Genomic DNA, 72,089 nt, shown 5'->3' on the forward strand with positions numbered 1-72,089 from the left:
ATGTTATGTGGTTACAAATAATTGATTATTGAGGAATGAATAAGCAAATGATAATGGTTGCTATCTGAGTCAAGTTCTTTCTTTACTGATGATTTAAATAGTTCAAGAAGTGACTCCGTTATTCTAATCTATAAATGGTGAAGTCTCCTTGAAACATGATCTATAATCTATTTTTGGCAGTTGTGTTTAAGGATGGAGTAAAATCTATGATTTTCTAATTCAGTTTTCTAGCAATTAAATGAATTTCCCTCATCAGAACAGTGTGATCCTTTCAATAAGACATTTCAAATTTTGCAAATCTTTTTACTCAAATAGGTCGCACAATCCAGACTGCCATATAGAAGCTCTGACTCTTCCTAGTCTGTCTTTCTGCCTTTGGGCATTTACTCTTTCTCATGGCTTAGCCTCAAACCTTTTGTGATTCAGAGTTTATTTTCTGTGTACTCTGTCTAGGATTTCCCTCAAAAACATTATCATTTGTTGCTTTTTAGATTTGACTATATTTTATTTGTGACTCCATTGATCTAGCTCATAGTAAGACCATATATTATATTTTTAAAATAGTAAAATTTACTTTTTCAAATACCTAAATTTTATTTTTATAACTTATAGAATTCAACAATTGCTGCTCATCCTCACAATTCACTGTTTGAATGCTGAAATTTCATGTAGATTTTTAATACTGCAAGGAAATAAGTCATGTTAAAATGTTTATTTCTAGGTGAGAGAAGAGGTCTTCTTTTTGTAAATTTCTGCTCATCATACATTGTGTTTGCTTTTCTTTTAGTGACTTGTAGAATTTATCATGGTTTCTCTTTGATATGTTTACCATTTGATATGTTGTAAGGAAACATGGTGTGATATTAGAAATTGTGGTTCATATGATCATAATTTTCATTTTTGTATGATGTATTCTTTTAGTCCCAAATATATACATTGTTTTTATTGCCACTGTATATGAATTTGAAATTAATAAATTTACCTCCACATAATTCTTACTGTTGTATTAAAGATGACTTAGATATGTCTCAATCTCTTGCTAATTCTAATTTTGAAATATTACATGTGCTGCAATACTTAACTCTATCTTTACAGAAGCATTTTCTGACTCTGAAATCTAAGCAAGTGGAGTTCTCTCATGATTATTCCTAAATTTCTAAAGACTTCAAGTATTCTGTGTGAAAAATGAAATAAATGAAGATTAAATAATTACTCTTTCCACTGAAATATATTGAAAGCTTTAGGAATAAACACAATCAATAACATTTACAATATTGGGAATTACAATAATGCTTCCTTACCCATGATGTTGTTAAAGCACAATAATTGCTGTCTTTTTTTTCCAAACACCAGCCTAGGGTTTATTGTGGAAAAGTGGTCCTGCGGGGAGGCTCACCAGTAAGAGAGCTGGAGCCCACAGCTAAGTACAGACTGGGAGTATTTATGAGGTGGGTGGAGAAGCCCAAAGGAAGGTCACAGGGTGTGATAATCCTCAATAGCCCTCTGACCCTCTCGAGATAATGCCTTAAAGGTGGATTATTCCTTCTGGGCCAGGTGGGGAGTTTCTAAAGGCGAATGTCTATTTTTCTTTAGGGCCAGATGGAGAATTTTCAGTAAGTCACTTTCAAGGGGGAGGGGATCCAGTTCTAACATGGCTTCCTTTTGTTCACTATAACACTCTTGCCTTTATATATATATATATATATATATATATAAAGGAGTGAGGTGTCTGAGGTTCCTCTATCTACTGCCTGCTGAATGTGGGTACTGAGGTCTCTTTAGGGGAGGAAGTATCTACTGGGTATTCTTGCTTTAGGTGACTGTGGCAGGCCTGTTGGAGGAACAGAACAGAGTTGATCTGCTTATGGGTAGTGTCCTGGAGAAACACCTGGAGCCTCTGGGAAACAAATCAAGAAAGGGTTTGAAAAAGGCAAGATCACAATGAGTTAAAAGATGAGGGGTCCCAGCAAAGCAGGAGCCATGGCATCCACTTAGCCCAGGAAGATCACTGTTCCTAGCTCTGCATTGTTTGTTGTCAGGGATTGGCATCTAATTCCTGAAGTCTCTGAACAACATCACGAACAATCCTGGACTGGTTGACATAAAAGCAACATTGACATAAAAACAGCATTCTTTGGACAAGGTTTTGAGTGTCCACATGTGTGAAGGAATGGAGGCTTTGCTTTGGGAGGTAAAGTGAGACATGCAGTTCAGAGTGAGAAGGAAAAACCAAGGGATCTTGGTGTATAGACATTGGGTATAGGTTTAAGTAGACAAAAGAACTGGGGGCAAGGGACAAAGGTATGAATAGTAAACAGTATCAATCACAGGTGTGACCTGGGTGGTCATTTTTTCAGGTTTTGTTTTGATGAGGTTCCAGAGTTGTTATCTGGAGGGTGTTCCATCCTTCAGGAAAAGTAATTCAAGTCTAGATCAAAAGTACTTGTTACTTAAGTCTAAAAGTAGAAAGACCTTTAAAAAGTAGAATATAGAGCAAGTAAAAGTCAGAAGGCTCCCAGTTCAATGGACGGCATAGGGGAAAATAATTCTGTGAACACGGACTACTAAAAGGATAAGTTTGGAGCCAGCAAGAATTAAATAGAAGGTCTTGGTCAAAAATATGAGTTTTCCTTGTCACAGGGGCCTGAAAGGGTTTAGATGTCTACTAGCAGCCACATCTCTTGGCTTTAGTAACTTTTATGAGCTCTGGCACAGGTGACTCCATCTGGATTGTGACAGTTTTCCCCTCTTGTCTCCAATTTGTCTGTCTCTGAAGGTTTTGTTAATTAACCATTTTGATTAATGAAAAGCCAACAAAAGCAAATATCCAGAAGCCTGAAAAGTAGTTTAGGAATTATCAGAACATTTAGTTATTTCCATTGCAGGTAGCATTTTAGGAAAATAATTGTGACTGACAACATTAGAGCACCAACACAAAGTATACCTTGTTATAATTAGGAATCCATAGATACAAGTGTGCAAAAATCTAGCATGGTTAACACTTTCAATTTGGGTAACATCTATATGGTAAGAGTTTCTTCCTAATTTTTCCTAAGTTTTGTATATTAGAAGGCTTATATATTTTGAGAATTTAAGTACATTTTAATATTTAAGGGAGGAAGCTACACAGATGTCATTTATACATGTCAATTGATGCCTTTTCTTGGAGTAAAATTTAGATTTGGCTAGGTAAGATAATAGGTGTACAGCACTGACAAAAATCAAAACATTAAATATCTTACAAGTTAGGGGGTCAGTGCTATTGATTACAAATACCCTCATTTCTCAATGTACGAGTACATTTTTTATACATACCAAAACACTCATATTGGTAAGACACATATAAGCCAGGTTTTAAACAGCGGGGTTGTCCAAATGGCAGGGTTTTTCTGAATGTTACTGATTATAACAGTACAACTGCCAAAAGTTTCATTAACCATTTTATATGCCAAAGGTTTAGATGTAATACTTTTGGGTAAAAGAGAGCTTTTGCTAGTCATTTTACATTTATTAAACTGACACTCTTAACTCTGCAAATGTTTGTCCAATATTTAGTTAAGATCTAGTCACGTGAACTAGGCCTCCACACAGAAGGGGAAGATTGTGGCTGGGTCTGAGGAGGAGGAGGGTAGAGGGAATGGGATCGTGGGTGTGGAAGTGATGAAGAGAAAGGAGGTTTATTATGTGGTAAGGTGGCACCCCAAGGGAAGAGGCAAAATTAGCTCATTAGCCTGTCTTCTGCATACAGACATGAGTCCTAGGTTTAGGTAGAAAAATAACTTGGGTCGGGGTGAAAGGCTGCATAATGATTAAGCAGCTCTGGTCAGTGTGGCCTGTTTGAGTATTTCAGTCTTGGTTTTGGGAGGGTTTGCAGAGAAGCTGTTACTGATATCATCTCTCAAGGAGAGCAACCTGGTCAGGATGAACACAACTGACTTAATTTTTTTAAAACGACACTTAGAAAGCAGTGCTTTGTCTTTGAAGAATATTTTTATGGTTTCTTGATTTATAAGGAAAAAAAAGGTAATGTGAAATTAATGAAAAACCCAAACCTTAAATAAAATGTATTGACGTGTGTGTATGTGCTTCATTCCATAGAAGATTACCAAAGATTGTGCAAGTGACTGAGTCCTTGGTATCTCTCTTAAACAAATGAAGAAAATTGCATCAATAGGTAAGTGGTTGTCTTCATCATCTGTATGGATTTGCTCTTCACAATAACACATGAAGGAATGTCTTGTTGAAAGTATGGCTTTCAGCTCCCTAATTGTAGAACACAAACTTTTACAAAGAACACACTGAGGGGAAATTCTCTTGGGGCCTTCCATTCTTTCTGTCTTTCCACTCATTATGTTTGGTTCACTTCTGAATGTACAACTTCTAGTAGCATCAATCAAATAAAATTAAGAATTTGTTCATTTATTCAATATATTACATAAAATGTGAACTGTTTAATATCATTGTTGAAAAGACTCCAGATGACATAGTGGAACAAAGCTGTGGTAAATTTGTAAAGCTCTTTCCTTTTGAGATAGATAGTAATTAAATAGCAATGAGACTAAATATAAGACTCAATGATATAATGCAATGAAAAAATTGAGTTTAAATTTATTTAATGTCAAAGCTAAGTGCAAGCATTTTGGTTGATTATATAGTCAGTGTACTTTATCTTTTTTTCCTCCTGAATAAGGACAGTGCTGCAAAAATTAAGTAATCAAGTTTTTATCTTTGTTTAGAAAAAATGGCTAAGCTTATAATGTTTTCATATTTTTTCATTTAGCTACAATACAATTATTTACTTTTCTATGCAATGTAAAATCATAGCAATTTGATGAAATAATAGCCATCCTATATTTTATTGAAGAAAATCTCATTATTTGCAAAAGAAATTTGTTTGGTTTGTAACCAAGCCAAATTTATACCATAATTAAAATGTGATACTTAAATGTGGCACATAATTTCCATAATCCCATCCACACACTGAAGTGAATTAATCTATACATGGTACTTTACAAATATTTTAAAACTTAGTCACCATAAGAATATTTTAAAGCTTTATTCCAATATTAAAAATGAAAAACAGGAATTCAGAATATTTAAGTGATTTTCCCGACATTGTACACTTGTTGAATAGCAGAACTAGGATTCAAACATAAACATGCCACATTTTAAAGTCTTTACTCTTTCTTAAAATACTATACTGCCTTCCTCATAATGATTTATTTGTTTGTTCATAATTTCTTTATATATTTATGTATTTATTTATTTTGCAGTACTGGGGATTGAACTCACGGCCTCATACTTGTTAGGAAAATGCTTTATCACTTGAACAATGAGCCTAGGCCTTTCTACTGTTTTTAATTTGTTTATCTGACTGTGACTTCTACCTCTGCCTCCCAAGTAGTTGGAATTACAAGTGTGAACCACCACACTGGGCTAGTTTTGTGATAGGGTCTTGCTAAATTTTAGCTGGGATGGCCTCAAACTGTGATCCTCCTGTCTCTGTCTCCTTAGCAGCTGGGATTGCAGGAATTTACCTCCATGTCAGGCTCTCATCTTGCTTCTGTTGACTCCATTTGATTACACTGTCACTTATTGAGCTTCTAGTTTGTACAAACTTGATTACTTTGGCATTGAATTTTGCTTACGGGCTTCAAGTATCCCAAATTATCTTATTAACCCAAATCTTTTGATCTTCTCATAAAGACTTTCTGTTATTATTCATTTCATTTGAATTCAAGTGAAATTCATGTCAAAGTTTCTTTTCTTTCATGTATTTCTAAGTTTTTTATAAAAGCTTTACCTATACTGAGACCAATATTGCATTCTAGTTGTTATTCTGAAAGTTCTCTTTATTAATCATACTCATTTGTCTATTTTCTTTGCTTGGGCACTGATCAGGAGGAAAACTGGAAAACATTGGGTGGTCTTCTTAAAAGCAGTGAATGTGGACACCACACAAAGCCTGTGAAACTAGACTTCCTGAGTCCCTATCTGTGAAACACTGTATAGGGTGATAGTCCAAAAAGTTAAATGAATTCCTCAGGATCAGACACCCAATTAAGGAGCCCAGGGGTTGGGTCCTTCAAGTTAAGTCTGAGTTCATTCTTTTAGTCCTCATTCAGGCAGCACTGAAACATAAACACACTACATCTAAGTAGTATAAAAATTCTGTCTGTATCTTTTACATGATACTTTTACTTGTACAATTTTTTGTAACAAAAATGTACAAAAATTGTACAATTTTTACTTATATAAGGTCACTGATGTCAGGCATCAACTATCAAGAAGCTCTGGTTTATTTCTGAGTATTTCATAGTTAGTCAAGTTGTTGGATGATTTTGAAAAGTATTACAAATGGAAATGTTATGGAATGGATATTTATGATTCCAGAAAAATACTAGTAAAATCAGCTCATGGAGTTTATGATGACATTACAAACTTTTTATCAAGTCTTCTTTCAGTTTATCAAACAATTGAATTTATGAAAAGAGACTGTTATGGAAAAAGAATATACAAATCAGCCAAAGAAAAATTAAAAATCACTTTCTTAGTTTATCTCTGAAATGCATGGCTCTTTTTCCATATTAATATCACCTCAATAACTACTTTATATCTCATGTCATTCTAAAAAAAAGGAAAATATGCTTTTTTTAATAACATGAAAGATATTTGATAATCTCAGACAACTTTTGCTAGAGAAATAAATTGAATGGTATAAATAAAGAAATCCAAAATGTTTATTATTACAGGTAATCTGAAGTTTTCATATTTTACATTTTAGGTAAAATAACATTTACCAAAGACAAATATATGGCATCTTTAAATACAGGTATTTACAGAGTGCGCAATGCATATTTAAGATTATAAATGTTTCTGTAAAATAGAGACATATGTATATTTATTAGCATAATCTTATTTGAATAATTATAAAAGGAATATAACTTATGGAGAACATGCTGTGTACATGAGCAAGCCTGGCAGATACCTGAGCCTGCAGGACCTTAGACTCCCTCACTTCTTTTTAACTTCCTGTCATTTCTAATTACTACCCCAAATCTTAAAAGCACAAACATGAGACATAATTACTTCTGGGGAGATCCTCAGCTTATCATTCAAACAACCATTTGCAACCAGGAGAAATACTCCATGTAACTGAACTGCAGCCAACAGGAATGAGCCCAAGTGATGTTCCCATTCTTCCCATTCTCACTGACCAGCCAGGCTATATTTAACCTAGAAAATTTGTAGAGACAAATGTGCTTTCACAAAACTTCCTGTTGCTAGCTTTAAACTAGAAGTGATATACTGCTATTACTGAGCCAGGATTAGTAACTCAAGAACAAGTGTTCATCCTCCCATTGTAAGAACTGGGTCACTTCTGAACTTTCTATTACTGAGAGAAACAGAATATTTATCATTTTAGAAAATGCTGTCTGCACATATGGACATCTAGGTATTATATCGTGTACATTAGAGAAAAATCCACACTAGATAGTTAAGTGTTTGGTGGACAGTTTTACAAAATATTAACCTTTACCTAACCTCAGAATCTTATAAAGCATTGACAATACTTCTTCACTGCCTCTTAATTAAAGAACATATTTTTATCCTGGATTTAATTAAATTATATGCAAAGTTTAAGAAAATATATAGGAAGCTACAGTGTGTATTTTTAGTATAAAAGCTTCAATTTACATTTTAAAAATACTTTCACATGGTATATTTTATTTCAAAAGATATAACCATTTCTTTACATAAATGGATTGTACCATTAACAAATGTACAGGTTTATCATCAAAATGAGCAAAATCACTTTTCCTTATAACCAAATGGCAACATCTGATTTTACATCTTGAAATTCATTGTAGGTAAATGAACGTGATCGTCTCCTAAGATTTCTTGGTCTCTGAGATCTTCCTTCTACCAAGTGTATATAGATGTCAGATTTCAGAAAGCGTGGATAACTGTCTTGTTCCATGAGCTGATACACTCTGCTTTGTGCAGCATCAAAAGTGTGGAGGGTGGGTTGAGTGATGCTCTTAGTGATGACTTCTTTGGTGTGAAAGTCAAGGTTAACCTGTAAAACCAGAAAAAAAAAACGTGCAATGACAGTCAAACTACTTAAGCAAACATTTTTCATAAGCAGTTTAGGACTCACAGCATGCTGGGGTGGGTGTTGAGTGCTTGGATGCTCAGAGGTTTTTCCTCCTGGGATCTATGATCCAGCAATTTATTATGATTCACTATTTCACCTGACTTTTTCATCTCTATGCCCCTGGTCCTTCTAACTCTTAATTTAGAACAATGAAATACTGCAGTGTTAAGTGTAATGCATAGCAGTAGCTTAACTCAATTTTCAGAGTGGGAAACACCTAGAGGTTAAAGTACTTGAGTGATAGAAAATAGAGCTTAGGGAATTGGAGGGATTTCAGGATGAAATCTGTTACCCCAGTGCTCATTTGATTATGGTATGATGCTTTCCCACATCAAATCTGTGCTAGAGTAAAATGTCCCCTAAATATGTTAAGTCCTTTCATGCCTTTTATTATAGCACTCTTAACATATCTAGTTCTGATGGGGATAGGTTTTCTTTTCTCCTAGTGGGTAACATGGTACAACCATCTGTCTTTAGAAAGAAAATTTAACAATTTAATTAATTTAAATTAAAAATTAAAATTAATTTTAATTTTAATTTAACAAGTCCAATTTAACAGTGGTCTTGGAGAAGACAGAATAATACATTAAAACACAAAATAGATGGAAACACACTAAATTAACTTGAATAACCATCATTCCTTGTGGAGCAATATCCACATTGTCAATTGTATTTCATGAGTAGTGTTATGGTTTCGATCTTAAATATCTCTCAAGACCCATATGCTAAAGGATTGCTTGTCAACCAATGGTGCTATTTGGAGATGTTGGAAACTTTAGGAGGCTGAGCTTAGTGGAAGGTAGTTAAGTATGTTCTTCAATAGAACCAAAGGAACTCTGTTTAATGAGTATTTGGTGACAGTTAAATATTTGCTAGTTTTACAGCCATTTTGGCAGTTGTGTCAAAGGATTACCTTATATTTAGTTGCAGTCCCAAAGCACACATACCTTTTTCAGTTGAACCATTGCCAAATTAGGTTTACATGATCTATTGTGAAATTTTCTTTTAGCTTGTCTTACAGCAGAGAAATAACTGCTTGGGGCAAACAAAACTGTATAGATGGATGGTACATGTTAAAAACTTCTTGTTTTCTCTTACTTTCTCCACTTATAGACATCTTTACTTTCTATGAGAGTAAAGATATGTTAAGGTGATCAATATGGTTACATGAAAGAACCAAAGTGTCACAACTAATTATATTCACTCTTGGTCTGGATGAAAATAACTCTGAGAAATAACTTCCATGACAATAGCCTACAATATATTCTGCTTATATGCAGAAATCTATATAAATAACTGATTTTGCTTCAGCAAAATCTTGAACGCACTGATAGTTTGATGAAGGCAGATTCTCTCAAAACTTTTTTTAAGGAATTACAATTTTTTTTCAGTCATGGTTACTGTACCTCTTGTGGAGCATCATTCTGTATAAATTTCTCATAAATTGCTTTTGCTTTAAAGTTAATTTGTTGTGATTCCTTGCTTTTCTTGAAATCTTCACATGTTATCCAAAATTCTATGTTTTCCTCACTGAATTCAGTTTTAAGAAACCTGATAAAAGCATCCAGTCCATCTATCAAAAAATACAGTATAATTAAAAATATCAACACTGGGAAATGTAATAACAGATATTAAAGCATAATTATAAACAGAAAAGCAGCACACATTTTGAACACTATACATGAGGACCTGATATAAATTGACTCCAGTTTTCACAACCATGAGAAGTAAGTTTCATTCTTGCCTATATAAGGCTAGATAATAGTTATATCAGAATCCTTAGACTTTACTTAGACTTCCACTGTGAACCTTAGTTTGTGTCTCTTTTATCCATACTCCTCCCTGAGTGTTGGGGCAGATATTCCACAGACCCCCGAAGCCTTTTCACAGGGAATTCATCTTACACTTTTGGACCGTGCTTCCAATTCTGAAAATCCTAGAATTCCTTACAAGGCTCTGTGTTTCCAGGGTTTGCATATTCCTCTTCTCCCCAGTCCATCTGCCAAAACACCTTGACTTGTTAATATGCACACCCTTAGTCCTGAGTGAGGACAGGCATAAATTTATAGGTTGGAGTGTCTGTTCAAATATGCAAGGAGGCTTCTCACAGTGTGAAACTAAACCATGGATGGAAAGAAGGAGCAGATCATGCATAATCTTGTACAACTGTGAAGCAACCAGGATTTTCAACTCAGATGTAATCCCTCATGTCTAAGTGGTCTATAAAGTACATTTGTAAAAGAAAAGAAAAGAATACATATTTTACTTCTTAAGTGTTTAAGCATATACTATGAGGCTTTTTACTTTCTTTTGTCCTGAGCCCCACACATGTTAGGTGTAGGTTCCAAATCTTGTAGAAGACTACCTAGGTTCAAATTCACATTTATCTAATTCATATGTGGTCTCAGTGTATGACTTTGTATTTTTGCCACTCAGTTTCTCAATGTTTAAGACAATTGTCTCAACTACCTAATAGGGTTATTTGGATAACTTAAATGTGTACATATTTGAATATATAAGTATTGAGTATAGTGACTGGAACATTGTAACTACCTCATGAGGACTTTGTGGAGATGGTGGCGATGATGGTGGCTATGTTCCTACTGCTGATATCAGTGATGGTGGTTTCCTTTGTGACTATCAGGTATCTAAGCCTCAACCAAACAACTACATAGCTAGAGAAGTGGCATACTGTGGATTCAAACATAAGATAATCTGACTGCAAATTAAGATTCTTTCACATATTTTTGGCATTATTTTTATTGCCTCAGAGTTATTTTAAAAATTAAACTTCTTTATTTTAATAAAATGACATATCCACATGTACCTGTGAGAAACAAAAGAGATCACATGTAACCTTTACTCAGCTCCCGCCAATGTAACAGTTTCTAAAACTGTAGTAAAAGATTACAACTAGTAAAATGACATTGATCTATATAATGAAGCTACAGAAAATTATAAAGATACCTTGTATTGTCACTTTGTAGACATTCTCACATCTGTCCCACACACAACTCCTTCCCAATGCCAGGAAACCCATAATCTATCTTCTGTTGCCATAATTTTATCAATTCAAGAATGTTATATAAGTGAAATCATGCAATATATGTTGTTCAGAATGCCTGTTTCCTGCAGCATGATTCTAGAGAGAGTAATTCAGTTGCTGTACATATCCATAGTTTGTTTCTTTTCATGGGGCTAAGTTACATGCAGTCTAAAATAGTGAGACAATACTGTTTCTTTAACCTTTCACACATTGAAGGACATATGCATTATTTTTAGTTTGTGGTTGTTTTTTCTGTTGTTATTATAAATAAAGCTGCTACAAACATTTGTGTATGTGTTCTGTTTGTAAGTTTTACTTGCTGTGGGAAAGATGCAAGAAGTGAAACTGCTTGCTGTGCAGTAGTGCCACTGTAGAATCATTGATAGAAGAGGAACATGTGTCTTCTGGACTTTCAGATCAGCTTTCTCATAGGAAATGACATTTGAGTTGAACTTCCTGATTCCTAGCACTCTTTCTTTAGGTTTTGCCTCACTCTGTATCATCACAGACAAGTTATAGAGGACACTCTTAGATGCTCCTCTATACTTCTCACTTGTAAGCATCTATAACACCAATCCCTCCTTTGTGAAATACTCTTTTTTTGTAGGATTCTAGGGCACCATCTTTCCAGATTCGTGCTGTCGGATCACTACTGTGTACAGTTGTCCTCACTGGTTTTACTCTCTCTGTTCCCTATTAAACCCAGTGCTTTGGAGGACTTAGTCCTTTGCATTTTGCTCTTCTACCCTCCTCTTCTATCTTCCCTCTCTCTTCCCCACCCTCCTATCTTCTTCTCTGCCAAAAGTTTTCTGACGTTCCTTTCCCTAACAGTACAATACTTTATATACATTGTTGGCACCTGCAGTCAAAATGAGCATTACAAACAACTATGAGAAACAAAGTAGCTCAGGTTTAATGTTGATATTATTAAAAGATTTAAAATCATCAGAAGAATAAAGAAAAGAAAAATCTTTTGACATTAAATATTGCTCCAGCTACTGAAATATCTTTTCTAATTAAATATAAAGTCTTTACGTTTTCTACACTTGGCCTCTTAATCTCTTCCTCATTTAATTCTCAACCTATGAAAACATGGTTTCTAATTAACACTTTACTTGAATTATTTTTGCCAAACCAACTTAAAATTATATTCAGTGAACATGTATTTTTAGTCCATATGTTACTTCTCTCTACAACAGCCATGATGGTAGAGATTAGTCCATAATTCTCTTGTATGGTACCTACCTTTCTGAGTTTCGCCTCACACCTCTGTTGTTTCTTTGTGTCCTTTTCAGATTTTCCTTGTCCTTCCATTAAATTCCTTTCTTATGAAATTGCTTCAACACTCCTATATAATCAATATACTAAGAATACTCAGAATTTACTTCTGGTTTCTTTTGTGAGCTCTGAGTTTATGTGGAACAACACATTGTATCACCTCCACTGAATTTACCACTAAAATACTCATTTATTTTGAACTCATGGCTGGAATCACATGTTCTGCATGTTTTCCATTCAGTAACACCAATCATTCAGGGACTTAAACCAGAAAGAACCCTGACACTTCTCCTCAGGACTTCCTAATTTTCCTCTCATCTTATCATCTAATTTTGTCCAATGTATCTCTCAGTGTCTTACCTGTCTTTTTACTGTATTAGATATGCAGCTACTTTATTCAGACCATAATCATGTCTCATGTAGACTCTTCTGAGTACCTCCTTATCAGTAACTCTGACTCCAGATTTCTCTTGTCTCCTTCTATCCTCTCCCTTCAACATCCAGAGTCAGTAATGTCTTTCCATACTAATGTTTTCATGATTGTTCACACTAAAATGTTTCCAGTAGTCCTTCTGCTCCTCCACTTGTCATAATTGAAGCTCTAGCCAGTGAGAAAGCACATGGTTCCACACATGTACCAAACAATCTTGCACTTCCACCAATCTGATTTCTTCAATTAGTCTGTACTGTGTTTAAATTAGTGGTCATCTTGTTTGGCAAATCTTTACTAATCTTTCAAAAATAACTTAAGTGTCTAAGTATGGCTTCTTAGTATGGTGAACAGCATTGAAATATCACACTGAATGTGCATTTTATTTCTCTTGCCAAATTGCTAGATTCATGAGTTGAAAAACCCTGTCTGTTAGAAAGTGCCTTGGAAAACCTTGACAGTACCCTCTATCTTCATAAGAATTTTATATGTATTTATGAAAATGATTCTGTATTGTAGTAAATCTTTTTGTGCATGGAGTAATTTGTATCTCTTCATATTCATGCTGCACAATCTTTATATAGTACATCAAATTTGGAGGTGTGACCTTAAATTTAACTTTTTTTTCCAGCAAACAGGGAGGTCAATAAAATTTAAACTGTTTAATCAAAAAAAAAAAAAAAAGAAAGAAAAACACTGTCTGATCTGCCACCAAATCTCTCCTTCCCCCAGCATGCATAAATCACTAGCAATTATTAACTAAAAGAATATAATTACTAAATAAATAACTGAATTGTTATTGCTAGTACATTTTAAAAATTTCAATAGAAAAACAAACCTAAATTTAATTTCAAGATTTAAAAGACATGAAACAATTATAGGAAATATTTTATATTTTCAATAAAACACCTGACTTATAATCTTTATGAAAGAAATGGACAATCTAAGCCAGTCAGCCTTAAAAAGTCAAAAATAAAAAAAACCCATTATACTATTGTAAGAATGGACCAATATATGTAATTAAAACTATACCAGTCCATTTAAGAAATTAACCCTTGTCCTAATCATTTGCCACAAAATATTTAATTAATGTTCTAATTTCATGCTTGGCAAGCAAAACTTCTTTGCAATTTTTCTTCTTCTTTGGTTATATGAAAAGACAGAGAAATGGCTACAGGTTCTGTTACTAGCCTTATGAGTTTTGCCAACATGAACTTTCTACCATACAACCATGAACTAAGAGTGTGTCTTTGTTGGCATGCTAACAAGATGGTGCTATCAGTTTTGAAAGCCTATCAGCTTTGATCTTGGGCTGGTATGATTTTAGGGAAACTGACACTGTCTAGCCACACTGTTCACTTGTGTGTTTCCCCCCCACAAACATATTCATAATTACACAGTGTTTCCCTAACTTTGATCAATCATCTTATTCATTCAGGTTGTATATATCCTGAGCTGCCCTGCGAACAACCCATTAATTGATTGAAACAATATTTATTGCACACTATGTTTGAGACCCTGGTCTAAGTACCAGAAATCTGTAGCTTAAAAAGGTAGACAAACTTCTTGATTTGTTGTTTACAAAATTTTACCTTTAATAGAAGGAAATATGACTATTAAAATGCACAGAAGAAGAGGATTATGACACATAATATTAAAAAGGTTTACTGCCCAAAATAAATAGCTTTAAAACTGGAAAAAATAAATTTTAAGATGTTAGATGCAATCAACATCCATTATATCCATGATGGGACTACATTTAAATGGATTAAACACATCAACGAAAAGTCAGAGATGATCCGACTGAACTACAAAGTGAAACCAAACTGCATATTGGCTACAAGCATCATTAAATACAAATCAGGAAGATCAAGAAAAAGGATAAAAGTGATACATAATCCAGAGGTTAAGCATAGAAAATCTGAGCAAAATATCTTATGTGATCTGATAAAATAACTTCGAAATAGAAGATCTTCATTCCATAAGTATAAAATAATTAATCAGTAGTAAAGGACAATCCTAAATATGTAAGAACTTAATTCAAAGCTTCAAAATATATGAAGTGAACTGACAGAACTGAAAAAAGTACATTTACAATTATATCCGTGGATTATAATTCTGCTCACACATTAATTAGTAGAACACATAGGCAAACTATCAATAACAACATATAAAATTTAACATTATTAACTAAATAAACCTGAAAATTATGAAACTATCCAATAATCTTTTCATGTGCACAAAGAATATTATCCGAGACACACTACTTTCTAGATTGTAAATTTAGTCTAAATAAATTTCAAAAGCTTTCAGGAGATAGAGATCAGAGGTCTACCCTTGGAAGCCAGCTGGAGTAAGAAGCTGCTGAGATTCCATCTCAATTAACAAGCTTGGCATGATAGTGCAAGCCTGTCATCCCAGCTATGTGATAGGCAGTAAATAGTATCACTGAGAGACCAGTCTGAGGTTGGCAATGGGGCAAAAAAGCAGGAGTCCCTACCTGAAAAATAATGAAAGGAAAAGGACTGGGGGCATAGCTCAAGTACTGGAGTGCCTGCATCAGTGTCTTTTTCCTACTCTACTTTGAATAAGAAATTGACACTAGTAACAATAGCAAATATTTTTAAAAACAACATATTTTTACATAATCCATAGGTCAAGTAAGAATATTTGCAATTGAATTATAGTGGAAGTATAACACATATAAATTTGTGGGATGCTACTTAATCAGTGATTAAAGGGAGTTTATTGCATGAAATGGTGGGCTGACAAAAGAAAAGGAATGAAATCAAAATCTAAGCTTTCAAAATTAGAGATAAGGGCAGAACAGGTTCTGCCTGGAAGCAAGGGGAGATGGGGGGAGAGGGTGGGGGCAGGATCCATGGGGGAGAAATGACCCAAACAATGCATGCGCATGTGAATAAATGAATAAAAAGAAGAAAATGTAGTGGACGTAGCAAGGAAAATGGCAAATGACTGAGGACAATGTTTTGAAAATAATTATATGCATGAAATGAAAAAAAAATCTAAGTTTTCACTTTAAGAAGGTTGACAGAAAAAAGATGCAAGTGATCTAAATTATTTATTTCCTCACTGTCCTAATAAGAAGGCCACTTGTCACATGTGACTATTGAACATGTGAAATGTAAGTAGTCTAAAATTAAGATTTGATGTAAGCATAAGACACATTGAATTTCAAAGACATGGTAGAAAAACATAAAATATTTCATAATTTTATATATTGATGACATGCATAAAGATAATATTTTAGATTTAATGCTTTAGGTAAAAAGAAAGAAAGTTGAAAGACAAGAGAAAATGTAATCTACTTTCAAAGAGAAAAAGAAAAACAAACACAAGACCCAAAGTCTGTATCATGAAAACTGTTAAAAATTAACACAGATGAAGCTGGTTCTCTGAAAACATTAACAAGAACCCTAGCAAGATTTTTTTGTATTACCACAGACCTTACAGACATTACAGTAATAGTCAGTAAATAGTACAAATGATGTTATGCCAATAAATACAGATATAGGAAAAGAGAAAATTATTTAAAATATTATAATAGCTACCACACTGACACTGATGAAGTGGAAAGTCTGATATCTCCAATTCAATTAATATATTTTCATAATAAAGTATCTTCCTACTCAAAATATCTTTGGGTATACATTCAGTAAAATTCCATGAAACTGTTAAGAAAAAATAGTCCAATCTCACACACTTTCTTCCCCCAAATAGAAAATGGATCAACATTGGAAAAGCTCATTTTATGAAGCTTTCTCTAATGAGTAAAACTGAAAAGTAGATTATACTGTTTCCCAAAAAATAAAAAAGAAAAACTAAGAAAGAATGAAAATCATACATACAGCAATATGTGTCATGATCATAGGTGCAAAATTTCTGTAAAATATTAAAAAATTAAATCCAACAATTTGTAAAAGAGGAGGCAAACATTCTGGCTTTATGGATTAAATTTGTGAAATCAAGAAGTTACAGCTTCCTATGTCTATATAGCTGATTTTCACTTGTACTTTCCTTTCTTATATTTATTATTCTTCATGATAAAAACTTATTTCTAATATAAAATGTCTCCCATACAATGAATACAATGAAACAAGAAGAGTGCATCTCTTTGGTAGCATGATGGTAGCAACTAAGACATTTCCTATTTTTAACACGTTTAAAGGTTTTGAGAGCTAAGTGTTATATATATGCATTACCTGATTTAATTTCATCAACAGATATCTGGAATACATCCTATATTCATTTATATAGCTGAGGAAATTGAATTTCACATAAATTCAATTGTCTCAGCTCTCACTTTCCATATATATGTGTATGTGTATCTATCTGTTTACCTATCTATCATCTATCTATCAATCTCTTATACAGGTAGAAAATAGGTAGAAAATATTTCTTGTGGTAGACAAAATAATAGCCTTAAATCCCCTAACCTGTAAATATATTTATCTTACATAGCCAAATGAACTTTGCAGATGTGACTATGGTTAAGGATTTTTAGATGGGGGTTTTAGATGTGGGTGTCTTCCAGGTAGATCAAATCTAATTATGAGTTCTTAAACACAGAAAAGGGAGGCACAAGAGTGGGTCAGAAGGATGCCTTATGAGAAGGACTCCACTTCCTTTTGTTGCCTTTGAACATGGAAGGAGATGGTACTAAACCAAAGAATTTGGTGAGTTCTAGAAGGTAGGATTGTTCTTAAATTTACAAACAACAAGAAAATACAGACCTTGGTCTAAATATGTGAAGAACTTAACTCTGCCAATGACCCATATGTGTGGATAGGTGATCTTGGTATTCAGCTTTCTGGAATGGGTGACAGCTGCTGACAACTTGTTTTATTCTGATTGCACCTATATAGGACTTGACTTCTGAGCTATAGAACTATAAGATACTACATTTGTGCTTAAATCACTGACTTTGTTCAGTTATTATAGCAGCAACAGTATACAAATACAGCTTTAAAATATGCATTATATACCAACATTTATTTCTACTACTCATAGAATTTGTCCTCTTCCTTATGAACTATCATTTTTATGTTGTAAGCAATCTTTTAAATTGTATTAGAGTTCCAGGAACTTAACATAGTGGGGAAAAAGATGATAAACTACAGAAATCCTTGAGCATTTGAGTATTGGAAAATTCTGACCAATACTGTGACAAAATAGTGACAAGTCTTTTCCACCCTGCTTCTTTCATAGGCACTTTCTCAGGAGTAAGGGGAAGTTCTGCTGTTTCTTTTCCTCAGTAAATTGACTATAATTGCCAGAAGTTAGTAGTTTGAAGTTAATAAAGAAACTGGAGAGAAAAGGAAAAGTCAAGCTCAACAAGAATTTGAGAAGACATGTTAAGAAACTTGCCTATGGCCATAACATACATGTAAAATAATTTCTTCTCTCACATAACCAAGCATCTTATGGATGCCTTAGTGCTAAATGGTCCTGAATGAGTCAGTAAATGTTGGCCCCTGGGAAGTAGCTAGTGTAATCAATGTGAGTTGTATTTAATTGGTCTTCTTCTTTTTATCTTTAACTCAGTAAGTGTATTATTTTCCAGATTTATTTCTCATGCTGAGCAATGGAATTGAAAAGGGAAATACAAATGGACAATTGTTCCTTGAAGCATTTTTATACATAGCACACTTTCTCTAAATACCTAAAAATATATAGGTTTTCAGAGTAAAGTTAATGGTCTGTCTCTAGTTTAATATTTTCTAGAAAATATAGAGGAGCCAAAATGAATAGTAGGGAGTCTGACATGCTGATGTACCACTGTTTATTATCACCAACATAGCCATAGAGATGGTCATTCTTTAGTGTGTTCTTTGTTTGATTTTCCTCCCCATAATTCCTTTCACCACCTGTCTCAGTGCCTGGACTTGAAAAAGAGCAGGTTGTGCGATTGCTATTGTCTGAGAAAGAGTACATTCCTTTAATTTTTGAAAACCAAAGGTGTTATTTTCTCAAGAGTTCAAGAGAAACTGGATCCTTAGGCTGCATGGCTTCAGAAAGAGACTGAGTAAGCATCACTTGGTTCCTGCTTTGGCAGGAGGTGAAGATTTCTTCTTTTATATTCATGTAACTGGAATGAATGGTTTTATTCCATAAGCTCTGACTTTAGTTTTTGCCTTTATTTTTTCCCCATCTTCTTCTGTAATGACCCTGAGAGGAAATAAGGAGACTAAGGCCAAAATGCTTTTCAACTTCTAAATTAAAGTTGAGCTAGAATTTGAAATGTGGAGCATGTGTAGATCTTCTGAAATAAACCACAACAAAAGTCACAAACCAACTGGCCTGAACTGAGTTTTAAGCAGCTGGCCCCAGTCTCTGCCCAGAGAATTAAAAAAGTCTCGAGGACTACTTCCCTCTGGGTGAATAGCTAATGTGGTGGAAAATATCAGCCATACTTCCTTCCTCTTTCAAATTTATAAAATGGTTGGCATTTATTGCCATTTTAATATTCATTTTATTAGATTAGATCTAAAATATACATATTTACTTTGTCTCTACAAACTAATTTAGAATGGATAGTTCCTTCGTATTTTGTCATAGAATTGTAAAATTTCTTATTTCTTGTTGCAAGAGTTGGTGTTGTGGTATGCTTTAACTGGTAGTTGCCATAAACTAGATTTCTGCAGAGAATTTCTTGGATGGATATCAAAAATCAGTTAGAGGAAAGACCACAAAAATTGTGAAAAGTTTCAAGTAACCCTAATTAGAAAAAATACAAACTATTCATATGGAAACGCGCCTCTGCTGATATTAAAAATCGTGTCTCCAGGGGTTATTTCTCTTTGTTTATAACATAGGTCCTGACTTTCCCCATTCCATAACAGAAAGCATTTTAGCTCGTTCTTTCTTGTTCCTCTGTTACTTCCTAAATGGAAATTGGAACAAAATTGTCAAAATAAAATGTGTGCATATTATAATGAAAGAATAATTCCAGGTCAAATCTAGTTTGGAAAGAGAAAACAAGTCTGCTTATTTGGATTATGAACAAAGTCGCACTGGTATCAGTGAAGGGATACACTTTTTAAGTTTTAATTTATTGTATTCATATGTCACATATTAACATAGGTTTAACAGTTTTTAAATACCAAATTTTTGCTAAAGTAAGTCGATAAGTAATAATAACTTCGGAAGAATACAGCAACTATTTTTTTATTAATAGATATCAATTGTACAACGACTTTTTGATTAAGACTCCAATAGCTCAGGAAATAAGAGCAAGAATTGACAAATTGGATTGCATCAAATTAAAAGCCTTCTGTGAAGCCGAGAAAACAATTTTCCATAGTGAAAAGATAACCTACAGAATGGGAGAAAGTCCTTCTTAGCTACAGATATCCAAGATATATAAACAGTTCAAAAATTAAACACCAAAGGAACAAATAACCTAATTAATAAGTGGACAAATGAATTGAGCAGTTGTCAAAAGAAGTACAAATTGCCAACAAACACACAAAAATATTCAACATCCTTAGTCATAAAGGAAATTTTAATTGAAATGGCATGGAGTTTTCATCTCACCCCAGTTAGAATGGCTATCATCAAGAAAACAAGCAACAACAAATGCTGGCAAGAATGCAGGAACAACAGAACCTTTATTCATTGTTGAAGGGAATGCAAATTAGTGCAAACACTATAGAAGTTAGTAAGGAGGTTCCTCAAAAACTAACAGTAGCACTACCATGTGGCCCTGCTATTCTACTCTTAGACTTATACTGAAAAGAATCAAAGCCAGTGTCAACAAAGGTATCTGCAGACCCATGACTTTTGCAGGACAATTCTCAATAGCCAAGTTATAAAATCAGTCTACATGTCCATAATGGATGAAAAGGTAAAGAAATTATAGTATACATACACAATGGAATATTATTCAACCATAAGAAGAAGAAAATTATGTCATTTGCAGGAAAATTGATGGAATTGGAGACCATCAGGTTAAACAACATAGCCAGACTCGAAAAGACAAGTATTGCATGTTTCCTCTCTCATATGTGGAATCTAGATCTACCAACAAATAAGTAGGCATGAATGTAAAAGGAGGACTACTCAGGATGTATTAACAGAGGGTGATGGGGGGAGGTAAATATCTAAGTACATTTTATACATGTGCAGAAATATAATGAAACCCATTATTTTTCAAAATGAAAAAGTAGATCTTAATTATAAAATGTTTTGTAAGGGTAATGAATCACCCATTTGTCAGACAACTAAAATTGTTATTCATTAAAAAAGAAAAAAACTTCTTCCCAGGCTATTATCCCAGCTACATGGGAGGTGGAGATTAGGAAGACGGTGGTTTGAAGCCTCCCAGGAAAAAAGGTCAGCAATATCTTATTTTAATCAGTAAGCAAGGCAGGGTGGTCACCATGCCTGTCACTCCAGCTACACAGAAGGCATAAGTAGGAGGTCAGTCAGGGCAAAAACCAAGAGATTCTACCTGAAAAATAAGTAAAGCCAAAAGAACTGGGTCATAGTCAACGTGGTAGAGTGCCTTCCAAGCAAGTATGAGGGCCCCTAGTACAAGCCCCTAAAAATACCCCTTACTTTTAGTTATTTTTGAATCAGCTAATGTAAACTAGAACACAGTAGTAGAGGTGAATGAAATAATTGTCATAGTGAAGTTTTGAGTGTTGGCTAAGAACTAGGCACCCTGCTGGGTGTCCTCCCTTGGCAAAATTTTCCTTTTCACATCAGCCCCATGAAGTAACATTTACTTTCCTCGTGCTTACAGATAAAGAAGTTATGTACCCCTACTCAGGACTATAAAAAAAAGAAGTTGATGTTCAGAGACTTATATTGCTATAAATCTGCTAAAAGGTAACACAAGGAATTGAATTAATTTTTATCTTGTTGCCCACCACAAAGACATCAGTGTCTCCCCTGTTGAGGAATATGGAAATGAGTGGGCATGAAAGTACATATGCACCAAATGCTGAGGATGGGTGTGTGAGAGTGGGGCTTACTTTGCTTTGAGCAGCAGGCAAAGTCCACTTTCAAAAGAGCATAAACCTTGTTCCACATATTCACTAGTTCACAAAGCAGGCATGTTAACTGCCAGCAGCTGCTTGCTGGAATATTATGCGAAATACTTTTGTTACATGGTTAATCCTGAGGTTGATATCAACTTTTAAAATGAAGTCAGAGTACTGTTAAACAAAAGCTCTATGCAATAAGAGCTCCTGATGTCTTAACCAAAGTGAATGGATTTCATTGTCATAATATAAATAATGGTGAATAACAAATACTAAATCAAGAAATGAGTGAGGGATTGGACTTTGAGCACATGATAAAAGCGAGAGCACACAAGGGAGGGGTGAGGATAGGTAAGACACCTAAAAAACTAGCTAGCATTTGTTGCCCTTAACGCAGAGAAACTAAAGCAGATACCTTAAAAGCAACTGAGGCCAATAGGAAAAGGGGACCAGGAACTAGAGAAAAGGTTAGATCAAAAAGAATTAACCTAGAAGGTAACACACATGCACAGGAAATCAATGTGAGTCAATGCCCTGTATAGCTATCCTTATCTCAACCAGCAAAAACCCTTGTCCCTTCCTATTATTGCTTATACTCTCTCTACAACAAAATTAGAAATAAGGGCAAAATAGTTTCTGCTGGGTATTGAGGGGGTGGGGGGGAGAAGAAGGGGGCGGAGTGGGTGGTAAGGGAGGGAGTGGGGGCAGGGGGGAGAAATGACCCAAGTCTTGTATGCACATGTGAATAATAAAAGAGGAAAAAAAAAAGAATTGACTGAAAAAGGAGCTAATTTACTTAAAAATTTAAGCAAATTACTCGTACGAAGTAATATGCAATATTGTGCACGATTATCCCAGCATGTTCCTTACTTCCCCTTTGTCTTTCTTTGGACAGTTGCCTTGAGTTCAGGTAACAAGGGCACCGTTTCTCATGTGGAGGCAGTGGCTTACTAACCTGTCCTTCACAAGGTGGCACTGGCAAATGCAGCCGCCAGTTGTGCTTAGTTGAACATGGGATTAGAATTCACAGTGGAAGACGCTGGCCCACTGTATCATACAAACAATAAGTGCTTGTAATTGCATGTTTCTAAGTTGAAACCCTGGCATCTGTTGGAGTATTTTTCTAATGCCAAGAAACCAAATGAAACAAAAAGTCAAGACACTCTGAAGCTGGAAAACAGAGAACTGTGTGAGATCCTAAGTATGAGATTGAGCTGTTTCTCCTTTTAGACTTGGCTTCATAGCTCGAACCTGCCATAAAAATGTGTTGGCTCTTTTGCAAGGATGATTTATACATATGATCTGTGCAATTTAGACTGGATTGTAATTATTTTATTCTTCAGATAAATTACACAATTGTTTGCTATGGGTTCAGTTTAAGTCAGAAATGGAACTTTGTGGAATTGTGAAATCCCTTACCCAACATAAAACTTGTTACTAAAATTTGGGAGACTAACTTACAAAACAACAATGCCAACCTTCCTCAGCTGTGTGACACACATTTCTTTTCAGCCTTCACTCAAAGTAAGTCAGAAGAAATGTCCACAATCCAGTCAGTTCACAGGTTTAAATCAAGGGAGTGCAATGACTTACAAGTTCTAGCCCTATACTATGAACTGTGCTCAGGAATATACTTAGTAGAGCCACAATTCAAAGCCAGAAAATGTCCATATAAATATTCATTAATGCAAAGGTTAAAAACAATGTGACTATTTGCAATAAGTAGAAAAAGCATGCACAGGGAAAATAAACAGTTCTGCAGCAGTATAAGGATTTTCTAATTGACAGAAATTCCTCTCATAGGAAATAACATTCTCTTTCAAATCCTCTGTTATGAATTCTGTGAGATTGAATGTCTCTGTCTGTACATTAGTCACCCTCTCACATTCTAGGAAGTCACCTACAAAACCCTGTAAAACTTCAGACGAGGCCTCCCATCTGGTAAACAAGTCCAAACTGCGACCTGTGACCTGTTCTCAAGTCTTGGTCTTGTCCTTCTATTTCTATTTTTCATCGACAGCAGGAATCAGTATCTTCCTATTGATACAGAAATGAAATCCAGGGATCTCTGATTCATCCCTTTTCTTTCTTGCCTATTCCTTCATCTTCTTCCTGGACAACAAATCATTAAGTTTATCCATTTTCCTTCCAGGATGGTCCTTACCTCAAGGGTAACGTTTCCATTTGTAGGAGTTCATAGGGTTTTTCCTTTTCCATCCATGGCAGCTTTCTAATGCAGTCTCCTGAAGTTTGCTGCCAACTTGATTTCCAAGCATCTTTATTAATCACTCTCTGACTCAGTGGAAGTGAGCTGCTTGCTTACTAGATGACAATGACATCTCTTCTTTCTCTGGCCTTTTCCATGCCTTTTTCTCTGCTCAAGAATGACCTTTCTCTTTGCTTATTAAATTCTTGCATACATCTATTTAATCTCATGTAATCATTTTCTAAAGCTTACAGGACATGTTGCAAATTCTATAGCATTTAAAAAAGTATTTAGCCAGTTATTTTCAAAGTTATTTATTATTCAGCAGGACCATTTTGCTTTCAGAGTTGCTTTCCACAGAACCATAAGCCTATATGTACACAAAACTACACAAATGTGTGTATAATGTACATATATATTTCACTTGCATTATTTCATATGTACACAGTGATAACATTTACTTTTATAAAGTCAGTCAATGGTAAGACCAAGGAAGACTGAATTTAAAATTAAGGATTATGGATGGCAGATAAGAGTCTGATATTAGATTTTGATATATTAATATCTTATGTTAGAGTAATTATCATTTATAAATCACTAAATTATACATATCATTTTAAGCTATATTTTTTTACTCATTTCATACCTGCATATTAATTTGCCATTAAATAAGGATTATAGAAAAATGTTTTCTAATACTTGTATAGAAACAAATGGAGAGCACAAGTAATTGATGGATTTCATTTTGTTAAAATTTAGTGTATAATATTTTTCAGTTCATTTTTAAAATAAATATTTTAGAATAGACTTAGATTTACAGAAATTGTGAAAATAGTAGAGGTTTCCTAGATATCATCCTTTCTTTTCTTTTTGGTGGAACTGGTGTTTGAAATCAGGGTTTTACACTTGCAAACACATGCTCTACAGCTTGAACCACACCTCTAGTCCATTCTCCATTGATATGGTACATGTGTTGCAGTTAATGAACCAATTCTGATACATTAAAGTTCGTACCATATTCAGACTTCTGTGGGTTTTACTTCCCTGTGTGTTTTAGTTTAAAAGATTTAAACTATGTGAATTCGAATACAATAGAATCATCAAAGCATCTCAATGCACTCTGATGTCTGTGGAGTGCAATGAAAGTCTACGACTTCTCTGTTTGTCTCATGTGTCTCATCTGTCATCCTAAGCCACTCTTTCTTTTTCAAATTACTTTTCTCAACAAGAAATTACTTTGTTTTTAATTCCCTAAATGCACTACACTATTTAACATCTCATCCCTATATTGGTTCTCTGCTCCACTGGTCTTTTCTCTCTTTGCCTTGCTAGTGAATTTTGATGAATTCCCTAAAACCTACAGTAAAAGCTATCTATTCTATGTTCCACTCCCAAAGCTGCTGGGAATCAGTCTCCAGTGGCTTCAATACTGATTGTTTATGCCAAACTAAACATTCACATTTCCATTGTATTTTGCTTGACTTATCATTTAGTTTTCCATTTGAATAAATTTAATTCAAGCTTTATTTTTCTTTTATATAGACATGGCACACAGAATTTGAAAAACGTACACATTTAACCAAAGGAAAAGTATACAAAATTTGACACAGCAAGGTGTTTCTAGAAATATGTGTGTGCATGTTTGTGTGTTCAGGATCTTTCTGTTTTAAAAATATATGTGTGCATATATATTATATGTATACATTTATAAACATATATACATATGTTTGTTTTCTACTTCTACAAACAAGTCAGTAAAAGTGAATTGAATTTAATCAAGAGAATATATCAGCTAATTATTTTAACCTTTGTACTTTAATATATAATTAATATTGCAATGAAAAATAGTCAATTTAGTAAATAATACTAGTAGCATAGTTTTCTTTGTGAGGTCAATATAATCTATTAGCACTTGGATCATGAGATGATGTTAGGATACTAGAAACAGAAAATGATTTTTAGATCTGGCAATTCTTATTTCTCACTGTTGAAGTCACCATTGACATTTGTGTAGTTTCTAACTTGTATTGGTACCCTATTCATGGTGTGATTTAATCCTACCAAACCCATCTCTGCTGGAGCTGAAAGCTTTATCTGCACTATTATTGAGAAAGCTGAAAGTCCGAATGGCTAGACAGCTCCACAAAGATTATACAACCATTTATATGATAGAAGAAAATAACAGCTCAAATCCCAAAAAACCCAGGAATATACTTTTTTCCAGTAACAAATTTAGATTTGGTGTATGACCACTTAATATGTTACAGGGTACATGCTAGATTTGAGGATCCACAATTAAAAAATGTATCTTATTCCTTCCTATAGAATTGTGATTTTCCAAATTGTTTGATAAGAGAAGATTTACAAAAAAAGATGATTTTTTTAAACATGAATTGGGGAGGAAAGTTTTATATAAGTTGTTGAAAATCTGTTAAGAACAGATCTGGGCCTAACTTAAAATAATGGTAGGAAGATAGTGAGAATGGCCCTATTCACAATTGCAAAGATAATGAAATCAATCTAAGTGCCCATCAACAGATAAATGGGTGAAGAATATTTATATGAATAAACACACACACACACAGAGACACATGGACACACACAAACATACATGCAGAATGGAGTTTTACACAGCCATCAAATAGTATTATCATTTGTGGCAATATGGGTGGAATGGGAGGGCATTATGTTAAATAAGTCAGACATAAAGACAAGTACTATGTGATCTCACTCATATGTGGAAGCCCGTGAAAGCCTTATAAGTTTATCTCATAAAGGTAGAGAGTAGTATAGTGGTTACCAAAGACCAAAAAAAAAGGATCTGAGGAAGCTAGAGGCAGGTTAGTGGTGAAAAACAATAACAGTTATGTAGGAGGAATGCTTGTTAATGTTCTTTAGTACAGTTAGATGATTACAACAATTATTTGTTGTACATCTTAAAAATGCTAGAAGAATTTTGAATGTTCCCAACCAAAACCAATGGTAAATATTTGATATTATGCATATTCTAATTACCCTGATTTGATCACTATATATTGTGTACTTTTAGCAATATAACACACTGTACCACAGAAATACATAGAATTATGTGTCAATTAAAATAGTAAAATGACAGGATGTGACAAGTATGATGTATGTTTGATAAGAATTTAAATAATTGAGCAATTATAGTCTACTAGGAATAACGGAAAGTGAGTAATTGACGAAAACTTCTTGTTATTCTTCCCCAAAACAAGGAGTGATAGTAGTTTTAGGGTGAAACAAGGAGGAAGGAGGACTATGTTACATGTTGTCATCACAAATTTCCTTTCTTACCAATACTGTCCAGTCTCATTGACTGCATCTTTACCTAAATCTAAGCCTTGATTTCCCTACAAATATTTTCCTTCTCTGAGTCAGTGGCACAATCGAAAGGCAGATATCTAATTCATTGGAAGAGAGAAAGTTTTCAGCAGGCTGCAGAAATAGAGTTCTTTTGTCAGTAAAGTCAGGTAAACAGGAACAGATCACCAAGACTTTATATATGTTGGACAATTAAGAAAGGGAAACTATAGAAAATGAGGATAGATAAGAAAAGTTGGTGTTTCATTAAATAGAGCTTGGTAGTTCAGGTTTGATCACAAGGGTTCAGTTTCCAGCTCTCCTTGGAACAGGAACCAGTTCTTCCAGTGAAAACCTTAGGATGTGAAGGTGACTGGGTATGGTTAAAGTGGAAGGTAGAGTAGTCTGAGCCTCAGGTTGGAATGGTCTGGGGAAGGGATGGGAAGTGATGGTGTTTCAAAGATTAAGGTTAAGAAACAGGAAAATACTGGGGAGCAAACAAAAGCTATAGTCTGGAAGAAGTGTAGATATTTGGTAATGATAAAGTGTTGCTTTTTCAGCTGACCAGTTCAGTAAGGAAAAATAATCCCCATGGTTTTCCATTGCCTATTCAGTACAAATTGTTGGTTTTGGAAGAAATTATAGACTGATTCAAAACAAAATATTGTTTGCCTAACACTTTAGGTAAAACAGACTCAAGAGTATCAATCTGGACAACCTGACTTCTAACCCACACTGACCACCAACCCAAGTTTGTGGTGTTGAAGAGTTGAGCAGTCTTAATTTTACCCTCATCCCCCGTCTAATACACAAAGCACTACCCTAATACAGACCTGATTGCCAACATTTGTACAAAATTCTTCTTTAAGACAGATGTAAAATTGTAAGATTGTTTGAAAAACTATCTTCATTACGTTCCCTGAATGCAATCAAAAGAACTTCAATTTTTTGATCATTTAAGAATGAAAATAATGTGAATAATTTGTAATCAAAGATTTAATAAAACTGAAATTCTTCAAAATTTAGAAAAAGTAAGTAGAAAAAGAAGTTAACTACAGTACAAATAATATTTACTCAATAATAAGCAATTTTTAATAAAATGAGAATATTTAAAAATTGTTTGCCATTAGCTGAATATTCTATTATTTAGTTACTTCTGTTGACCTGGAATTCAGAATACTGTAAATTGCCTATCATATAAAATTTTATGACATCTTGTTTTGTATAATTACAGGCATACTTTGTTTAATTTTCCATTAAGAAATAAACTGTTTGGTGAAAATATCACTAACCTCTATGGGAAAGCAGTTTGTCAAATGATTCACCCCATTTCACTGCTTCTTCAGGGGAGACTCTGTTCGAGAAACAAAATGTTTTATAATGGAGTGTGCAGAAAGTCTGTTTATGAATCTGCTTGAACATATGCTATCATGTTGCTCTTTTCAGTTATATTTCACAGGGTTTCTTCTTGGATTTTTCTATAATGAAAGTGAAGCATTAGAAACTTCAAAAACATTATACAATTTTCTTTTGGATTTTGCCTATTTAGCAGTGTGTTAAAATAGGATTATACTTTTTCTCATGGGTATGTGAACTGCTTTATTTTTAAGGAAATTTATTATATATTAAGTTAGAAAGCATTGAAAAAAACCTCAAGAGAAATCAGGTCAAGTATCTTTTTAATTCAACGAATCGAAAAACCTAAGCAATAGTATTTTTCAGTCAAACTCTCTCTCTCTCTCTCTCTCTCTCTCTCTCTCTCTCTCTCTAATGCAATTTCCTTGAAGCTTCTAACCACAATGTGCTGCAATTATTTTTAACACATGCAGGAAATTTAGCTAATGAAGTTTCAAAGTAATAAAAAATAGGTGACATTTTAAAACAACACATATTTTAGAGCTGGTGATAATGTACACAGTGAAATATTGTCTTGGATTTTTAATTGTTCATATTCAAATTTGAAGAATTTGTGTTAAACTAGTCTATAAGAACATTTTACTTTCTTTGACTTAAACAAATGGTAAAAATTCCATAATATCTATTGTGTTAACTTGCTATCATTCATAAAGCATTTTTTCAAACTTCTAAGGAGATGATAGACTTTTTCCATAAGCCTATTGAGGTGTGAAAACAAATTAATGATATTTCATCAGCTTATTGTCAAATATTTAAAATTGACAGTATGTAACTTATTAAAGATGACTTTCAAATATTTATGTAATTATTTAACTCAAGTTATTAAATTGGTTTAGTTAGAAATATTCCTAGCTTCTTGAAATAAAATCTCTAAGTTTCTATACATTTCTGTGTAATTTCCAATACAATTCAAATCCTCAATTTCTTCTTTCCTGAGCATTTAATTACAGATAAAACTTATTCACCTCGTTGCTTTGTCCAAGGGCTCAGATCTAGTGGAGTGAGTCTCTTCATGTAAGTCAGATTTCTGCACGAGAAGACTTAGCCTATTTCTTTTCTCCTTAGCTCTGTCAAAAAAAAGTGGCAGTAACTTTAGTATAAAATTTCTTCTTCTGTCTACCAAACAAGTTTTAACTGCCAAATACTTATGTCTTACTCACTCACAAATATATCCTCGTCACTCGCAAATCCTATTTAGGTATTATGTTTGTGGAGAAATTAAGATAGCATATGTTAAATGTATTTCTTTTCCATTTCAATAACAGACAAGTATGTGAGATCATATTCCAATAAAAATATTCTTTCTATTTCTTCTCTATGGCTAAACTGGTGTAGTGTTTTAAAAATGAAAAGTACTTTAAGGGTTGTTTCCTCTTAATAAATAATTAAAAAAAACTTTCTCCCAATTACAACAGTGCAATCAATATATTTTCAACCAAATATGTCAAAAATAACTGTTAACAGATATTTACCTATCATGTTTTTATAAGACTGACTGAAAATTTTATATTTTTACCTGGTTTTCGCCTCTTTGCTTGTTTCTTCTTTTCCTGAACCATGTATTAACTTGAAAAAAGTTTTTTCTTTGGACTCACACATGTTTGGTTGAGGAAAGAAAGCCAATGATGCTTCCATTTCTTCTCTCTAAGACGAGAGATCACCGATTAACGCTGCCCGTGTTACACATGGTGGAACAAAAAGCTGTCTAAACTCTCTCAGAGAGGCTTGCAAAAGTAGAAAAGAGAAAGAAAAAACATCAAGAGCTCTGCTTCTGCTTCTGTAAAAGTGAAGAACTGAGGAACTGAAGTGCAGTTAGGTCCTGAGCTGTTTAGGGAAATGATACTGCGTATTTGCAAAATGACTCTTGGCCCTCGAGACAAAGACTGGCGTTACTTCAGTGAGACGTCTCTTTAGAGTTTGTGCAACCAGAATGATACTTTCATAGACACAAAGGGCATCATCATTTCCTACAGGAACTTTGTGAAAAGTTCTTTAATGTGCATTAAAATGTATTATTTCGAGCATTAGAAGATATTTCTATTCTTAAAAATGTAATACATTCATTTGCATTGCATTAATTAAATTACTTTTAATTCATATAAGGCCATGTAGCTGTTAATTACATTTGTTTAACATACTGCATCAAAATAAAACTACAGATGAAAGTATTGTAGCTGAAAGTTCATAGAAAGCACTTAATGCAATAATTTTTAAGCCTAGGTTCTTGGAAAGATTTAGATATTTTAAAAAAATTTTATCAGTCTGTAATGAAATGGAAAAAGTAGGGATTTTTTCTTAAAGCTGTATTTTTTTTAATATGAAAGATTCTCCTATTTTAAATTTGCCCTCCTAACTTTTGTTGTTAAATGTTCTTTATTATTATGAAATGTTTTAATTAGAGATGAAAGTTGTGGTATTTTTTACTCCAAAAGAAATGTTGACTTCCCAAAATTGATTCAGTAACTTCTTTAGCTATTTCATGAAACCCAAAATTTTTAGAAATACTGATCTAGTCCATAACTCACATTTTTGATGAAAAGAAACCAAGAGTCACAGATATTAAGTGATTTATTCCTGCAAAGTCCCAGAATGATCCATAGTACATCTGGACTTATCAGAGCCCTTCATCTCCAGTTGCAGGTGCTTTAGTCTTTCCAAGAGCCTATGAACTCCAGAAGTGAATGCTGTACTTCATCTAAAATGGTGTTATTAAAAACTAAGTTACCCAAATACAAAATAAAGTTTATTTTATTTGCCATATTTTGAATTACTGGTTTACTAATAGTTATCAGGAATACTAGCCAGATTTCAAAACATTGACAGATTTGAAACTGAAGAACACTTGGTACTTGTTTGTACATCCCGATTCCATGATTTTTACTTTGAATCTATTTTTAAAATTCTTTACATTGGCTCACAATCAGCTATTAGAAATATTATGTACAATAGCACTTTATGGCACTTTTAGCTAGCACTGGGTGCTGAGTGCACATTCTGTTTCCACCCAGATATCTCCTGCTATTGATTAGCATCTCCTATGCTTATAGGAGTCTTCATTTTGTAAATGTGAATAAAGGCAAGGGAAAAAAAATCACAAGAAGAAGAACATCATCTTGCCTCTAAGCCAACATTTGCGCTACTCTAATCAAATGAGTCAGTGACATAAACTAGTTGCACTATTTTAATTAGATATGTTGAAATTGAGTGCAAGGTTTGCTATCCACAAGCTCACAGAAGCATGAAGAAGGAAAGTGTGAAAATATGGACAAATGAATAACTTCAAAGCCTGTGTAAAGTCTGAATGTGAGCTGTGTGCTTCTGCTCTCTGTGTATAATGACAGTTGGGAGCAGAAGCAGGAAAAGGAGGAAGGTGAATGCTGAGTGGTGATTTCAGCTAATAATCACTCCTTTGGGTGCAGTCAACTATATTTTAAATATCTTTAAAAATAATAAAGAATATTTTTAGTTTTTTTAAATTGTCCATATGTTTTCTTTTCTCCTTTGTGTAGAGCTGAGTTTCTATTTGTTAGCACTTTCTTTCAGCCTGAAAGTCTTTCTTCAATATTTCTTTACTGGAGGTCTACTGACAACAGAAGTCCTCAGATTTTGATTGTCTGAAACACTTTGTGTGTGTGTGTGTGTGTGTGTGTGTGTGTGTGTGTGTGTGTGTGTGTATGTGTATGTGTACTCATTGTGGAGTGCCTAAATAGAGCTATTTATCATACATATTACCTCTACTTTTACTTTTACTTTTCTGGGAGGAAGAACAATTAAAATCTATTCCCTCAGCCATGCTCAAATATATGATACATAATAAAAAAAAACAGATAGTGTCTTTTTTCCATCATCAGCTGGGGGATAGCTTCATATGATCAAATTCTAGGTTCACTTTTATCTCTTTTGACACTTTTCAAGATATTTTGCTTTGTCTTTTGGCCTCGTTATTTCTGATTAGAAAGCAGTGCCAATTTGTGTAATAGTTTATGCTAGAATGTCTCCTTTTTCCCTCTGTGGTCACTTTTCAGAGGTTTTTTTGTATCCTAGCTTTCCAAACATTTGATTAAGATGTATTGGTAGAGTGGCTCAAGTGGTAAACTCCCTGTCTAGCTAAGTGTGAGGCTCTAAGTTAAACACTAGTACCAGAAAAAATAAAAAAGATAAAAATGGTGCTTCTTCTTCCTCTCCTTGGGTTTGTTTGAGCTTCTTGGACATGTGCATTTGAAGTTTTCATTCTCTAGTTTATTTTTTCTCTTCCTCCCATCTTCAGTGACTCCAATTATAGGTATGGTGACCCCTTAACACTGTTCCTTTGGTCACTTGGGATCTATTCAACTTTTTCAACCTGCGTTCTCTCTGCTCTTCGGGTGGGATACTCTGTTGTGATCTTCACGTTCATCTTTCTTTTCTTCTTCAATGCCTAATCTAGTATGAAGATCATCCAGTGCCTTTTTCAGTTCTAGAAATTAAATTTTTCTTATACTTTACATTTTTCTCTTCATTATCTTCAAAGTATTTGAACATATTTATAGTACCTTTACTGAACTCCTATTCAAGAAATTCAGATTTGTAATTCTAGGTTTATTCTAATTGACTCATTTTCCTCTTGATGGTAGCAAATTTTCTTGATCCTTTAGATGTCTAACAATTTTTTATTAGATCTTGGGAATTTAAAATTTCTGATATTAAGTACTAGGATTTTATCAGTTTTCATTTAGCAGTGATAGTCACTTTTTGCCATCAGACATTTGAGTATGTCAACTTTGTCTTTAAAGATTTGTATTTAAATTTTGCTATGGTGGGTCTAGAGTGGCCTTGGTTACTAATTAAACTTCTAATGAATTCCTAGAGTGTTCAGTAAGACATTTCTAGTCCGGGTGTTAAGAACCTGAAAATCTCTCATTCCCATGTAAGCCCTGGAAAATACATACGGATCATGGTAGGTATTCTGTTCTGTCCTTAGAGTTCTGTCCTTACCTGAGTTGCTTGATATGCAGCTACAACCAAAGGTACTCTTGTACAAATTTTAAAATTCATTCTCATACTTTGTTCTGCAAAATTCAGCCTTCTTGTTCTCAATGAACTCAAATCACTAGTACCCAACTCAAATTGTACTTTTTAATCTAAAGAATACCCTCTTCTATAAGAATTGTATTCCTTCCTACACTGTAGTCTTAAAAGAATGTTATGGGATTTGTAGGAATCTCAGTCTATGCTACCTATTTTTAGTGTCTGAAAGCAGTTATATTATATTATGTATTTTTTCAGATATCAAATTGGTCATGGAAGAAAAGGATTCACTGTGTCAGTGAATTATAAAACATATGATCATATATACTTTCTATATATGAATGTTATACTTTATTGAGCTACATAATTATTATTCATACTATTGCTTATAGTTTTTAATTGATTTTTCTAGATTTGCCAGTAAGTAATAAAGTTTTTCATGAATATCATTAGTTTCAAAAATCCCTTTCCAAATATTTTAATTCCAATTTATTTTTAGTCTAATACCACTGCTTATGATTTAGCATAGTAAATAAACAGTTGGAACTCTTACCTTCTTTTCTTTGGAATTGGAAATTAAGACCCATTAAAACAAGGCTGGAGTTCAGGCTTATTTTTTGTATCTGTGTGCATGTATTTGATTATGTTCTTTAATATCTCTTTTCTTATTATAACATCATATAGAACTTAAGCTTAATAAATTTCTAAGTTTCAATTTTCAAGTGAAATTAGTTTTTTTATATTTTTAGGGTGAGGCAGGATTCAAGAAATCTTTCTGGCTTCCTTTATTTAATTTCAGTAATCATAATGGTGGTACCATTAGTATTTGGAGACTAATAAAAATTAATAATTAGCAGCTGTTCTAATTTATTATTCCCTCTTTGTTTCAAAAGCAGAATTTTCATGTGGAGAAAAGAAAAAAATGATGCAATAGGCAATCATTTGATTAAAATTTCTTCAGTCTTGAAGTTTGATCATAGGTATAAATACAAACTCAGGAAGGTACTGCTGAGTTGGTTACTGTTTCTACTCCTTTATAGTTGACAGAGCTCAGATATATATCTTTCCTTCGTGTAAATATTTCCTACATTTTTTTCCATTATAAAAACATACAAACTATGAGTGCAGTAGCAATGAGATCAAGATTATCATCTTGAAATGCCACTTTCCATTCAAGTGACCTAGATTTAGCGGAGGCGGATTTCAGACAGGACGTGTGCCAGCTGAGCCTAGCAAACCTTATTGTATCAGTCAGCAAGTAAGCTATCAAGACTGATGCAGTCAATTTAAAGTTATTGAAGAGCAAACTTTTAAGTCTTTCATTAAGCAAAATGAATCCATTTGAGCACTAATAACTTTTATAATTACAATGGATTGAACAGATCAAACTTATTTATATCGGTGAGTACATTGATATAGAGAAGAATCATACATTTCCAGAAAATTATAGAAACTAATTCATTGACATGAAAATTGTTTAATAAAGGGAAAAATTAAGCAAGAATCCTGAATTTCTTATTAACTGTTCCACAAGTAACAAAATAGTAGATGGAAGGAGACATCTCTTTATAAAAGTACTCTTAAAAATTCAAAATGAAGTGATAGTGTTAGAATCTTACTGTTTTAACCTCCAGTAAATGATTTGATGTAGACATTAAGATTCAGTACCTGCTAAGATCACTGAGAAGGGGCATTCTGTTTTTCCTATATCCTTACAAGACCCTACCTACAGTTTTCTAAATTGAACAAATTTGATTCCGATCCATTTGCTGGACCCAATCACCAAATATCAGGAACAATAGAGGACAGAGGAACATGTTGACCTGCAGCATAAATGTCAAATATCCAAGCTTCAGACTGTGGGGAAATCTGTCATGAGTCCTTCAACAGATGAACTCTAAGGAAAAGAAGGAGATCAGAGTAAGGCATAACTAGCACTATCTCTGAGGATTCAGTGAAGATGGATGTGTCTGTAAGCCAAATATGTCTTCTCAAATGAATTTTACCTGCTGATCTGAAGGTTAAATTTTTGTAGGAAATCCATTTTGTGCTATGGATAAAGTAATCAAATCAACATAATATTTTACTGGCTATTTTGAAAATTAGTTGTATAAATAGCATGAAGTAAAGGAACTTACTGGAAAACTAAGCAAATCTCCCTTTTAACAATTATTCAAGTACTATTCTGTCATGTTAATTCCATTAATTTTCAACCAACAGCACAGTGGAAATACTGGATAATGCTTGGTTTCCAAAAATTTTAACATGCACGTAATTTAATCAAACATGTTTCTAAAATACAATTCTGATTTTTTAAAACTTTTTTTTGGTGATAGTGGGGTTATGAACTCAGGGTTTTGCACTTGCTAAACAGGCAGCCTACCAGCCCTAGAATTCTGATTTTACAACTCAAAATATTAGTCTTACTAATAGTAATAAATAATACAAATTAAAATCAGATTCATAAACTCTAAATGCAAAGGTGAGATCATGCAAATTCCTCCCACCACACAATGAAAATGCTAAGTATGGTTTATTGAGGAGTCTCATAGATATAGAAGCAGCAAAACACATACGAACTTCCACACCTGCAGTATTCCGTATAAAAGCAATCTTATCATGGTTACAGGTTCTCTTGAAATATTATTGGACTCAAAGAAAGAGATCTTACTTCAGCCACTCAAAATATGTATAGGAAAGGACCCACAGCGTCTGCTCAACAGGTACTAGAAATGGAGAACCTTCAGAGCTGACTACATTCTTTTGTAGAGGTCACTTGAAATGTTATGCAATATTCTTCCTAGGCAGTTGAAACAAAAGAGGAAGTGACCACCAGGTCCTCTCAGATTTTTCTCTGCTCATTCCTTAATGCCAAGCAAAATTAAGGCTTTCCTAGATTTCATGGCATGGCCCCTGGCCATCATTTCTCACCCACTCTTTCTAGTCTTTGTAACTTCCATTCTTACAATAGGTCATGCTCTTCTACAGCACAGGTCTTTATGCTGCCAAGAAAAGTACTCAAAGACTTCGAAATGGGAAAAACTTACTGAGGATTCTGTCTACTGAATTCTTTGGAGTCATTTTTCCCTTTTCATCGTCTTCACAATTATATAAATTGATGAACACTGGTGGCAATAATTCACATCTGTTTACAGACATGCAGATTAGCCCAATGAGGATGCGTTTGATTGTTTTCTTATGCATATTGATGAATTTTGTGTTATTAATAAACTCATTTGAAGCATACTGGTGACCAACATGTTTGTGTCTGGATTTTCTTTTGAATCACATATAGTATCTCACTGCTTTCTTCATTAATTAGCAAGTTATATAAAATTTTCAATATATATTTACTTTGTATTTTCAGGAGAGCTATGATTTTACCTTTTGAAAAATCATTAATAAAAATAATTGGTGCCTTTTTTCTATATTGCTATATTGCCCATCAGCTTGTCCATTAAGAGACAATGACTTAACTTTAAACATTCAGGGTAAGTACTAACTTATCTCTTCTTCAAAGCCATTCATTTGCATACCTAAGCAGAGTTCATCACCACATGCATTAGGTTTCACTGAATCAGATATGTGATTTTGTGATGTGTGTGTGGGGGGGGGGGTTGCTATTTCTTTCTAGCCTATGACTAACTGTAGCAACACAATTTGTAGCAACACAAATTGAAGATTACATTCTACATTTTACAGCAAATAAAATGCCAAGAACCACTCTAATGTAAAATATAAAGAATTATTTTAAGGTTAACACTTTTGTAACCACTTATTCAGGTCAAAAAACATCATTTTGAGGGGCTGGCAAAGTCACTCAAGCCGAACAAGCAAGAAGCTCTCAGTTTACCCCCAGTACTGCAAAAAAAAAGCTATTTTTCCAGTCACTCATGAGTCCTACTACAATGACAAATCCTCCATTTTCCCTTAGGTAACTACTTCCCTGAAGTTCACAATGATCAGTTAATTTTTATGGTTTTATAACCCAGATATACAGCATTTGATACTATTTTTATCCTTTTCCTCTTCATAACTTGATAGGACTTGTAAGTCTCTTCTAAAAGGTTCCTGACAATTCTCTTCTTTTTCTTCAGTTTCTCTGTTGAAATTGGGGAAAGCTCTGTATGGTCTGGATCGTGCCGATTGCAAGTTCATGATGCAGTTCAGCGTGCTCTTTTGCTGCTGACTGGTGCTTGCAGGTAGGGCAGACACTTCAGGAACCACAGTGTAACTATCTGTAGTCACTCTATGTATGAGAGCAACATATTTAATTTTTTTGATAATTTCTTTTCATATTCAATGACTTGCCAAAATGAGAATCTAAAGCATATATAATACCTACCACAATTTTATTTCCTTTCCATATTGCAATATATTTTAGTTTTTATGTACTTGTCAAATTTTAAACTTCATTCAACATATTCAAAGAGATTGAAAAAACTTATCTTTGTAAAGTTCATAAAATTAAAGCTGTGGGTGAAGTTCTGGTCACAGTCGAAAGAGACCATAATGGAAAAATTAATGACTTGCTCACTGTCGCCATGTTGCTGGCAGAGTTCTGTCTACAATACGATCTTCATATATCCCTGGCTCCTCTGCAAGTGGCCAAAATCTTTTCACTCTAAAAATGTTGCACTCTTGCCTCGTGCCCAGTGCTCCTCTTGAGACTCCACCTTGAGACTTCCTTTTTCTCTGTCAGTAGGGATTTGACTGCACCTGGATAAAAGATTCTAAGAGCCTGTGTCTCTCATGGTCTCTAGTTCTCTGAGAAGTGTACTCTGTGCCCTGCTATCACACACTTTGATGGTGCCTCTCCCACCTCAATGTACATTCATGTAAAGGGCTTCTTTTCAGATACTTACTTTCTAAATTTGCTGGAACACAAACAATATCATATATTTTAAAATCTGATCAGTTATTTATTTTAATTGTAATATTTTTGTCTTAGTCTGTTTGGGCTTCTACATTAAGATCCATAACAACACCAGATATTTCTTTCTCATAGTCATAGAGCCTTTGAAATCCAAGATCAAGTCACAGCAGATTCAAGGTCTGGTCAGGGTTTCTCTCTCAAATCTGACTTTCAGCGTACTTGGCAAAGATTCTGTTCTCCCACAAATATTCACCAAATGTCTATTGAATATGTTGACGGTCATTGCCTGCACTTATTATTTAAACAGCAATTGCAAAATGATATTTCTAATTCTCTAATTCCTCCACTTGAATTACATGGAAACTTTCTGTGACAAGTAAATTTTCTTCATCAAGAAGGATCGTTTTAGTTATAATGAGATACAATTCACAGATAGGAATAAACAAATATTTAATTTGTTCCTAATCTTTAATGTAATGAGTTGTTTCTGTACTTGCACGCTTTTTATAAGTTTGTTTTTTTTTTTTTTTGGTGGTATTGCAGTTTGAACTCAGGGCTTCAGGTTTGCTAGGCAGGCACTCTACTGTTTTAGCCATGCCTCCAGGCCGTTCTGTGTTGGTTATTTTCTAAACCAGATCTCACTTTTTGCCTGGGCAGGACTGAACAATGAGGCTTTTACACTTACTTTAGATGGGATTACAGGAGTGCACAATTGCACCCAGTTATTGGTTGAGATGGGGGGGGCTTATGAATGGTTTGCCTGCACTGTCCGCAAACTGTGATCCTCATGGCCTCAGCCTCCCAAATAGCTAGGATTACAGGTGTGAGTCACTGGTGCCCAGCTAAATTTGTATTTTTGTATATGTTCAGTTTAGCACATATTAATTTCAGCTACTTATACTTACAGTGCCCAAATTATCTTATCCTGGCCTGTCAGAATAACTTCAAGATGATGTCTATGGCATTAAGGGCCAAACCCATTCATTATTTGTTTGCTTGATTATCACTTTTTCATTTTTTAAATTGCTTCCTTGCTTTGTGGCACAATTGGATATTGATGTTCATATGTATGTCCCTGTCTTAGAATCAGTAATATTTTCAAGGAGCCTGAATCTGTTTTATTTGGTCATGCATTAGAATCAAAAATTATGGTACTATGTATTTTATTTGCTACAGTGTTGTTTTCATTGCTTTTGGAATATAATATACATTTTGATAAAAAATACAAAGTATATTCAAATTTTCATGACTTATGATGAAAATTATTTCACCCAAATTTATTTATTTTTATTTTTTCACTGTTCAAGGTTTATTTGTTGTTTTAGTCGTATAACACTTAGTTGGTTGCACTGTTCATATGTAGATCTTTCTTTTTATATTACATGGTAATGCACACTGATGCATACAATACATAAAATAAGATCCTCTAGAACAGTTATGCACAGTTTAGTGCAAAATAGTTACCAAATTTATTTTTGATATAGCCTTCAATGTACAGAAAAAATATTAAGAATTGCAGTGAAATGTATTGCCAGTAAAACAAGTTTGCTGAATAACATTTAAAGTTTCTTTGTTATGTTGTGTACTTACAATACATACCACTAAGAATGTGCATTCAAAAATGTAAGATGTTTTCTTCAATACTCTTATATTACTAGCTTAATTAATATTCAAACTTACATAGTGAAATCAGGAAATTATAACTTCTATCCCTGTCATCCTATTCTTTCCTTTCCTTCCATACAGATATGTTTTTGTTATTCTCTGGTTTATTTTTCCAGTAATTTCTTTTTATAAATATAAACACACACATATACATAAAGTTTCCCACGTTACAAAAGAAAATACAACATCTTATCTGTGTTCCTACTTTAACATTCAAAATATCCTACACACAAATATTCTGTAAATATTTTTCTTCACCTTGTTAGTTTTATATAACATACACAACAAAAATAGACATATTTACTTTATATATGTGTGTACATGGCATACTGCTGCATATCTGGAAATGCAACTCACTTCTTTTTCTGTTGTATTATATGAGCATTTCACAGAAAATGATCATTGTAGTTGTTTCCAATTACTTTCCATATGTGTATGGCTATTGTCAAAATCCCTGTATAATGACATTTCTTTTTTGTTCCAGTGTATTTTGGGGATAGATACAGGTTTGCTGAATTTAATGGTAAGTAATCTGTTGACAATTTCCCTTTCTGAATGTGTCATTTTATGTCCTCATCAACAACAGAGTGCCTGCTACCTCACAGTCCTACCAAGCTTAGTTGCTTTATTGTGTAATAAATGAAAATTAGACTGCATTATGTTGTCTAGTTTTGTTTTAGTGTTCATATTTTTACTTTGAATTAATTTTAAATTTTTAAATAATTATAGGCACACAGAAAATCTGTAACCATAATAAAATGAGTTTACATAAATTCTTCACATATCTCAAGTATTAATTTCTTAAATATTTGTGGTACAATTATCAATATGAGAAAACTAAATTGAGATGATACTATTAACTAAAATGTAAACTTTATTTGGATTTCACTGTTATTCCCATGAATGCCATATTGCACACTTATTTTGCCCATCTCCTGTGGCTTCTCATGAATATATTTAAATCCTAGTTGTATGTAGTTTTCTGTAAATTATTTATGGCTTTTGCCCATGTTTTTCCTTTCCGTTTTGTCTTACTGTTTTTGATTTGAAGGAGTTCTTTAAATGTTATGAATGTTAACATTTTTATGTGCTATATTTTACATTTGTTCCAAGGTTTGGCTTTTGGCTTTTGTTTATGGTTGTCTCTTCCATGGTCTTATGAAAATTCTGGGTTTTTTTGTTTTGTTTTGTTTTGTTTGCAGTACTAGGGTTTGAACTCAGGGATCACCTGAGTTATTCTAATATAGTCAAACTTACCAAATGGTTGAGTTTTTTACTTTTGCATTTTGAGGCATATTTAGAAAAATCCCTGTCTTCTATTTTTATTGAAATACATCCATGATTCCTTTTAGGACATGTATAGTTTCATTTTAAATATTTAAATCTTTTTAACATATGGGATTTTGTCACCTTTTAAAATACAAGGTCAGGATCAAGATTTTCCCTTTTTTGACATTGTCAGGGTATGTAGACCAAGCTTTCCTCAAGCTCACCATCCTCCTGCCTAAGTCTCCCAAGTGCTGGGATTATAGGTGTAAGCCATTACATCAAGCTAGACTTGCCCGTTTTAGACAATAGCTACCCATTTTTCTCAACATAACTCACTTTAACAGTCTATCTTTTCCTCACTAATATGAGGCTCATATTGTCTTAGACATCAAATTTTTCTGCATATTTAAATTTATTTCTAATTTTTTGTTTGTTCTATTGGTCTATCAAAATGCAGAAATGTATGATTTAAGTTGTAGAGATCATAATATGTGAAGCATTTTGTAAAAGAAGTTTTCATTTGCTCCTTTTTTCTTATATTCTTATTTCTGTGTTATTGTTTAAGTAAATTGGTCTGGTACTGTGTTTGAGTGGGGAACATTGTATTTTACTGATAACTCATTTATGTTCATTTTTTAAAATTGAAAGGTCATATATATATATTTGAGAATTGTTTTAAAATTTTTTTTCTAGCTGCAGATTACATAGTTTTGTTATTTTTTTTACATTTTTAAAGAGGAGAAAATAAGGATGGAGAGTCTTTCTTTGCAAATCATCTGTATATGTGAATGTGGAAATTGTATCCCAGTGGCAATGCATATATTAATATGGTGCAAGCATTGCAATGTGACTTCCAGTTCCTGACCCAACAAGTAAAGAACTGGAAAGTCATACTTCTTATCCTTACAACAAGCAAAAACTGAACCATGATGTCCTAGATTCGTCAGAGAGCTGAGGTCAAAGGGCAAATCATCCCCTCAAAATCTAGACAAAAGGGCATCCAGAGAGATAGAGCAACTGAATTCTGCTTACCTGAAGCAAAAGCTGTTGGAGCCATAAGCTGATAGGCACAGTTTTGGTGAATTGCTGGAGATGAAGTAGAACATGGTGTGAGGGTGAGAAAACCCTGAAGGCTGCAGTCATAGGGGACCCCAGAATTTTGTGGTCTTTCCTTCCAGAAACCCCACCTGACATGTATGGTGAAGCTACAGGAACTATCCCTACTTGGATTTTGCTAAAGTTTGGGAAAGTAAGCATTATGGAACTTGACAGAGCCTTCTCCATAATAAATGACTGTTTTCCAGGGGAAAGAATTTTTCCAGAGCCAAATTCTGAAACTTTATCTCACCAGGAGGGAGAGGACTCCTTAAGTCTTCCTTCTCACCTGAAGAATAGAAAAATACAGACAACAGGGATCATGGCCTTGTCACAGTTTAGGAATGCTGCAGTCAGAGAAAGGAGTAGGACAGAAGGTCAAAGCCTGTGAAGGTCATAGCCCCAAGATACAGGCCACAAAAAGATTGAGATTTATTCAGATGATGGAATGTTCTTCTCCCTTTACACATTACCATCACACCAATAGGGCTAATTTTGATAAAAGTGGATTATGGCTAAAAGAACCCAAATCCAGACTTTTAGGGAAATGGATGCAACATGGAGAGCATCATATAAAGTGAGATAACCCAGTCTCATAGAGATAAATGTGGCAAGTTTCCACTCATATGTGTGATCTGGGGGTAGGAGGTGGAAAGTATAAAAGTGAAAAGGGAGCTAAAAGAGTTACAAAGGGTTTTAGAGGGAGTGAATATGATCAAAGTACATTGTATGCATGTGTGGAAATCTCATGATGCAACTTTGTACAATGAATATATGACAATAAAAACAAAAACGTACAATATGTAAAAATAAACAGAGAGACGGACCTTAGAGATATCTAAGGTCAACTGAAGAGACACAGTCAGGACCCTGGGAGAACTTGAAATTGAAATCTCTCACATGTTTTCATCCTGTGAGGAGTTGTAGATGACATCTCTAAAGAAAAGTTCTCTTCATGAGACCTCTTTGTAGCATTTCAGCTGTGAGCAAAGCTTTGTAAATAAGGACATGGGTGAGTTAATAACTCAAGGATTTCACATGATAAAAATTTATACAGGAATGAGAGAAAATTCAGACACTTAAAAGTCCTGATTCTAGCATAGAATTGTATTAAAGTACTTATTTATAATGTCAATATTTGTTTTGTATGCATGGTTCTTTATTGTAGATGAGTAGGTAAGTCAGAGGAATCCAGTAATGCCTAAATATACATTGTAGTTGTACATATCTCTGTTGGAATTTTGCATAATCTTGTTATTTTTAATTTTACGAGCATTTCACATGGAGTCCTGGAGGTTCCTCCCAACTCCACAGCCACTTTCTTTTTATGAAGGTAAAGATGGCAGCCTTTTTGGTGATGTTCTTACATTTCCATTGTGGTCTTAACTGGACATGCTGGCTTTTTTTTATTATTATTCATTTATTTACATGTGAACACATTGTTTGGGTCATTTCTCCCCCTGTCCTCCTCCCTCGCCCTCTTCTCCCTCCCCACCTGCCTTCCAGGCAGAACCTGTTCTTCCCTTTTCTCCAGTTTCATTGAAGAGAAGACATAAGCAATAATAAGAAAGACATAGCGTTTTTGCTTTTTTGCTAGTTGAGTGAAGGATAGCTATACAGAGAGATTCCTATCATTGCTTTCATGCACAAATGTGTTACAACCTGAATTGATTCATCTCTAACTGATCTTTACACTGGTTCCTGATCCCTTTCTCATGTTAACCTTTGTTGCTTTAAAGTTTCTCTATTAGTTCCTCTGGTGTGGGGGCATCAAATACTTTCATGTTTTGGGTTTTCTACCTATCCCCATGCCTCCCATATGTGTTCTCCCCTTGTCATGTAACCCAAGTCCTAAAACATTGCTGTATTTGCCCTAGATCAGAAGACTGTATATGAGGGAGAACATATGATTTTTGGTCTTCTGAGTCTGGCTAACCTCGCTCAGAATGATGTTCTCCAGTTCTATCCATTTACTAGCAAATGATAAGATTTCATTTTTGTTCATGGCTGAGTAAAATTCCATTGTGTACAAGTACCACATTTTCTTGATCCATTCATCAGTAGTGGGGCATCTTGGCTGTTTCCATAACTTGGCTATTGTGAATAGTACTGCAATAAATATGGATGTACAATTGCCTTTGGAATAACCTGTGTCACAATCCTTCAGGTATATCCCCAGGAGTGGGATTGCTGGATCATATGGCAGATCTATGTTTAGATTTTTAAGAAGCCTCCAAATTTTTTTCCAGTGCTATTGCACCAGCTTGCATTTCCACCAACAGTCCTTTTTCTCCACATCCTTGCCAACACATGGTGGTGGTGGTGTTTTGGTGATGGCTATTCTAACAGGGGTGAGGTGGAATCTTAGTATGGTTTTGATTTGCATTTCCTTTACGGCTAGAGATGATGAGAATTTTTTCATGTGTTTTTGGGCCATTTAAATTTCTTCTTTTGAGAATGTTCTATTTAGTTCAGTTGCCCATTTCTTAATTGGTTCATGGATTTTGGGAGAGTTTAGTTTCTTAAATTCCCTGTATATTCTGGTTATCAGTCCTTTGTCTGATGTATAGCTAGCAAATATTTTCTCCCACTCTGTGGGTGGTCTATTTAGTTAAGACACCATTTCTTTTATTGTACAGAAACTTTTTAATTTTATGAAGTCCCATTTGTCCATTCTTTCTCTTAGTTGCTGGACTGTTGGGGTTCTATTAAGGAAGTCCTTGCCTATATCTATTACTTCCAGAGTGTTTCTTGCTCCTTCCTATACTAACTTGAGAATTTGGGGTCTGATATTAAGGTCCTTGATCCATTTTGAGTTGATGCTAGTACAGGGTGATAGACATGGTTGCTTGCAGATGGATAACTACTTTTCCCAGCAATATTTGTTGAAGAGGCTGTCTTTTCTCCATCGTATATTTTTGGCCCCTTTATCAAAAATAAGGTGGGCATAGTAGTATGGGTTCATATCCAGGTCCTCTATTCTGTTCCACCGGTCTTTATGTCTGTTTTTGTGCCAGTACCATGCTGTTTTTATTGCTATTGCTTTGTAATATAGTTTGAAGTTGGGTATTGTGATACCACCAGCATTGCTCTTTTTGCTGGGTATTGCCTTGGCTATTGGCAGTCTCTTCTGTTTCCAAATGAACTTTAGGGTAGATTTTTCAATCTCTGTGATGAAAGTCATTGGGATTTTGATGGGAATTGCATTAAACATGTAGATTGCTTTTGTTAGTACAGCCATTTTCACTATGTTGATCCTAGCAATCCATGAGCATGGGAGATCTTTCCATCTTCTGTAGTCTTCCTCGATCTCTTTCTTCAGAGGTTTGTAATTCTCCTTATAGAGGTCATTCACATCTTTTGTTAAGTTTACTCCTAGGTATTTGATTTTTTTTTTAAGGCTATTGTGAATGGAATTGTTTCCATGTATTCCTTCTCAGTTTGTTTGTTGTTGGTTTATAGAAAAGCTAATGATTTTTGTAAGTTGATTTTTTTATCCTGCCACCTTCCTGTAGCATTTTATGGAGTCTAGGAATTTTGGGGTAGAGATTTTTGGTCTTTAAGGTATAGGATCATATCATCTGCAAATAGAGATATTTTGACAGTTTCTTTACCTATTTGTAATCCTTTTGTTTCTTCTTCTTGCCTAATTGCTCTAGCTAGAAATTCCAGTACTATGTTGAATAGGAGTGGGGATAGTAGGCACTCTTGTCTCATTTCTGATTTTGGGGGAAATGGTTACAGTTTTTCACCATTAAGTATGATGTTGGCTATAGTTTTGTCATATGCAGCCTTTACAATGTTGAGGTACATTCCTTCTATTCCTAATTTTCTTAGAGCTTTTATCATGAAGTGGTGTTGAATCTTGTTGAAGGCTTTTTCTGCAGCTATTGAGATGATCACGTGATTTTTGTCTTTGCTTCTACTGATGTGCTGTATTACATTTATAGATTTGCATATGTTGAACCACCCCTGAATCCCTGGGATGAAGCTGAGTTGATTGTGGTGAATAATTTGGTTTGCCATTATTTTATTGAGGACTTTTGCATCCATATTCATTAAAGAAATTGGCCTACAGTTCTCCTTTTTGTAGTCTTTTTTCTGGTTTTAGGATGAGAGTAATATTGGTTTCATAAAACGAGTTAGGTAGTGTTCCTTCCCTTTGTATTTCATGGAACAGTTCAAGGAGGGTTGGTATTATTTCTTTAAATGTCTGATAGAATTCAGCAGTGAGTCCATCAAGTCCTTGACTTTTCTTTTTTGGGAGACTCTTAATTGCTGCTTCAATTTCGTTTTGTGTTATAGATCTATTCAGGTGGTTAATATCCTCTTGATTCAGTTTTGGGTGGTTCTAAGTTTCTAGTAATCTGTCCATTTCTTCAAAATTTTCAAATTTATTACAGTGTAAGCTCTCAAAGTTGCCTCTGATGACTTCCTGGATTTCCGTGGTGTTTGTTGGTATCTCTCCTTTTGCATTTCTTATTTCACTGATTTGAGGTTTTTTTTTTTTCCTCATTTTAGTCAGATTTTCCAGGGGGTCTGTCAATCTTATTTATTTTTTCAAAGAACCAGATTTTTGTTTCATTAATTCTTTGTATATTTTGTTTGTTTGTTTGTTTCTATTTTGTTGATTTCAGCCCTTATTTTAATTATTTCTTTCCTTCTGCTTGTTTTGGGGTTTGCTTGTTCTTGTTTTTCTAGCAGTTTGAGCTGTAGTATTAGATCATTGATTTGAGATCTTTCTGACCTTTTAATATATGCACTCATTGCTATAAACTGTCCTCTTAGGACAGCCTTTGCTGTACCCCATAGGTTCTGGTAGGTCATGTTTTCATTTTCATTAACTTCCAGGAACCTTTTAATTTCCTCTTTTATTTCATCAATGACCCATTGACCATTGAACAATGTGTTGTTCAGCTTCCAATTGTTCAGACATGCGGTATTTATTAGCAATTACTTATGACCAAGTTTCCATCTGTAATGAATGTCTGATGACTTTTTGGAAGTGTGGAAAGAAATAACCTTTGAGAAAAGATTTAGTGAAAGCTTTCTTTGGTCATACATCCTATTGTGTTTTTTGGGCCTTCATAAAGTTCTTTGAACTTTCATAACCATGCTGCTTATGTAATAGTCAAGAAAGCATTGTGTGTTTCCTTTTTTTTAAGGCTACAAAATGGAAAGCTAAAATGTATCAGTCTAAGATATTGTGCAGATGTCAAAATTGAGACAATAGTAACAATCAAAATGTGTGTGTCTGTGTATGTGTGTGTGTGAGAGAAAAAGAGAATCCTCAGAAATACTTCTAATTAAAATATTGCTTATAAGTGAATTGCTAATGAAGACAGGAGATCCTCAAATTGCAGGTGAGTAAGTTATATCTCTAGGACAGAAACAAAGCTGAAAATGATATATAACAAATAAATTATATTTTTGTATTTTAAACTATTTTCATAGCTTCATATTTAAATATTCTATATGAAGTTCACGAAGTGACTTAAATACTAAAATTTGACATTTCCTTTCCAGCTTAGTTCAAAAATTGAGAGCAATAATATTTCAAATGATATCAGTATTCAACTCACTAGAAAGTCAGATTTAGATTTCTAGTAAAGTCAGTTCGTCAAGCTTTTTCATGATCTGAATAAAATGGTTAAAGGCCTCTATGATCTGAATGTTCCTCAAAATGTATATATTGAATCTTAATCTCCACTGTGATAACATTAAAAGGTGGGCCTTTTAGAAAATGATGAAGCTATGAGGCTCCACCTTCATGAGTGCAATTAGTGCCATAGAAATGGATAGGGTGGTGGGGAGGGAAATAATTTAGACTTTGTTTCCTGTATTTGCTTCTGCCATGTGAAAATATTTAGATGGTGTCATCTATGAGAAATGGGCCTTCACTGGACACCCATTCTACAGGTGACTTGTTCTTGGAATTCTAGTCTCTAGACCTGTGGGAAGTTCATTTCAACTGTTGATAAGCTTCCATTATGGTATTTTGTTATACCAGTATTATAGCACACCAATGGATTAAGACACAGGACTCTAACTCCTCTGTCCTTATTCTCTGACCACACAGCAAACTTGAGTTTTCAAGCAACCTCAGTTACCTTGGACGTTAGGATGATGTTTTCTTGAAATAAGAGAGAGAAAATGTCTCTTGTTTATTCGGGTTTAATCATCAGTGCTTCCTTGTTTGGTTGCATCTCTACTCATGGTCATGTTAGTTATTATGTCCAACAATTATGAGAGGAAGGGTTAATCTTATTCATTATTTCACTTTAATTTCTTCTATGATAATGAAATTTGTATGTTCACCTTATGCATGCACAGGACAGCATTAATTTCCTATACCTACTGCAACAAATTGCCACAAACTTATTGACTTAAAACAACATATAAAAAAATCACAGATTCTAGAGATTGGGGCCAGGACATCTCTGGAAGGTCATTAATATTCCAGTGACACATACATTCATAACAAGAAAAATTAAGAGAATGATGTGGCAGGAAATGAAATCTTCTGTTCAGGTGCAGCGGTGTTCATCTGAAATCCCAGCTGAGGAAGGATAATCAGAATTTTGAAGCCATTCTGGGTTATATAGTGAGAGACTCTGTCTCAAAAAAGACACTAAAACTTAAACCTTCCTGTTAGTAGGGAGCTTATTTGAATGACAACGTACTGTGTTTATGGTAAACTAATTTTTGTGTCCACATGTGTATTGTTGTACAGACAGATTTTTGCTATCAATAATGAAGACATAATTGTGGGAAGAAGAGGTTTAGAGGATATTGTTTTTTGGTTTGCAAATCCATTCATGTCCTTTGTCTCCTCAGTCTTCATAGAAAGTGAGTGCTTATTTTAATATAATGATATCTTAAAATTATTCTCTAAGTCACAGTGAAATGAGTGATAAATACTCTAAACGGAAAATATGAATAATTTTCCCATCAGTGGTGAGCCTTCCAGAGCAGCATTTTTCAAGTGTTTTGAACACAGTTTGTTTTTGGAATATCAATGTTCTTCTTATCATGCTAGTTGCGATACTTTCCATATCTGCTAACTGAGAAATACAGAAAAACTACAGTGAATTTACCAATGCTTTTAAATCTATATGTACATTATTCATTATGATATCTACATACGTTTCAGACAATGAAATATATTAATGCATGATATAATAAAACTTATTTGTTCTATATACACAGATTTTATACAAAGATGGTCAGTCTATAGTGGTAAAAATGACCTCCAGAAATCTATAATAAACCAGACTGTAAACTGCTTCTGAAAAATCATAAAACCCTCAGACCTATCACTCTAATCCCTGTCAATAATGACAATTATTTTTATTAATGAGTTCCCTTATTTTTGGCACTTAAATAGAAGATGGAAGAACTTGAAATATATATGATAAAAGTTTTCAAAATTCCAAAGAAGAAATGTATAAGTAAATTGATTTCTCATCTCCACTTCTAGAAGTTGCCTAGCATAAAATATATATTAGAATTAATCTAATTAATGGAATTAAATACAATATGATCACTAAATACTACTTCTTAATTTAGCTTATGACTCCTCAGAACTAAAAACTGTTGAGCCAAATGCACATTAGAATTATGTTTCTGATTTAAACCTTCAAGAAACACTATGTACACTTATGACAAGCCCAACTTCCATATAAGTGAAGGACGTGGGGTACACGTTTATAATATGAACATCTTCACCTGAGGTACATTGCTTCAATGAATTCTCTATACTGGAGGTATGTCTGTGGTTTATGAAGTTATCATAGGAAAACAGCTTTAAAAAAGACCTCATTTGATGATTTGTAGATTCACAATCATCAGTGAGAAAATTCTGTTCTATGTACTATTATGACCTTTCATTTAATTTCTTTTAATTTCCGATTTTTCGTTAAAACTATTTTTACTATAATCTATATTGTGAGAAATAAGGGAACCTAGAATTTTTAAAACTCATAACAAACATAATCCCTATTTTTGCATGTTGAGTTTTACTTAGAATGTAACTAAAATCATGGTCTAAATGAGATTGTTGAAAACTTAGGGTTAGTAAAAAAAGAAAAGATCAAACTGAGTGGTTTGGCTTAACAAATCACTTGACATTGTCTCAGTCATTGATGCTTTCAGAAGCTTTATCTCTAGAAGTTCTCTAGATTTTAAAATTTGTTTCCCAGATTTATTTAGTTGATGGATTTAAGCTTGTTTTTATTTAAATGTATCCTAGTTGTATACTAGAGGCTTTTCTGATTAGTTGATTGTGATATGATTTTGTTTTGAAATAATTCTTTATCTGCATAGAAGATGATTGTAGAACTGCCAATGAACAAATGACAATTTACAATTCCATAATAGTTAAATTTCTCTCAACTCTGAAGGAGAAGAGAGATTATATAAGAGAATGATGCTGGCATATTTCCATTGCTAAGGGCTAAGGACGCAGAACATTTACAGATTAAATAGTGTGTAAATTTTAGTTTATGTGCCTATTATAGCCACCATCGGCAGGAAGCAGGATGCACACAGTGTGAAACGTGGCTGGCAGCACCACCAGGGTCCTGTTCTCTGAAATTTACCAAGTTTACTGCCATTAATAGCATGTGTGTTAGGAGTGCATCATTCTGGTTTTATTTACATAGCTAAACAATGCATTGAAAATTGAATATTTATCATGTACCTTTCATAAATAATTATTGAATCTCTTCCCAGAAGAATATTAATGTCGAAAGATCATTAGCACCTACATGCAGAATCTTATTTTTCATGGGATGCTAGATAAGTGCTTAGAGCAATTGTGCAGTATGCCAGAAAGTTGTATTGATGGCTCAAAAATCCTATGGCATTCAGATTTATATTGAAAATATCTCATTACCAGTGCTTTGAAAATACTATTTTATGATTTGAGAGAAAAATTTTAGTTTCTTCCTATGAAAACTAATAGGAATTATAAAGAAGTTTAGCCCAGATTAGACACTGAACTGATAAAAATTGTGTTTTAAGTTGGTTAGATGTTATTTAATATTTAAATCAAGAAATGCAATGACAGGTAGTTACGAAGAGCACCGACTCCAGCCTCTGTCCGTCCTGGGCTATGAAGTTGCCAGCTGTGGGATTGAGGTCACTTAGCCTCACTCGAATTCGATTTCCCCACTTTTTAAATGGTGACAATATAGCACTTTCTTCCAAAGGCTGTCATGAGGATTGAATGCATTAATATAGGTAAAGCGATTAAAATCTTGCCTGATATCTTATAAGTACATTTTGAAAAACAAGTATTAACTCATCTGTTATTATAACAGTCAGTACATACCTGGTGCAGTGTTATTTTGAAGTCTCAAAGGTAAATGAATCATGTGTTCTGTTCTTCAAAGACTTATAATGTAGTCTGGGAGGCTGGGTATGTGTTAAGAGTCACAACATGAAATCAATGCTGTATACCATAGGTGAAGTTTGACTCTGGGGTTTAGGAAAAGGCATCTGAAACAGTGTATCTCAGCTTCCTAAAGATAAAAGTTTATCCCAGTGAAGAAGCTGGAGAAGGGTTTTTCAACTAGAAAACAGCATGAGAGTAGTCAGACATCTTGATCATAGGTTCCAGGATGGCAACCTCTGTATGCTTCCCCCACCTTTGGTTTGCCTCTGATAAGTCAAACACTTTGAGATACTCCAGCTGAACATAGTTCTTACCTCTCCTTTTAAGATAAACAAGCCTGGAAGCAAAGACTTGGAGACAAGTACTTTAGAGGAGATCCCAGAAAGTGCAAGAGAAAAAGTGCTGCAAATGAAATAATAAGGAAGAAATGCAAATAAACTCTAATGATGCTAAGTGGATTTGAATTTGGGGCAACTGGGGATCCTATGTAGAATGAATTCATAAATCGTCCTATGGAAAGATGGAGAGGCTTGAGTATTCCTCACATACCCCCCCTCCCCCGACACAGACACAAACACCATGGTTTGAAGTTTGCTCCTAGAGGCCCTGTCCCATGGACTTCACTTGTACTTGCAATTACCCAAGCTCTAATGGGGCCGAAATTAGCTTGCATGCAGGGCAAGTGAGGTGTGTTCTTCTGAAGGGAATGTTATCAGCATGGCCAAAACCATGCAGGTGAATTCAGGAATTAGAATGGGAAAGACAAGCTGTGCTCACAAATTTAATGAGTTCTTGGTGTTCCAAAGACACCGGATTCTGTTGTCCTGGAATGAGAAATGAGATAGGAGCTGCCTGGAGATTTGGGATTTGTTTGGAGAAGTAAGAGAGGAGCTATCATTGAGCATCTCACAGCACATGCAATGCTTATGATTTATATGTTTTCTCAAGAAAGACTTAAAATGATTTCAACCAAATGCAAAATCTTTTGATTGCATTTGGATCATTTTCTTAGGATTCCAAACACATCTTTAATGGGAAAAATCTCATACTCTTAGATATTTGGTTGAATATGATGTAAAAATGGCTCTTGGCACACACATGAAGATCTGGATTTAACAAAACAAAACAAAACAAACAAATAAACAAAACCCAAAGTTCCTGCATTGTATTTTGTGTAAAACTAAATTTACTTTTAAAATGTTTTAAATGAGTTTAAGGGTTAAGTAAGCCAAAGTACATTTTAGAGCATAATGTAAAATTTACTTATTACAGAGTTTCATCAGAGTTGCTCATGATGTCATATACTGGATAAAAAAATGCAAAGATGAACTGCTTAAATTAATGAACAAGTGGATTTAGGCCCCTATGTTATACAAAATAGCTGATGAATACAAGAAATCTACCTTTTAAATTTCATTATAACTATGTGCTATTTTGGATATAAATATTAAGATAAGAAGATTTCATAGTATTCATTCTAGTAGTTTTCTCTCATTTCAGTTAGCAGAGACAATCTTGAGAAATAAAAATGAGGTAAATAATGAACTGGTAATTTCTAGGCTTTCTAGTCTCAGCTATAGGTTTTAGTTTCGATTATATGTGAACAATTTTGTAGACCAAACAATGCTTTGAAAATGATTTTCTAACAAAGGAATAGTAATATGTAACCAGTATGAGCAAGTTATTTTAATTTAGTATTTTGAACTTCTGATGACAATCCCTCTAAGAGTTCTGTCCATTTTCTGAGTGTTTCATAAAAATTCTGATGTCTGCTTCGTAATCTTAAATGCAAATCCCTTGACAGAGGAGAGCTCATTCTCTCTCTGCATTTCCCATTGGCATTTTCTAATATGCACATTAACCACATTGAATAATTTCTCTGAGTTGAGATAATTTAAATAGGGAATTCATACATAAATCCATCAGAAAAAGGTTGAATACATTCACTCAAATGCATGTATTTATATCAGACCAGCTATATGTGTGTTTACATTATAATTAATATCTAAAACAGTTAACTTCCTAGAAAAATGTTTACTTCATTTAAATGTGCATATTCATGTTGCTTACATCTGTGTTTCAGAGTGTGTGTTAACGTTACATGTGTACAAGATACACACTGTTATTATTTAAGATGACTTATTTTTGGCTTATTTGTCATAGCAGTTTATTAAATTCTAAGTAAATGTTATTTTCATTGGTTAGTTATTGAGAGCCATCTAGGTACTAGACTAACCAGGAATGACACACATGACCTAAAATCCTTCCTGTGGAGCAGGAAGCTGACATCTGATTCTTTCAGCCTATCAGTGGCACTGCCCAATTGTTGGCACCCATGTAGCTTAGCATGGTCCTCACCATGGATGTCATGGTAGCAAAAAGGTTTTTTTTTTCATTGCTAGGGTTTGAATTCAGGGCCCCATGCTTGCTGGTCAGGCACTTTACTACTTTAGCCCCATTCCCACACTTTTGCTTTAACTATTTTTCAGGTACGTTATTTTTCAGGCCAGCCTCAGACTGTGATCCTTCTATCTAAGGACTCTCACATTTCTGGGATCACATTTACAGGCCACCATGCTTGGCTTATCAGTTTAGATGGGTCTAGCTAATTTTTGTCAGTGCTGGCCTTGAACCAATCTCTACTCCTGTACAGATGCGAGCCACTGCAACTGTCCCTGTTCAAATAATTTTTAAACATGATCATGGTTTAACTTTTCTTTATCAATGTGGGGCATATCAAAAGTTCATATGGAATAGAATTGTTCTATAATATATCTTTAGTGTTGACATGCTTAGATTCACAGAGGAAAACTCCTTCATGACCAACCAATGATTTTTGTGCACTACCATGGGTCCTTGCTTTGTTGAATCTTTCTCAACCATTTCTGTTGCACAAATAACTGCTGTTGGTATAACACTCTATTGCAAGTAATTGCAACTTCAGTGTCAGGTCAGGAAACTTTGAAAGTTTAACAGGTGTGAAGTGTGTATCTACTTTCACTCTTATACATATTTATAGAACTTGTTTTGGCTTGTTCATTTTTCAAAACAAAACCATTCAAACTCCTAAGAAAAGTGCATTAAATGTCTTCTCTACTTATGATTGCAACTTTATCACTGTATTTATGTCCTGACCCCAGGATTAGACTCTTCTCAGAGTGAAGAGATACATTACCAGGTCAACTTCTAGCCATGCCCTGATCAATCCAGGGAGAAGGAGCCTTTCCGATGGCTGAAAAAAAAGGACAACAGGCTTTTTTTCTTTATATAAACATATTAACATGCCATAGTTATGTGGTCAACAGTCTCAGTCATGGTAGATGTGTTTTCCTTTAGTATTTCATTTCAAATTTCAAGCCCGTACTGAGAAGAAATATTTTTTCTTCTTACCACCTGGAATTCAGAAAGCTTCTTCCACCATAGTTGCTCTGGGCCAGATGCTAAGAAAAGGAATAAGTCAATGCTTGGAGGAAAACTGGAAGAGCTGGGATTTAGCACATCCTGAGGGGAGTAGAAAGGAGAGAGAGGCTTCATGGGTTCTCTTTTATGCCAGTGTAATAAATAGGTAATAAACTGATAGACAAATATTTCTACATATCAAAATGTATGTGTATTATTTTATCAAATAAGAACAAAGACCAAGGCAGAGAATTTACTCTGTGTGTGTCTTTGGCTTGCCTGTCCTTTTGCATAACTCATGCTTGGTCTTCAGATACCACTGAAGGAAGAGCAGGAAGATTAGTCATTGTTTGCAGGTAAGCAGGGGGCTGCTTGAGAGGTGACTTAACCTACCACAAGTCAGCTAATATGTAAAGGAGTAAGATCCCACATCTCTGTGTTAATTGTTTGAATTCAAATTCTTCAATAACAATTTTTTGGTAAATAATCTTAAGCTTATATAAAGTTTCTTATGTTCTAAAAGTGTGTTTTCCTAAAGGCAATCATTTTAATTTTCTTTCTTTCCCCCAAATCCCATATCATTCAGTTCTATTACATTTGTACCAATGAAATTACCAATATGATTTTGCAAAGCCAGCATGTTTAAATGAAAGTTAAATGACTTGGAATTAAAAGATATTCATGAACATTTCCTGGGGTATTTTAAAATTGCATAAACTTTCAGTTCTCAATAGATTTGTGAGAGGGTATCATATTTACCAAGCTAAGCTCTATTTCTTATTAGGAAAGCAAAATCTTTTCTCTCACCTTCTTCTCGTGTAAAAACAGATAAACAAAATAAAAACAAAAAGGCAAAAATATTCTCCTGAAAAACTACCATTGTTAACAGACAGCTCTGTCTTTCCCAAGGCTTTGTAAAAACTGCTAAAGAAATGGAAAAATGAGATCTGTTGAAACTATTCCATGAATGAAGGAATGGGGATAAAAGAGAATGATGGAGGCAGTGAATTTAACTATGATACATTAAAATAACTTTTGCAAATGTTACAATGCATCTCCAGTATAACAATTGTATGGTAATACAAAAAAGGAAAAAACCTGCTGAAGAAGCACACACATTACTTGGGTAAACCCTATATGTTATGAGTAATATTATAAAAATCCTAAATTGCTTCTTACCAATCTCATAACATCTAAAAACAACCTGTAATAGCTAGTTTTTGATCCGGATACAAAATGTATTTCAACAACTTTTCCAATCCCACAATTTCTACTTTCTCTCTATATTTTGCTAACTTTAATTATTCAATTAAGAGTTCTTTGATATCAGGAAGTTATAGAACTCATCTTTAGATCACCTTTGAAATTAAAATAAATAGGTACAGTTTTGATAGCATCTTGCATATAAAACTTAAGGAATAATATTTAGCTTACCAAGCATGTAACTTTCTAAAAAACAAATTCCCAATGTCTTCAAGGTAATATCTACTTTAGTCACTCCCTGAAGTAGCATTTGGCTATATTTCTAATCTTACCCTTTGAAATCCCATTAATATTTTGGGTTTAATTGTGTGACACTTCCTATCTCATTTTAGAAAAATTTTGACTACATTTTATATCATAATTTAGCAGAATCAGTTGTATCATCTGTGCAACCAAGGGCAAAATGAAAATGAAGGACCTTCTGCTCAAAATTAATTAAAAAATTTAAGAAGGGAGGGTCAGGCATGGTGGTGCAGGTCTATAAACCTAACTGTTCAAAAGATAGAGAACAGGAAGATCGCAATTTGAATCCAGCCCCCAAAACATTAGTAAGATTCCATCTCAACATAAAAGTCAAGTGTGTTAATGTGTGTTTATGATCTCAACTACTGGGCTTTGTAGTATAAGGAGATTGCAATCTGATGTGAGTACAGGCAAAAAGTGTGAGATCCTCTCCAAAAAATAACTAAAGCAAAAATGGCTGGAGTGTGGCTCAAGTTGTAGAGTGCCAGCCTAACAACATGAGGTCTTGAGTTCAAAACTCAGTAATGTAAAAAACAAACAAGCAAACAAACAAAAACCCCAAGAATTTCAAGATGGTGGCATCATAGCATTAAGCTAAATGCTGATAACTTCTAAGCACTGGGTCCTGGCAAATGTGGAAGCTGGCCATGGGTATAAAATTTCAGCTCTATGATTTGTCACCATGCTCTTTTTTGTTGTTGTTATTGTTAATAATCACTATTCTGAGCATCCTATAAGTAGTTATGTAATAAAAAACAAAGTCTCCATTTTGACTCTGCAGATTTTTAGAGAATCCCAGAAATATACCTTACAGTAAGTAAGTCAACTCTTTTACAAGTAGTAATATCAAGAGCTAAAACACTATTTTGAACTTATTTTAAACTCTAAAACTTAGAGGATAGGTAAGTGCTGAATGCCTTTAAGAAAATGCCTTTTTGTTGTCATTTTATTAGCAAATCTCTAGGAGGTTCTGCTAAAGGAACAGGTCATTTTCTCACATTGCTTGCTGACCATATGACCTTATTTTCTGTTGGTGAGTGATATATATGATACAGATTCTGCTGATTTCCTCTTCTCATCTATTGGGTATCAATGTATATTTTACATACACCCAGAGGCATATGGATCATTCATATAATTTATTTAAAGCAGTGTGTTCTTGGCATGTGATTACTTCTTATTTCATATTCAGTATATATAGTTTAAAGCAAAATAGAAAATTGAAGCATGAGAAAATATTAAATTATTCATAATTTTGCCACTTTGAATTGCCAAGTTTTAATATTAGGCTATGTTCCTTTGTTCTTTTTCCTCTGTCATTTAAAAAGGGAAATATATTATACATGTTTAAGTAAACATTTTCTATGAGCAATATATTAGAGACACCATTTTAGATCAATAAATATAGTTTTATATAATTTTACTGTCTTCATTTTAATCCATTATACAGTTGTAATGGAATTCATACAGCCACCTTCTGTTACCACAGAGAAAAGACTCAAGGGCTATGGGCATCTACTTTTTCCAGTCCTTTCTTCCTTAAAATCTCTGTCCAAGGCACTATTTTGTCTTATCGTTCAGCTCCAGCCTTGCCTTTTGCCATCATTTAGTTTATAAGAAAGTTATTCCATGGCTTTTTAACTTCATTTTTTTTTGATATAATGACATTTCTCCTCTTAGCTCTTCATCATGTTTCATGCAATTGTGACTTCATCCTTTCTAGACTCCTGTCCCTTTTCTCGGCCCTGTGGGAACATCCCAAGCTATTATATATTGATTTTATCAAAAGATACTGGTGCCCAAGATGTAACATTACTGTGCTCAAAATTAGTATTTTTGCAAACACATACATACATGATATTATTTTATTTCAATATGAGTTATCCCGTGATGCTCTGGACCAGTGTTAGTGATCATTATCACCTCCCTACACTGTTCACTCTGGGGAGGTCCATGCCAATGCAGAAAAGTTAAATGAGTAATAATGCAGGCAATTTGGAGAATCTGCCCCTGCATTTTTAGAATTGAACCTTGTACTTGAAAGTATTATCTATACCTTCTGACATGCCTAACCTACCTGTCTCAATCAGAAATCACTGAAGCCTGCCTTCGTGGTGGAGTCAGCTGCTCCAGGTGACCTCTGCCTCCTTTTCTATAGCATCCTGTGTCCCCCATAAAGTGACCTGTGTGTGTGCTACCTGGCCTGTGTCTTATGGCATTTTACTCCAACATGTCCTCCAACTAGGATGAAAATCCATCCTCAAAGTACATTCTCAAATTTTATGAAAATATAAAAAATTATGTGTTGAGTAAAAATAAAGCTCAAATTGATATTTTTGTTAAATATTTTCTATGTAAGTCTGTTTTATTATTAACATTATTGAGTTTTACCATTAACTCATTAGACTATTTATGAAATTTTACCATAATGTGTCAGAAAACAATGTCTTCTTCTTGTCCAAATCATTTCATAATTAATTAACTAATTAATTTATTTAATAACTCTACCAGTCTGGGCATGGTGGTGCATGCTTATAAGCACAGCACTAGGGAGGCAGAGACTTGGAGTATGCCCATCTGTACCTGGCCCTGGGCCAAAAATCAAGACTCTTTCTACAACAAAATTAGAAATAAGGGCAAAATAGTTTCTGCTGGGTATTGAGGGGGTGGGGGGGAGAGGGAGGGGGCAGAGTGGATGGTAAGGGAGGGGGTCGGGGCAGGGGGGAGAAATGACCCAAGCCTTGTATGCACATATGAATAATTAAAAAAAAAGACTCTATTTGAAAAATAACTGAAGCACAAAAGGATTGTGGCACAGCTCAAGTAGAAGAGAGCCTACCTAACATGATGAGGCCCTGAGTTTAAACCCCAGTACCACCAAAAAAACAAAACAAAACAAACAAACAAAAAACTCTAGACATTTTTCTATCGATACATTAATAAGCTATACATTAGGCATGTGCTTGGTAAGTGTTTGTTAACTTTTACTTAGAAGGCATTGTTCTCTTCTTCTGTACATATAACTAGAAGTAATAAGAGGAAGAAATTGTCCTTTTTAAGAATAGGAAGTAAACATATCAGTAATATTAGATAATGAAAACTGTTGCTAAGAAACTTAATCAGAGAAATGGAAACCTTACCTAAGGTGGGCAGGAAATGCCTCTCTTAGGAGGTGATAGTTCACTGAGAAGGAACTAGCTATGTACAGATCTGGAGCAGTGCACACAGGCAGAGAAAACAACAAATGCTGTGAACATAAGGTCAGCATGTACCTTTTGAAACTAAGATGCATACTTCTTAGTATGTGATGTTCTCATAAGCTAAAAAAGTGAGCTCATGCTTTGAATCAAGATAAGGATGTGGTAAGGGCATGTAGAAAGTGCAGATTTTGGGGGTTGATGGGTCTAAGAAAGTGAGAAGCTAGGATGTTGGGCAAAGTTATCTTCATGGGTACTGAAGTCTCCAAGAGTGATGACAAGGACATTGGTGTTGACATGTATCAGAGTTAGATTTGGCTGTTAACCCAGGGACCCCATAACTTCCCCTTATACCTCACAGGCAGGAAAAAGAACAGATGTTAAGATAATAAGTCCTTCTCTCATTGTCTTTACTATGAAGTGTGAATCTTCAAGACTTTTCTACCTATTTATCATTAAATAGGAAAAAATATAAAAATAATGATTTGTGTCTTTATATATTTTCTCTCTACTTCAAAGCCAATACCTAAAAATGGGTGATAATACCTATAGAAAAACATATGAATCAATGGAAAAATGATTAGATGATTATTATCTATCAAGCTTAAAATGTATGTATTTCGAAGTTCCAGTATTCTGGTCATTTATATTACAATATTCCTATATTCCCCATTCAAAGGAAATAGCTCAGTACAGTACACAAAGAAAAGACATACTACATTAGATTCTAGCACTGTTACAAATACCTAGGGTAAACAAATGCAAGTTTTTGAATATGAGAGCTTCATGTACCTTCTCCTCTGTATTGAAGACTGTGCTCTGCACCCAGAACAATATAATAGCAGATATATAAGAAAAGCTTACTGATTCTCATATTGCTGGTTTTGGAGCTGTGTTAAAGATATATAAAAATGTAAGGTTCCTTTTAGATGGTGGACATTTAATCAATTCTGCACATTTTTTCTAGTTATAGGCTATGAGGAAGCCATTGATTAGATGACTGAATATTCTCAGAAATATGAGAGGGTTATAATTTATGGAGCTATGAGAATTGTTTGTTCTAGCCAACAAGCTGTGAGCAGAAGTCAGTTGTGAGGTGGGCATTGAGTGGCAGAGCAGGAAACTAGAAAACTCTCATGTACCTTCTTATAACATATGCTAGGTAAAGCTGAGGTCTTTCCTCAAGATTCCTTCTTCTAGTGTACCACCTTTTGTCCTCCTGTCCTTCTCCATGTGGACAAGGTAGGTAAATATGGTGATACATCATTCTAATCCTTAGATTACATCAGAGAGGCTTCAATTTGATTCCACACTATCACAAGAAAGCAAATATTAATAAAGTGAGTTGCATAGATTTTTTTGGATTCCCAGTGCATATAAAATAATTACATAAAATAATTATATAATACTCTATTAAATATGAGTAGTGTTATGTTTAAAAGTGTACACACCTTAATTCATAACACTTTATTGCAAAAAATTGTTAACCATCATCTGAGCCTTTAGCAAGTCCTAATCTTTTCTTTTTTTAAAATTTTTTTTGATGGTTTGAACTTAAGGCCTTATGCTTGCTTGGCAGCCCTTTTTTCCTTTGGTTATTTGTGAGCTAGGATCTTGCTTTCAGTCTGGGCCAGTCTGGACCATGGTTCTCCACTTTTGTGCTTCTTCATATAGCTGGGATGATAGACATGAGCCTCCACACACAGCCATTGGTTGAGATTGGGATATCACAAGTTTTTGCCCAGTCTAGCCTCAAACCTTGATCCTCTGGACCTCAGCCTCCCAAGTAGCTAGGATTAGAGGAGTGCTATAGCACCCACCTGAGTTTTAATCTTCTTGATGGAGAGGGACCGTCCAGTAATGATGACTGTTCACTGATTATACGGGTGGTTGCTGAACGTTGGGGTGGCTGTGACAGTTTCTTAAAATTATGCCACAATGCAGTTCACTTGACTCTTCCTTTCATGAAGATATTCTCTGTTGGAAAATATGTATGCTATCTGGCAGTATTTTACTCTCAGTAGAACTTCTTTTAAACTTGGAGTCAATTCTCTCAAAGTCTACTGCTGCTTATCAACTAGTTTATGTAATATTTTAGCTGCCTTGTTGCATTTCTGACACAGTTATACAATCTTCACCAGAAGTGGAGATCATCTCAGAAAATCATTCCTTTGATCATCCACATGAAGCAACTCCTCATCTATTAATGCTTTTAATGAGATTACAACAATTTATTTACATCTTCAGGCTCCAATACTAACTCCAGTTGCATGGCTTTCTATTACATCTGCAGTTACTTCCTCCATAGAAGTCAAAGATCACTGATCACAAGTCACCATAACAGATACAGTAGTAATGACAAATTTTGAAATATTTCAAGAATTACCAAAATGTGACACAGAGACGTGAATGCATGATGTTGGAAAAGTGGAGCAAAAGATTTGTCTGACCTATGGTTGCCACAAACTTTCAATTTTTAACATATGCAATATGTGTGAAGTACAGTAAAGCAAGGTAAACCAAAATGATATATGCCCATGTGTTATTAGCAAAGTTGAAGGGATGTAATTTAGGTGCCTAATCAGTTAACACTCTATTAATCAAAATTATTCTGTATATGCTCCACCTAATCATGTAATCCCTTAAAAGAGAAATTCTGATTGTTTTAATGGAAGTGTGTTACAATGTTGTCTGTAAGAGGAACATATGCCTACAACTGTGAGTGGCACTTAAGGTCTATGAACATCCTGTGGCTAGCAGTCAACCCTCAAAGGGAGACTCCATTTGTATATCATCACACACTGAATTCTTCTAAAACCACATGAGCTTGGGAAAGGACCTAGAGCTCTGTAGCAATGCCGTCCAACTAACACTTTGAATGACTTCCTAAGAGACACTGAACAAGGGACCCAGCTTCGTTTTCTTCAGACCCTGACCCATAAAATCTATGAGACAGTCAATGTGCATTGTTTTAAGATTCTGAGTTTGTGTTAATTTTTTTTACAAAGTAATGTGAAGGTAAAACACAACATGATCATTAATGTTTAAGATCCCACTCCAGCACTAGTTCTCTAAATGAAGATTTTGTGCTCAAATTATTGCCAAACTATAGCAAACCCATATGAAGAACAAAACTAAAACTCTTCTCATAATGTGTTGAAGTTTGAAAAAATTTTTGTCTTTTTCTTTTTTATTTCATCCACATTCTTACTGGCAGGAATTTGAAGCCTAATGCCAGAGACTATAAAACAATATGGCATGTTTTGTATTTCTTCTATTTTTATTAGCAAATAATTGTTCAGGAGGCATACATTGTGACATTTACCTATGTGCTAACAATATATCTTTTTTTTTCCTTTATCTTTTATTATTCATATGTGCATACAAGGCTTGGTTCATTTCTCCCCCCTGCCCCCACCCCCTCCCTTACCACCCACTCCGCTCCCTCCCTCTGCCCCCCACCCCCTCAATAACCAGCAGAAACTATTTTGCCCTTATTTCTAATTTTGTTGTAGAGAGAGTATAAGCAATAACAGGAAGGGACAAGGGTTTTTGCTGGTTGAGATAAGGATAGCTATCTTAATTAGATTCACCCCCCCCACATAATTTTCCTTCATCTTCTTTCCCTCCCTTCTTACAACAATTTTGACAGATTTCATTAAACTATTTTCATATATGAACACAAAATACATCCACCATATTCTCCCTTCTTAACCATTTCTTTATGCCCTCCCACTTCCCATTGGTACTCTGTTCTTTTTTTTTTTTTGGCAGTAATTGGGTTTGAACTCAGGGTTTGCACCTTAAGCCACTCCATCAGCCCTTTTTTGTGTGTTGTTTTTTTTTTTCCTAATGTATTACTTTTAATTTATTTTACTCTATTATTGTGTTGGGTGGGGGTACATTGTGGTATTTACACAAGTTTTTACAATGTATAAAAAATGTATAAATGAATTCACCCCCTCTAACATTCTCCTATGGGGTCTCGTGAACTATTTGCCCAGGATGGCTTCAAACCATGATCTTCCTGATCTCTATCTCCTAAGTAGCCAGGATTACAGGTCTGAGCCACTGGTGCCCAGCTAATTTTTTAAATGTATATTGACAGTTCAAAGTATTTCAGACATGTATATATCAGACTTTAATCCGATTCTCCCCCTATTTTTCAACAGTTTACATGCATTGTGTTATATTATCTTCATACACTGATGAAATGTTTCAATATTTTTCATTCTTTAACATTCTCTTTCTTTCTCTTGTCTCCCCATAGTTCCCTCAGACAGACCCTCCTTTAATACAATCATGTTCTCTTCAATTTCTCTCTCTCTTTACATATATATATATATATACATATATATATACATATATGAGTATATATATGTATATATATGTATATTTGGTCTGAAGTATTGTTCAGCCATAAAGAAGAATGAAATTATATTTTATATTTTATTGTTTTAAGGTATCTGCTTAGATGATAAGGTGTCAAGGAGACTTATTAGACACTACAAAGATGTTTATTCATATGATATAGTGAAGAAACATGATAAAGTAGTTATGTGATAATTTGCAATGGTAATAGCTGGTCTTTTGACCTTGTAACTTCAGGGAAAATGTTTGGGATATAATGTTAGTTATGTGTATTAGTTACCATTGTTGAATACAGAAAGTACAAGAAAGAGATGGGTTGAATTTGTGAATCCAAAGAGAGTTCAAATGTGAGGGACTAGAAAAAGCAATTGGTTTTCAACCTTGGCCAAAGGAAATATTCAAAAATTCATTGACAACAAAGACTGACCAAAACTCAGAAATGGAGCATTAATATAACCAAGGTCTTTACCATCATATCCACCATTATAGCCACTTCATGGGTGAAGGTGATAGGAGGCATATTCATTTAAATGGAAAGGGGTTCAGGGAAAGGGGATGTAACCTTTGAAGAGTATGGCTCTTCCATTAAGCCTAAAAATACCAAAGTATCTACATAAATGTTCTCTGATTTCTGTTTAACTTTAACAATTTTTTGACTTGATGATGCTTCAAATGCAATATGCATTTAGTAGAAATTGTGTTCAAAATTGGAATTCTGATCTTCTCCTATGGTAGATATATGTTTTATCATATTATCAGATTGTTAGTCAGTGACAATGAGCTCCAATCACCTTCAAGGTGAACAACTGACACTCTAACCTGTGTTGCTGACCTATAATATTTGTAGGTCATGTATTAAAAGAATTTTTGCTTTATAATACCAATTTATAATGGGTTTATTGACATATTCCAATTCTAAGTCTAGGAGCATCTGTAGTTAAATTAAGAGGGAAACTTATTTCAAAGTCAACTTTGAATGTAGTTCATGATGCATGGTACTGCCTAAAACCCAAAAGATTTGAAACTATCTTTTTGAAGGAGTTACACTGTCAAAAGAACCATGATCCTAAGCTAACATTTGTGACAATATGAAACTTAACTCTTGGGTTTGTGACTTCACAAACATAAGAAACAGGCAGAGAAAGTTAATTAACTCCTAAGGAAGTCAGCTTTTTCAACACCTATTTCTGAGGTGACAGAATAAAGAAAAAAAGAGAGAGTAGATTCAGGCTTGTAGGATACTTAATGCCGTTTTATATGTTAATGTATTTGGATGTAGGACCTTTGGGAGGTGACTGGGTTGGTGATTGGGAGCTGAATGAGTGAATTCATTATGGATGGACTAATGAGTTATTCAGTGAGCAGTTTATTTTTTTTAATAAACATGAGCTTTTACCACCATGCTTGTTCTATATTTCCATGTGCCACCCTCTGCCATCTTTTACTGAATCAAGACTGGTGAGGACTTCTAAGGCTCTAGAACCATGAGCTACATAAAGCTATGTTATTTATAAATTACCCAATCTGTGGTATTGAAATAACAACAGAAGCATAAAATGGACTAAAACGGAGGCAGAACTAAGGATCAAACCAAAGACCAGCCCTTTCCAAGAGTAGAGCCAGATCCTAATTAAGACACATTGACCACAACCAATATAGGCTCTTCAAATGCCTGTTGCTGATGAAATTCAGCATTTCCATAGAAAAATAACATCTGTGTATTTTCCTTTCATCTCATTTGTGAGGTGGGAATGCTTATTTTGATTGTCCTCTTCTTGTTTAATTGTTATATATTTGTTTTGTTTTGTTTAATTGTTATATATTTGTTTTGGTAAAAGACATATAGTTTTCAGATATATCTCTGGATCTAGACCCAGGAGAGCAACAATAGTTCATTACATTAAAAAGCATGAATTTTGAGTATTTTGTTTTAAACTTATAGGTTTTTAGAGTTAAATCCCTGTGAAAGGGGGGAGCTAAATGTGGTTTTAGAGAGAAAAATGAACCAAATAAATTCAACCAAGAGAAGTGCACAGTCTATCTGTCTATTATTAATGTTGCTCACGATGACTGTATTTTCTAGGATAATGTTATAGGGTTCAATCACATGAACAAGTACAGCCAATGATCTGTGAAAAGAAATGACATATCATTCTGCAGATGAGCACTTAACTAGCAATGCAACAAACTTCAGAACACTCTGCATCTTTCCATATTTAGAAAGAAATATAGTGTTCTGTTCTGAATAGCAAATGGAAAGACCTAAAAGAAACAGCCTAACAAATTCTCAGTCAGGTAAGATGTAGGAGTGAGATTAGGGTATGGAAACAATGTGGAAGAAAACTTAAAATAAAAATGAAGATTAGAAATATACTAGAATGAATGCATTTGAAGGGAAGGGAAGATAGATGATCAGTGTCCAGACAATATTCCCAGATACTAAGAACCACTATGATGGAGTGGTATGAGACTTGGGATGGCTGTGATGAGCTTAATCTCATGTCATGCCTCCCACTTACATATAGTGCAAGTACAGTTAATCACTATGACTATAATATAACCTTACGCTTTCTGATTGACATAGAAAGGAAGTCTCATTTACCAACCCAAATGCATCTCATTGGAAAAGATATTAGTGAATCTAATAAGGTATCTAGTACTTCAAAAATTGATATTCAGGATGGAATTTGGGAGGCTAGGGGCATGGCTCAAGTGGCAGAGCACCTGCCAAACAAGAGGAGGTCCTGAGTTTAAACCCCAATGCTGCAAAAGGAAAAAATAAAAAAAGAATATAACTTTGATATTAAATTTTAAATTTGTTTTCATAAAAAATATTTTTATCCTTTTAAAAGCTCTGCTGTGATATAGCTCTTAAATATTATTACATTTAAATGAAGGGGAAGTTGATATTGCCAGAATTAATATAGAAACTGCTTATTGACGTAAGTGATTCTATTTATACTGTTATGAAAAATTAGCTTAAATATTCCATTTTAGCTGCATTAGAAGTTGAAGCACTGAGAGTTAAAATTGTATATTTTGAATGAATTTACTTATGAATTAAGCATATTACTCATAAGAAATGTTTTAGCAATTTATCAAAAATTACATGAATATTCATTCTAAGTTTAATTCTACTAGAAACCTAATTGTGCCAACACTTTTATGATGACTGTGATGAAGAACCAACATAGTATCATTCTGTTTGTCAACAGAGATAACCTATGTCTGTCTCTGCAAAACATTTCAGAGAGAAAAACTGTTTAGAACGTTTGAACATGGTGACTGTAGAACACAGTGGTGTTTAAATAACATGTTTCTGCAAAGAATAGCATCCTCCTCAGTTAAATTTTTATAAAGTTCTTGTCTTAATGGTTTGATTTTAATAAGTATAGAATAATTGAAAAATGTAGCATTTATTATTTTCAACTTAGAAGAAATGTGGTTCTCTGAAGCAGGAATGTTATTTACTAGACTTCTGTCATTTTCTAACTCTGTGAACTTGAGAAAGTAATTTCATCTTTTTATTCATTTTTTTTGTCTTTTGAAACTTTGCAAGGGGAATGAAAAGTTATGGGAATACTATAACTTGTAAACAAATTTTCTAGGTTTGTCAGTGACATTTGTTTAAGAAAAATAAAAGTATATTACTCATAAGAAATGTTAAATAAGATGATACATTAATTCCAAGAAGTGGTTTCAGTGAAAGGGTGACTGGTTTCACAAGAAGAGTTAGCTATGGATAAGGAAATAACCAAAGGTATATTGCAGAGAGTGCAATGTGAAATGGATAGAATATTCTATGCAGGGAGAATAAGAATTAAGAGTATTTTAAGTTTTACATTTAAGAGATGAGTGTATGACTATTTTTTGTGAAAAGGAAGCCCTTATAAGTGTACAAATTACTGAAGACAATTCCAGGACTTACTGAAAAAAAGTTAAGAACCCAGAATTCAATGAAAACATTCTTTAAGGGTAAGTTTTATCCAGGTGAATGATAAAAAATAAATTTAGCATAGAAGAAGAGACTTAAAATGATTCTAATAGAAATATTTACATGGTAAATTCAGTACCTCCCATTTATTGAGATGAACATCTTGGTAGTCAGGAGAAGTTTCTCCAGAGTCCCACTGCTTGGATTTGTACCTCTGTCTTACAACATGTTTTCTGAGTATGACTCTGGTCAAATTGCTTAACCTCTCTGAGCCTCAGTTTCCTCATCTATAAAACTAAGATACAAATATTATTTGTAAGAATATTTTAGTTATTTTGTTACTTCACCATTGAAACTAAGCCAAGGTAAAAAGTGAAGGAGATAAGGGAAAGTACCTAGAACCAAGAAACATTTGTCAATATACTAAAAAATTTAACTTTGCCAATTGAAGATATGTCATTTGCATCATGAAAGATGATCTCTAATCCCTTAGGATGTCCTTCCTGAGAAGCATTTTTATTTACCTTGTGGTCTTGGATCATGACAACTAGTCTAAAGATGTTATATATGGTGAGGACCATGAATCATGTAGGGTCAGTTCAGCTTTAGAGAGCCTGGAGAATAAGGTTAGCTGCATAAGCAGTCACCATGTTTATAGGACCAAGCCTCAATAAACTCTTGGATGTCAGACTTACCTAAACTTCCACGGTTGGCAATAATGCATGCATACTATCATACATCACCGCTGTAACAATTAGTACCATCTATAAGTCCACTGGAGGAGGACAACTGAAAGCTCCAAGCTTGGAACTTTATGGGAATCTGTCACATGTACTTCTTCTCTTGGTTGATTTTAACATGTAATCCTGCAGTATAATAAAGCACAACTGTGCATAAAACACCTTCCAGAAAGTTCTATGAGTACATCTAGTGGATTATAATACTGGAGAATCATTGTGAAGACTTTATATTTTCAATTGATATCAAATAGTTTAAAGACTATTTACTCACATCACACCTTCTTAGTAAGGTTTCTCCTTTTTGATGAGAGGAAGTTTGGAGTTAGGAAGCGTTTTTATTTCTTTGATTAATTAACAAGAAAGGTGATAGGGAAAGAAGAAGCTGCCTGGCACAGAAGAGATTTTATCCAGTTTCAGATTTTAAATGAGACCCTAGGTATTTTAAATCTAAAGACAAAAGGCCACGTCTTCAAGACTATGTCAAAAACATTCTTTGGAACTACCATAACTAAGCCTTTCACCTTCCCACACCCAATCTGCCCTGGCCATGTTCTTCAACTTGATATCACTACAGTCTATTTATTGAAGGCGAAATCTTAGTATTACCTTTCATTCCTCTTTTTCTTTCCTTTGTTCTTCCAACATACCTAATAGCTAAACCTGAACTCTTCACTTCTTTATGGTTCCATTAACTCCACATTGAACAAAAATGCCATATTTCTTCCCTTCAAAAGTACAAAATATTTCCAGCTTCTTCATTCTCACCTTCCTTTTGAATTATTACACAATCTGGTGGACATTAGGTAAGGTCCAATGACCTTGGGTTGGGTCCCTGAGATTTTCACACTCAGGGAATCTGAAAGTTCCAACCTGTTCCAAACTAATATATTACTTGCCTTTATCACCGTGTGGACCTTGCTCAGATGGTGCAGAAACAATGATGCAAAAACAGCTGGTACCTTCACATAAATGAAGACAGAGACACAGAACTGTACTGCTGTCATCACTAGGAACTCACAGTTGGAAAGAATGTTCTGGATAAGTTACACAAATACTAAAATTTTAAAACTTTAAGGCATATCTTTTGCACATCAATTCAACCAATGGGAAATGTACACAAAGCACTTTTGCTGCATATGAAGGTAGATTGGTTATGTTGATGAAAAAAAAAACACTTGTTCCATTGCTGCGTTGTGAGGTAAAGTAGTAGTTGTTTCTTACTGACACACAATACTTTTACTTGAAAGAATGAGAAAGGGAAAATTTAAATTATTCAGATTTGGGTATCTATTATGAATGAAGCAATACTGTCACTTTAACAAGAACAATTGGCAGTATTTTTATCAGTAATAAAATCTGCGCTTTCGAAAGAAATATTAGAAGTTTAAAAAACCTTGAATTTGCCTCCATGAGAACTAAAATAGATCCCCAATATACAAACCCTTCTTTGATGTGGGTAGTGGTGGCACTATCAAATATAGACTGTTTTGAAATATCTGTCCATCCCATGCCTTCCCACTGAACTTAGAATAACATCTAAGTACACTTTTCTCTAATTAACAGTCTCATACGCTCTGATTGCTACAAAACATTCTGCAAACTTTTTCCTCTTACTGATTGCACTTCAGCTAGCCCAGTTTCCAACTTTCAATTTTTTTAGTTTCCCCAATTTTAAGTAATTCCATGTGGAAAGCCTTCACAATGGGCTGGATTCATTCACTACCCCGAATGCTTTTCACCACTATCTTCATATGGTTAACTCTTTCTTGGGATTAAAATCCCAGATTAACATCATTATCATAGGCAGTCTTCCCTGGCCCCAGAATTTAATGTAGCCATTCAGTTACTCTGCATGCATGTAGTCTGCTTTAAATCTATGCACAGAACTTTATAATCCATGATACTTATCTAAATTATTTAAAATTTGCCTCTCCCATCTAGAGAGTAAATTATATTAGAGTTTATATTGGTCTATTTCTTGGTCTTTAGGATTTAGAACAGTCTTGGCTGATGATAGGTGCTCAATGTAATTTTGATAAATAAGTGAATGATGGCTTGACTTGGAGCATTGACTACAACCAGTCAGAGAAAAGGGAAACCTTCAGAGTAGCTCACAGAAGAGAATGCATTGCTGGGTTGAGGGGCATTTAAGACAATGAATAACAATAAGAGCAAACTGGACAACATGAAGGTGAGAGAAGGAAAGAAAGAAAAATTTTGAGAGATATTTCTTTTATTTCCACCTGAGAAACTATATCTTGAGGTACAGGGTGACTAGATGGATCCAAACAAGTTTTGCAGAATCTAAAATAATAGCCTGTGATCAATTAACCTTTACCTTGTTCCTTCTCTCCCTTTCTCCTTCTCCTACTTCCCTTTTTCCTTCCTTCTTTCCTTACCTCCTTCATCGTTCCCTCTTCTCTTCTGTTTTTTCTTCTGCTCCTCCCTTTTCCTCCTCCTCTTCCTTTTCTCACTTTCTCCTCAGAAATTGTGTATGATTAATAGAGTCACAACTGCTGAGGAAAACAATTGGCCCAAAGGTAACTTCCCAGATGCACACATACATTAGATTGTATGGAAAAACAAGCTAAGAATCCCTAAGCCTTCATATGCTATTCAGAAACACTGAGGAAATTACAGGGATGAAAAGTCTGAAGTTTGGGTAATAAAGCTGCAAATATGCTTTCAGGAACAATGACAGTGAGAAAGGTCATGATTATTAGTACAAAGTTTCAGGAGTACAATAAAACATCAAGTCCTGGGTTGGAGG

At 34.2% G+C, this 72,089-nt stretch overlaps 1 protein-coding gene across 2 annotated transcripts; it reads right to left on the bottom strand.

Moving 5' to 3' along the window:
* Window positions 1–7,711: 7,711 nt before the first annotated feature.
* Rgs18 (regulator of G protein signaling 18) lies at window positions 7,712–30,747 on the bottom strand. Of its 2 annotated transcripts, XM_020179600.2 has the most exons (5): window positions 30,380–30,740; window positions 29,829–29,930; window positions 28,740–28,801; window positions 9,565–9,731; window positions 7,712–8,080 (listed from the first exon to the last, which is right to left on the bottom strand). In XM_020179600.2, the coding sequence occupies exons 1-5, from the start codon at window positions 30,496–30,498 to the stop codon at window positions 7,823–7,825; spliced, it is 708 nt and encodes a 235-aa protein (XP_020035189.1). In that variant the 5' UTR covers window positions 30,499–30,740; the 3' UTR covers window positions 7,712–7,822. The 2 variants fall into 2 exon arrangements, with proteins under 2 accessions (XP_020035189.1, XP_020035190.1); XM_020179601.2 differs by lacking the exon at window positions 29,829–29,930 and having other exon boundaries at window positions 30,380–30,747.
* Between the last annotated feature and the right edge of the window lie 41,342 nt (window positions 30,748–72,089).

The sequence above is a fragment of the Castor canadensis genome, chromosome 11 (genome assembly GCF_047511655.1).
Source record: "Castor canadensis chromosome 11, mCasCan1.hap1v2, whole genome shotgun sequence".
Lineage (NCBI taxonomy): Eukaryota > Metazoa > Chordata > Mammalia > Rodentia > Castoridae > Castor > Castor canadensis.

What these genes read in the sequence shown, in the direction of transcription:
- Rgs18 (XM_020179600.2), bottom strand. Translation starts at nt 30,498, where the DNA reads ATGGAAGCATCATTGGCTTTCTTTCCTCAACCAAACATGTGTGAGTCC. An exon ending in AGCAAAGAGGCGAAAACCAG is followed by an intron (nt 29,931 to 30,379) that starts GTAAAAATATAA and finishes TTTTTTTGACAG; the next exon opens with AGCTAAGGAGAAAAGAAATA. An exon ending in AGAATGATGCTCCACAAGAG is followed by an intron (nt 8,081 to 9,564) that starts GTACAGTAACCA and finishes CTGGTTTTACAG; the next exon opens with GTTAACCTTGACTTTCACAC.